The sequence below is a fragment of the Henckelia pumila genome, unplaced genomic scaffold, assembly GCF_033568475.1.
Source record: "Henckelia pumila isolate YLH828 unplaced genomic scaffold, ASM3356847v2 CTG_461:::fragment_3, whole genome shotgun sequence".
NCBI classification, from domain to species: Eukaryota; Viridiplantae; Streptophyta; class Magnoliopsida; order Lamiales; family Gesneriaceae; genus Henckelia; species Henckelia pumila.
The window spans coordinates 11,792,060-11,863,172 of NW_027331831.1; the positions used below are offsets into that span (position 1 = coordinate 11,792,060).

General features: G+C 33.7%; 9 protein-coding genes across 11 annotated transcripts; 3 read left to right on the forward strand and 6 right to left on the reverse strand.

The window, feature by feature from the left end:
* The first annotated feature begins 2,890 nt into the window (after positions 1–2,890).
* LOC140871623 (uncharacterized) lies at positions 2,891–9,680 on the forward strand. 2 transcript variants are annotated; one of them, XM_073274218.1, is made up of 4 exons: positions 2,891–3,626; positions 5,669–5,904; positions 6,354–7,107; positions 7,453–9,680. In XM_073274218.1, the coding sequence occupies exons 2-4, from the start codon at positions 5,671–5,673 to the stop codon at positions 9,453–9,455; spliced, it is 2,991 nt and encodes a 996-aa protein (XP_073130319.1). In that variant the 5' UTR covers positions 2,891–3,626; positions 5,669–5,670; the 3' UTR covers positions 9,456–9,680. The 2 variants fall into 2 exon arrangements, with proteins under 2 accessions (XP_073130319.1, XP_073130317.1); XM_073274216.1 differs by lacking the exon at positions 2,891–3,626 and adding an exon at positions 3,637–5,139.
* Positions 9,681–15,849: 6,169 nt separating this feature from the next.
* LOC140872300 (nodulin-related protein 2-like) lies at positions 15,850–16,703 on the forward strand. Its single transcript, XM_073275122.1, has one exon. The coding sequence runs from the start codon at positions 15,944–15,946 to the stop codon at positions 16,478–16,480; it is 537 nt and encodes a 178-aa protein (XP_073131223.1). The 5' UTR covers positions 15,850–15,943; the 3' UTR covers positions 16,481–16,703.
* An 86-nt stretch (positions 16,704–16,789) lies between these two features.
* Positions 16,790–18,645, reverse strand: LOC140872277 (uncharacterized). Of its 2 annotated transcripts, none has more exons than XM_073275096.1 (6): positions 18,274–18,645; positions 18,095–18,183; positions 17,769–18,023; positions 17,360–17,702; positions 17,155–17,236; positions 16,790–17,066 (listed from the first exon to the last, which is right to left on the reverse strand). In XM_073275096.1, the coding sequence occupies exons 1-6, from the start codon at positions 18,297–18,299 to the stop codon at positions 16,875–16,877; spliced, it is 987 nt and encodes a 328-aa protein (XP_073131197.1). In that variant the 5' UTR covers positions 18,300–18,645; the 3' UTR covers positions 16,790–16,874. The 2 variants fall into 2 exon arrangements, with proteins under 2 accessions (XP_073131197.1, XP_073131196.1); XM_073275095.1 differs by having other exon boundaries at positions 17,155–17,242.
* Positions 18,646–19,437: 792 nt separating this feature from the next.
* LOC140872190 (heparanase-like protein 2) lies at positions 19,438–22,183 on the reverse strand. Its single transcript, XM_073274978.1, has 9 exons — positions 21,823–22,183; positions 21,690–21,726; positions 21,194–21,377; positions 20,944–21,092; positions 20,622–20,855; positions 20,356–20,545; positions 20,090–20,215; positions 19,903–20,002; positions 19,438–19,791 (listed from the first exon to the last, which is right to left on the reverse strand). Exons 1-9 carry the CDS (start codon positions 22,066–22,068, stop codon positions 19,486–19,488), a joined length of 1,572 nt encoding a protein of 523 aa, XP_073131079.1. The 5' UTR covers positions 22,069–22,183; the 3' UTR covers positions 19,438–19,485.
* A 5,143-nt stretch (positions 22,184–27,326) lies between these two features.
* On the forward strand, positions 27,327–29,336 carry LOC140871243 (pentatricopeptide repeat-containing protein At2g20540-like). Its single transcript, XM_073273659.1, has one exon. The coding sequence runs from the start codon at positions 27,494–27,496 to the stop codon at positions 29,087–29,089; it is 1,596 nt and encodes a 531-aa protein (XP_073129760.1). The 5' UTR covers positions 27,327–27,493; the 3' UTR covers positions 29,090–29,336.
* Positions 29,337–29,431: 95 nt separating this feature from the next.
* On the reverse strand, positions 29,432–33,097 carry LOC140871244 (uncharacterized). Its single transcript, XM_073273660.1, has 11 exons — positions 32,865–33,097; positions 32,068–32,221; positions 31,859–31,930; positions 31,532–31,603; positions 30,938–31,009; positions 30,693–30,836; positions 30,528–30,608; positions 30,349–30,420; positions 30,176–30,247; positions 29,753–29,824; positions 29,432–29,667 (listed from the first exon to the last, which is right to left on the reverse strand). The coding sequence occupies exons 1-11, from the start codon at positions 32,965–32,967 to the stop codon at positions 29,577–29,579; spliced, it is 1,005 nt and encodes a 334-aa protein (XP_073129761.1). The 5' UTR covers positions 32,968–33,097; the 3' UTR covers positions 29,432–29,576.
* A 3,248-nt stretch (positions 33,098–36,345) lies between these two features.
* Positions 36,346–38,574, reverse strand: LOC140871242 (probable inactive purple acid phosphatase 9). The gene is made up of 2 exons (XM_073273658.1): positions 37,784–38,574; positions 36,346–37,684 (listed from the first exon to the last, which is right to left on the reverse strand). The coding sequence occupies exons 1-2, from the start codon at positions 38,486–38,488 to the stop codon at positions 36,398–36,400; spliced, it is 1,992 nt and encodes a 663-aa protein (XP_073129759.1). The 5' UTR covers positions 38,489–38,574; the 3' UTR covers positions 36,346–36,397.
* Positions 38,575–38,960: 386 nt separating this feature from the next.
* On the reverse strand, positions 38,961–41,134 carry LOC140871900 (putative SNAP25 homologous protein SNAP30). Its single transcript, XM_073274644.1, has 5 exons — positions 40,870–41,134; positions 39,887–40,350; positions 39,721–39,814; positions 39,521–39,648; positions 38,961–39,339 (listed from the first exon to the last, which is right to left on the reverse strand). Exons 2-5 carry the CDS (start codon positions 40,301–40,303, stop codon positions 39,142–39,144), a joined length of 837 nt encoding a protein of 278 aa, XP_073130745.1. The 5' UTR covers positions 40,304–40,350; positions 40,870–41,134; the 3' UTR covers positions 38,961–39,141.
* A 9,794-nt stretch (positions 41,135–50,928) lies between these two features.
* LOC140872108 (uncharacterized) lies at positions 50,929–53,507 on the reverse strand. The gene has a single exon (XM_073274855.1). The coding sequence runs from the start codon at positions 52,768–52,770 to the stop codon at positions 51,217–51,219; it is 1,554 nt and encodes a 517-aa protein (XP_073130956.1). The 5' UTR covers positions 52,771–53,507; the 3' UTR covers positions 50,929–51,216.
* Positions 53,508–71,113: the final 17,606 nt, after the last annotated feature.

Below are 71,113 nucleotides of genomic sequence, written 5' to 3' on the forward strand. Positions count from 1 at the left end.
GTCGATGCTACCCATGGGGTACTACCCCATGAGTAGCATGGAGGCATTTTATTGGCCAAATCATGTGGGTCCCACATAAAATCATGTGAGGCTCACATCATTTGGGCCAATAAAGGCCTGACACGCTGCACACAGGGCACAACATCGATTTTTTCGTATAGCTCGTCTGACATCAATGTTTCAAATATAGGTATTAAGTTTGAAACTCAATTTTAACCAACTCTTCCCCAATTCAAAAAATAAAAATAAAAACAAAATATTTATATCACAAAATTCAAAATTGATGGATGAAACCGTCGTAATTTATTTTTTGTATTTGATCTCAGTATTTTTGGCATTTAAAAAATTACACTAACTCCTTCGTCAAAAAATTACACTAACTCCAAGGACCAAACCTACATACGTCTCTAATAAGTGCTTTAAAATAGCAAGTACAAGCCTAAAAATTTATGCTTTTTTAAATCACTAATAATTATAAAACACGACCCAAATAGTAGGATGATACTTTATTGTAATGGAAATGGAATACTTTTTGATTTTGACATCAGTATTTTTGGTATTTTATAAATTACACCAACTCCAAAAATATTTACTCTAGGTGCTTTAAAGTGGCAAGTAGAACTCTAAAAACAATATTTCTATTTTCTAACTCCAATAATTAAAAAACACGACTCAATGGTAGGATAATAAAATGAAATTAAATCTCATCTTTCGAACCAAGAGTGTTTAATTAACGAGAACGTCCCTCCACCAAACTTTTCCTAGTTTAATCATGAAAAAAGCAATGAATGTTGAAAAGCCAAATAATTCAATTGTTAAAAAGGGGATTGATGATATATATTATGGTCTTACAAAAATATGAAAATATCAAAGAATTTGGTATGAATAAACAAAGACCACAAATCTTTTTTCTTCTCCGTATTTATATTAATTGCCGTGCATTTTGGATTAGTCTCTATGACATTAAGAAAACTTCAAAGCTTGTTTATGACATTCTTGCATATTCCAATTCTTTATTTTTAAGTCAATGTGACCTTTTTTTTAAAAAAAAATCACTGAATAATATATATTTTATAAAGAAACTTAAATATATCGTTACTTGGTTTTTAAATTACAACCACTTTAATTTTGTGAAGAATAAATGAATATTGGATAGATAAAATAATAATGAATTAATTATTATTAATTAAGCACTATCTTTATGATTAGCCAATAATCAATTGGCAGTGTCTGGTTTGGAGGGCATAGAGGATCAGCCGATGGGCCAATCAAGGCATCAGTCCCTTTCCTGTAATTTACTAAAAGTCAGTGGTCAGTTAAGAAATCTATCCAAACCCTAAAATACTACAAATTAAAACCTTATCAGAATTACATCATCCTACCTAGTGGACCCCACAAAAATGTCTTATGCGTCACATTATCATTATATATATACACGCATACATACACACATAATATTATGTGTGTGACATTGCTCTGGACACTTCATGGATATCGTAATATGTTCATATGACATTTCATATAATGTATTAAATGTTTACACGATATTCACATTATTAGATAAACACATTGTGTTGTTCACTACATGCCCACAACAGGTGCCCAAAATATCAAAATTAATATGTGGATTTGATATGTTGCATTCTGCTGTTTCATCACATCCAACAAGTGAGCGAAATTTGGAGCGATATTACATATATGCCCCCAACGTTGCTCTCACAGACCCACACACATATGGAGTTTATAACTTCGAAAATGGCTATGGATTCATTTAATTATCATTAAATATCCAATATAGAACGCAAAAATTTATGTATAAAACAAAAGTTTCAGATGCAATAATTTAAAGTAGGGAAAAAAGAGTGAGATTGATTAAATTTAGATGCATAAATTGGTCTATTCGACATATATGCATATGTTCTCTCTCTTTCTTTGTTGAATCAATTATTGCTCCTTTTGGGATGCTTTAATTGTTTTTTTTTTTTTTTAAATGTCATTTTCTTATGAGAAATATATTTTCCCGAATTTATGATGCCCAACAATGTCAAGTACAAGTCAATAATGTAAAAACTAATTAACTACGGCGGTAGCTGTATATTGTACTTGGGGTAACGAAATCATACTAAAATTTTATTAGATACATTGGATTTTTAACACAATCCAAAATCGAATTAAATTAAGGTACTGTTTGGATGAGCTTTTAAAAATATTTATTAATTTTTTCTTCATAAAATTCCTAGAAATGGAATCGAAAACCTTTCTCAAACATTACCCACTTAATAAAGTTATATATCAAACAAATTGCTCGGAATTTAAATATAATATTTATAAATTTATAAGTACAAATGACAATCATAAACCAATAATTCATAACTATTTAGAAAAAATGACAAATATAGTTGCTCGTAAATTGGATATATTATTTACCGTTATGAAATCTGATTTTAATAGGACCAGATTAAATTGTTTGGGTCGTGAAACCCAAAAAAAAAAAAAAAAAAGCCAAATCTTTAAATTTTCTCAACTGTCAACTGAAATGATACAATTAGTGGTGAAATAATTTAATTGTTTAATTTGAACCCAAAAAAAATAAATATAGTATTCAAATTTATAATATGAAATCCATATATAATCGAAAAAAATCACGCGATATCGTCTAATGAGACCGATTTCCTATTATTATTTTTATTGTAATATGAATCAATTACATATCTATATTTATGATATCGTTTTACACGAGTTGTTACAAAAAAAATAAAAATAAAAATCGTACGGTTCACACAAAAATACGTACACGTTTGGGGGATGTATATTTCCTAATATAGGTGGACAGTTTTATATTATGAAATTAAATTCTCATTTATATTTGCTGTACCAAAAGCTAGAAAGGTGGAGAGAAATCGGAGAATATACAAATCCCCCATTTATTTACTTTTGTTTCATTTTCATTTTCATTTTCAACTCCAAAAACCCAGAAATGATTTCAGTGCATCAATGGCTAAACAAAATAAAAAAAAAACCTTCACTGTGTGTGTCTGTGCGTGAAAATAGCAGAGTATAAAAAGAGACCGGATGTTGACAAATTTCATGTCATTGTTCTTGGAAGGTCGTTTGTTTGTGTGAAGATTTCTTATCTGGGATCTCTCTCTCTATGATATATTAAATAATAATTATTGATACTGTTAATAAATATATATACAGTTGCTAAAAATTCTTTCTTTATATATATATATATATATGTATAATTTTGTTTCATCATTCTCTCTCTAGAGTTGCTATCTTGTTTTATTGAGAGAGAGAGAGAGAGTGGCCCAGCAGATCGAACTATTCAATCTTTAGCTAAGTTTGATGAGGATCTGAGCTTCTTCAATGGAGTTACCAAACCACTGGCTTTATTGTTTATTTGTTTCATTTGACAATTATTAATATTTTTCTTTTTGGGTTTTTGGTTTCTTCTGGTTCTGTATATTTTTATACTATTTTTGTTGCCTTTCTTTAAAGTTACAGCGTAAAAAAGCATATGAATTTCTAATGATTTTGAGGTCTTGTTTGCTTGGAAATACTTTTGGATGATTCAATTCATGAGGGGTTCATGAAGAGAAGTGGTTCCAGGATGTGGGTCTGAGGTAATTATACTTTTTTAAACGTATGTTTAATGTTCTAATCTTTTTTTAAGATTTGCCCAGTTTTTTACTATGGTCCAGAAGAAGAAAATATTTTCTTTTGCCTTTTAAATTTGGGATTTTGATAAATAATTCGGTAATTGAGTTATGCTTGCTTTGTAAATGTAGTTCTTGAATTTGTTGTATCATTGGTTTCATTGCAATTACTTATTAAAGCAGGTGTTTATCCATTTGGGAAGTTCATCGGAGTTAAATTGATAATATCTTTTGGTTTTGATGTGTGATCATTCGTTCGGGTTATTCTTGCTGTGTGTATTCATGTTAGCAGGGATCATATTTGCAATTTTGTTTGGTGTGGCTACTGAATATCTCTTCGTTTATTTATATTTGTTGGTCACTTGATCTTCTTATTGTGAATGCCGAATGATATGTTGCCTGTGTAATTGTATTGGTTTGAAGGTTGTAAATTTTGATTGTTTGTTTAAATTTCTCTGGTTTCCTGAAGTACATTCTGAAGTTCTTTTATAAAAGCATTCTACGTTGTGACTCGCTCAATGTGCTATTTTTCTAATTTATGCGCGAGGCACATGGGTATTTTCTAGGTGAAAGAACAACCTCTACCAAGTAGTTTTATAAGGCTTGTTATGCTTCTCTTTTTTGCGCACTACTAGTCGCAAAAATCTTCCTTGTCCTGACTTTAGCCGGTATTAAACTAGAGGAGAATAATTAATGTGTAACATCCTGCTCCTGGTATACTTATGGATAGCTTTGAAACTGTGATGTGATTTAGAAGCACTTTGGTGGCAGTCAAATATCACAATTGTGGAGCTTTTGGATTTTCATGGCCTAAGTTTTGAGTTCACGCCACATAAAGCGAGTGAGTGTGAATTCCTTTTGATAAAAGAACTTAGAAGTTTCTTTGAAATTCTCCGGAAAAGGATGTTTTCGCTCCATATATCCTCTAACACGTGTGATGTGACTGCCCATGGCATTTTATAACCATAATCTGTACATAATCTAATGTCCAGCCACGCATTTTGCGGTACTATTTAATGCGTTCTTGACTACACTGGAGTAGTTTTCTCCATAGTTGTTTTCGCGGAGAATACGATGAAAATTTTGTCATTCAATCCTAAGAGACTCAGAAGTTAGTATATGCGTATTGGGCGCATTGGTTGTACAACTTACTGATTTTTGGCACTTTCTTACCTATAATTTGCTGATGCTGTATTAATCATTCGAAAAAAGGTTCTCTCGCATTCAGTTTTTCAAGAATCTGCCAGTGAGGATTGGGAAATAAATCTCCTATAACTTTCGTTTCTTGAGGAAAGAAAAAATGACCTCTTTCAAAGAAAATCAGTCTACTCTTTCAGGGATAAATTGGTTCCTGGTCTTCGTTCTCTGCAATTGTTTGTAGGAGCACTTGAATTTAATTTATATTCGTCTCCACTATTTCTTTTTTTCAAATCTGTAATGGATGGATCTCGAATTCTTACTGAAGAACATGAATTGTCAGGTACAGTTGCTGTGATTCTGTGCTTATTCTTTCCGTAATTTTTATTTTCTATTTGTGTACTAGTTTCCTATGCATTGATTTATTTCTTAATCATTAATGCCAAAGCTCCTTTTCTGAATTTCTGTAGCAAAAGATGAGATTTGTGTCGTCTTACCCTGTTTATCATATGCCGAATAATATACTGGTTCAGCACACATCAACGCCTGATTTCGAAATGTTGTCCTTTCATGGGATGGGACATAAAATTACGGCTCTCAATCTTGAATTTAAGTTCTTTCTTTCCCTTTTTTTGGTTTTTTTAAATTTTTTTTTTTTTTTAAAAAAAAACTCGTCCCTTGTCACCCCACTTGTTTCCTTTCATTGCTTTGTCATTTTCAAGAGTCAGGAACATGATATGCTACTTATATGCCTGAATTTCTTTTTTTATGTCCAACAATTGCGAGCATGGAATTAGTGACAAGTTATTAATTGAACAAATAATGTCATGCGACTTTGTGGAATTCTGGTTTACGTTAGATATTACTTACAGGAATGGGAACAAAAGTACATTGCAAAAGCTACTTGCCAGGATATTGTTCCATGAGAGATCTGAACGAGGATTCAATCAGTAGTAGCTGGCCGCTATTTAACGGAGACAAAACTGTAGCAAATGGGCAGTATTTCAATGGTTTCATGCCAAAAACTGCAATAAATGGTTATCCTGAGAATGACAAGGATGCATTAAAGCAAAAAATGATTGAACATGAGACCGTTTTTAGAAATCAGGTAACCCAGTTTCATTTCTTCACTATATCCTTTTCATAAAATTCTCGAATTCAAAATATAAGTAACTATTGTTGCGCTACCTCCCACAAATTGGATATTTTTTGGAAAGATGATTTCTAATATGTACCGTAGCTAGAGATCACATCCTAATATAATACCTGTGCCAAAAAAAAAAGAAAAAAAGAAAAAGGATGATATTTTAGTAATCCAGTTTTTGGATGACCTTTATCGCCTAAGGTTTGAACATACAAGTGTATGCTTGATTTCATCTGGGCAAATATTCTCTGTTCTTCCGAATATAGATTCCCGTATTGAAGCAAAAATTACCATTATTGGTCTGCCTACCATGAGCTGGAGTTATTGGGACAAGTGGCTTCTGACAAATACACAAGAAGGCTTCTGACAAATATACAAGAAATACTAATTTCTTGATTGTTTTTGGCATCTAGGTATATGAACTCCACCGTCTTTACAGAATTCAAAGGGATATGATGGAAGAGGTAAAAAGGAAAGAGTTACATAAACAACGAGCATCAATAGAACCGTCATCATCGTCAAGCCTTCAAGGATTTCGAATGCCATCCAATGATGCTCGTAAATGGCATATGGCTGGATTTCCTTTGTCAAATTCTGGTCAGGGTAGAACATCCATTTTGGGAGTTGAGGTTGTTACTTCTCCCGTGAGTTGTACCAACGGAAACGAAAATCAGACGAGTCAGTTTCTGTTCCCCAACAGATCTACTTCAAAGGACTGTGAAGCATTGGATTCAAGGCCTTTGAAGGTTAGGAGGAAGTTGTTTGATCTCCAACTTCCTGCTGAAGAGTATGTTGATTCTGAAGAAGGGGAGAACTTACAGGAGTACAAAGTAAATGCAAGAATTGAACCTGAAAATAATTTCCTTAGAAGTCATGCTGGTGTGAAGGCTAATTGTCCAATAGATGCTTCTACTTCTGATTCTTGTTTGAGAAGTTCAGTTGGATTGACCGATTTAAACAAACCCCTTCAGATTGAAGAATCAATGTCTCCTTTACTGGTTGATTTCCATGGCAATGCTTCCTCCAATGGGGAGACAAAAGGGATGAATCAGCCAGCGCAGTCAAATACAAGATTTTTAGGTGTAGCCCATGATGGTTTTTTGATGAACTCGTCTGTTGCAAGTGAAATCAACAAGAGGGGACGGTTCTCCCACATGTTTGAAGCAGGTAAAATCTTCATTTTTTTTCGTCAGTTTTGTTCTGTTCATCACTACGACATCCCATCCTTCGTTGGATCAAGTATTTAAAATGGTTAATAAATGGTTACAATGTACTCGTATATCAACTTGGGTTTCGTAAAGCGAGGAGCTGGGACAAATATAACATAGTTGCTATATGAGTCCATTGTGCATTCACGCTTGCGCAGATTTGGGCCTGGGGCGTGACAATCACTTTCCTCATTTATGTTTCATTTAACACCATGCTTGCATGAATTCAGCATATGTAATCGAAAGTCCATCTTTTTCAATTGTTAAAGTAATTAGCTTATATTTGTTATGTGCTTGCTCTCAGGATCTAGTAATAACCTGGGCACCCAGAGTCAAGGTCTTCCGCAAGATAAGTTTCCTATGGCTTACAATCCGGTTCAAGCTACGCTGAACCAGCTTCATCATGCTTCTGGAGCATATCCTTCTGTTCATTGCAAGGAAAATCTGTGGAGAGATGGATCCCACTGTGGTGAGTTTAACAGCCAGTTGGAACCACTTGTAGCTTCTCAGAGTTCACACCCATTCTTTAGTTCCCGTTGTTTTCCCGGCTCACAGGCTCACTCCATCTCAACATGGGCAAAGCCACAAAGTAGCTTTACTCAACAGATAACCACATCTGGATCACCTTCAATCCAGGAACACTTTGGAGGAAAGTGGCAAGCAAATGATAGTTCTAGATTTAATGCAGGTTTGAGGAACGAACAAACAACGAGAAATGGGTTTTCACATGGGTCTGCCTCGGGAAACAAAGAACTACAGGCTCACTTTCCGTCAGCTGGCTTTGGTTATCTTAACTGCAGACAGGGTGATAAAGTAGTATCTGATCGCTCGATTAATCACGGATTGGGGATTTTTGCAAAAAGATCCTGTCACGTGGATTCAAAGCCTGTACTAGATATTAACTTGAACGAGGTAGTTTCGAACTCGTCAAATGAGCCATGGGCCCAGCAAGATTTCAGTACAGTAGATATAAAAGGTAAGCATGAAGATAATGTGTCAGCATTGCCTTGGCTTAGACCTAAGCCAACTAATGGCAATGAAGGGGACTCAAGTGTCCCTCGAGCTTCTTTGGGTGGTAACCGGGAAGCAGTTAGAGATCTTAATCAGCCGTACACCCCATCAGTTATCTTGGCTTCAAATGATTGTGTAATTGTGGAGAAAAAGGAGATTGCTGAGTCTCGAAATGTTCAGAAAATTCTCGGCTTTCCAATCATTGAAACAATTGTTCGAGAACATGAGCCATCCTCAGTTGTTTCCTCCTCGACCATTGTTGATTGCTCTCCCAACAAAAATAACAAAAAGAAGAACAGAATGATTGACATAAATCTAGCATATGAGCCAGAGGAGCTGAAAGCTAATGAAGAACAACACATGGAAAAGGCCACGCAAGGCGCCTGCTTCATTGATTTAAACTCTTGTGTAAGTGATTGTGAAGATCCTCCGGTACGGTCATATGAAAGCCAGAGCAACAGCCATAAGGTAACAACGGAGATAGATTTAGAAGCTCCTGTTTTCCTGGAGAGTGATGATGACGATACACCATCCAAGGAAAATCTTCCCGACATCGGAAAGACAGCGGAACAAATGCCGGACGAGGTTCTTCGAAATGCAGCAGATGCACTAATCGCCATCTCATCGTCTTGTCCAAATGTCGATATGCCTGACGTTTTCTTGGCAGATTCACTCCTCTGGTTTTTCAATACAATGTCTGTGTGTGCTATTGAACTTGATTGTCTATCCGGTAAAGGATCAAGAACCAGGGATGGTTCCCCACTGCATGGTTTGTGTGAGGAGATTGATGAATTTGAGGCCATGACATTGCGACTTGTTGAAACTAAAGAAGATGACTACATGCCTATACCCTTTGTTCCCGAAGACCAGATAGAGGAAACGGGAGCCAATACGTTAGTCACTAGAACTCGTAGGGGTCAGTCAAGGAGAGGAAGACAGCGAAGGGACTTTCAAAGGGACATCCTACCCGGTCTAACATCGTTGTCAAGGCATGAAGTCACTGAGGATCTTCAGACATTTGGAGGGCTGATGAGAGCTACTGGCCATCACTGGAATTCAGGATTGACCAGAAGAAACGGCGGCAGAAACAGAGGTGCTAGGGGTAGGAGACGAGCAGTCACTGAAACAGTCCCTAATATCATTCCAAGCACGGCCTGCACTTCATTGGTGCAGCAACTAAACAACGTTGAGTCTGGTTTGGAGGACAGAAGCCTAACGGGTTGGGGAAAGACAACTAGACGTCCCCGTCGACAACGATGCCCTGCAGGTATTCCTCCTACTATCGCATTAACATGAGAGTAATCTAAACAAGCCAATACTTTCTTTAATTCTGAGTTTACAGAGGGCAACATAAGACGTGATTGGGGAGCTTGTTTGAGTGATTTCGGGATTGAAGTGGTCGATTGTCTTTGTAAATGTCGTTTTAGCAATCTTTCTTGACTTTGATTTATCAATTTGCATTTTGTTTACAAATAATGTTACCTGATTTCATCTTGATATAATATATATATATATATATATCCATAGCATTGTTTCTAATGCAAATGTATGTTTGATCTAATTACAAATATTCAGCAATTCTAACTTCCAAGTTGACGAATGCTAGAAGAATTTGAAATGTTATTTGGCGCATGTAAAATACATACAAGTGGCAGAGAAACACATGTATCTATCTATCTATCTATCTATCTATCTATTCTCTACATAAATAAATAAATAAATAAATAAAGAGAAAATAAGTTTTTTAGTCCAGTAATTTTATCCCATTTGGGTTTTGATCCATTAATTTTTTCGATGTGGGTTTTGGTACACTAACTTTGTTTTTTCAGTATTTTTTGGTCCAACTGCATATGTGTCAGTTTCTGATTGGTCCACGTCATCATTTTTGACCAATTAAAAGTTGACACATATGCAGTTGAACCAAAAAACACTGAAAATGCAAAGTCAGTGTACCAAAATCCAAATAAAAAAAGTTAATGGACCAAAACCAAAACATTATCAAGTTAATGGACCTAAAAACTTATTTTTTCATAAATAAATAAATAAATAATAATAAACTCTCTATATAAAAGAGCCCATGTTTAGAATTGTTAGATGTCGTTTATGCCCTTCACTTGTTAGATTTCTCAATATATGTTTAGAAAATATGGCAAAAGTTAGAGCAAAACATTGAATATCAAAATTTTTTTTTTTGTCAAACTTGGTCAATTTTTGCGGCTCTTAAAGTAGTTTAAGTTCTAATTGATTAATATTAATATTAATATTAATATAAATAAATAATAAATTGGACAAGCAAAATATCAACAAATATAAAAATTGGATTCAAAAAATAAAAATTAATAATAATAATAATAATAATAGAGATGAATTTGGGCAACCAAAACGTTGGACGTTGGATCTTGTTCAAAATATGAAATCAGAATTCATAAATAATAATAATTATATTATAATATCAAATGATATTAATATTATTAATTAATAATTATTTTAATATTGATTCCTTAAATGCTGATTAACTCAACAAATTGAATGCTACCAACGGCTGTGACGCTCGATCCTATGGTTTCTGATAATAGATATTTTGATTCTAGGCACTTTCAGTTGATGACGAAGTTGGAGAGATTGGAAACTATAGAAGAATTCTTGAATCCATTTCCATTATTTTTCTTCTAGGTGTATTTTCTAGGAGAGATCATTGACTATACCTAATCTAATTAGTTCATGTTGGTGTTTTAGTTGAGTCATAATGCAAGTATTGCGTGTTTTTCGCTCGCAAACGTACGATGTCTAGTTTTAATATTGATGAGTAGAGTATCGTTTTCATGATGATCAAAAATTTATATTCATACCAAATCTTATAATTAAAATAATCTCAACTTTATTCAGAAAACCAAGGTTTTAAATTCAATAAAATAACCAAATTTCAAGTACAACTTTGGGTACACGATCTGAGACGGATTCTAGATATAAGATTTCACTCAATTTTTATTCATGAAATCATATCAGTTGATAATATTACTTATTCCAATTTATAGGTCAAGAACCTTTAAGTGTTATTTACAGTATCTGCCGATCGAGTGCCGAGTAAATTTATTATTCTAATGTCAATTTCGATATCCTTATCAAAAATCAAACATAAAAATAGTTTAATCAAGTTCTATGATTCTATTTCAATTACCTCAAAGAAAATTGTAGGCATCTCGAACTCTACAAAAATCTTAGGTTGTGTTTTTCTATGATCCTATTCAAAATCGTCTCTTCCGAGTGTCAGATTTCAAATAAAGTTAACATTCAATATATGACCAGTAAATTGAAAAACAACCAAAATAAGAATACACAAATAAATTGTTAAGAACAAATAATAGTAGACAAAGTAATATTCAAAACATAAAAATCAAATCAAGTTGCATCAATATCTAGAAACAACTAATAAATTTATAATGAAATAATTAAACACATAGACATATCCAAAAATCTCATCAATAAATCAAGACAGATAATAAAAATCACAGAGTAAAGTCAATTTTCCATCCCCAGATGAATGTTCTCTGTCTTGTGATTCGATTATCTTTTGTCGTTCTATCTTACGTCTCAAATCCATGTCCCAAAACTCCTTGAATGCACAATCTTGTGTGGTTGTGTTATTTAGGTGTTCTAGGATGAAAGAAAGATGAAAAGTGGCGTAAAAATCATCAAATTCGGCCGTCAACTCTTATTTATAATATTTATATCCTTAACGGACCGAAAACTGCGCTTAAAAGCCCAAAATAGATAGGTTTTCGAAATCTAAAATTTCGCAGCGTGGGTGCACTGTGGCGGTTGGTGGTTGGGCACGGGTGCGTTATGGCAAGGCGCGGGGGCGCCTTGTACTGCTTTTTTTTTTTTTTTCTTTTTTTTCGTCTCAGTTCTTGCTCAAATATCGGCCTTCCTTTCACCTTATCATGCTCTTCTTCCTCTTTTCATCGCATTTTACCTCAATTTATCAATCAAAAAATGGTTGTTAGCTAAATTCCTGCAAACGACACAACAAAAACAAAGACACATAATATCGCTCAAAAACAACAAAAGCTAAGTTAAATCTTATAAAATATAAGTGCAAAATGTTTTGATTGATTAGTTGGAATTTACAATCATGACTGACGACACAAGACAAATAATTGTTGTATTTGACTATTTTCTAAATTTATACTATAACTATCTTTATATAGTTGTAATGGTCCAATAGAGAACATTGAAAAACGGACTCATATTTTTAGCACCGCTAGAAGAAAACATGAGTGTTCTACGAGGAAAAAATTTGATGGAGAAGAAAATTATTTTTAAAAAAAATAAAATTAGTATTTAGTCTTGCAAGTTAGCCTGTTTTTTATTCAAGTCTTGTAATTTGTCAAATTTGGATTTTTTGTCATTTTTTTTTCTTGAAATCATTAAATCTAACAAATATATATTACTTATTTGATATCGGTGTTCTTCTGTATACCTCATGCAACGATAATAAAACCTATGTTATTACATGTACATTAAAATCTACTCGGGAAAAATAAAGCTTTTTTCTCTCATTTCGAAATATTAAGTATCGTTTTGGTTTATTTTTCTCTTTTAATTTTACTTAAATTGATTTTAATTTGTGTAAAATATGATTTATTTGCATCATATGAGTGAGTTAAGAGAAAATCAGTTTCAAATAAGCAATATTCATTAGATCGATAATTTCAAGACAAAAATAAAAAAAAAGATGAAAAGAAAAACTAAGTTACGGGACAAAAATCAAATTTTAATAAGTTATAGGACTTAAATCCATATGTCAACTAACAGGACTAAAAATCATAATTTTTCCAAACAAAATTAGTTAAGCTAACAAAATGAAAAAATAAAACTCTTGTGAGACGGTTTCATAGGTTTATTTTGTGAGATAGATTTTTTATTTAGATCATCCATGAAAACTTTATTTTTATACCAAAAATATTGTGTTTTATTGTAATATGGATAAAGTTTACATGTCTCACGAAAAATGATCCTTGAAATTGTCTCACAATACATACTCAAATGAAAATGTTTGAAATTGTAAATATTTGGGAAAATTTGGCAACATAACATCGGTCAAACTTTATTTTTTAAAAAAACTTAAAAGATTTGATAGGTGCTACTCATATCTACAAGATGTACTTTTTTTTCGAGAGCTCATCGCATAATAATTTTCAAAGTGAAGAGTGTTTGACTTTGGACAATTATGAGATGAGTGACCATTGAGATGTTTCTCAAGGTGCATATGAGTGAGAGATATAAGCATGTCGAAAAGAACAATGTTGGTAAAATCCTCAAATTTGAGGCATTACATTTGATATCAGAATCGACATCTCTTAGTATAGTGTGGTTCGGGGATGAACCAAGCGAAAACTGGTGAAATATGACCCTCGAGGTTGAAAAGTAGGCGGGGTGATCGACGGTGCTCAGAAGTTTCATTGACAAGAAACGGCTTCTGACGGACTTTTAGGCTGAAGGAGACATGAATGAACCGATTCCACACCCGAATGAAAAAGATCTCAAGACTGTGAAGTTATGAGACTATACAGTTGAGGCTTAAAAGATATGATAGATACAAATCATATCTACAAGGTGCACATTTTTTTAGAGTTCATCACATAAGAACTTCAAAATTAAGCGCTCTTAACTTGAGACAATTATAAGATGGGTGATCCATTTCTCAAGGTCCGTATGAGTAAATATATAAATGCTAGAAAGACCCAAGTTGGTACAGGGGACTGTCATTAAATCTAGACGTTACAATTAAGATTTATTTATATGATCATTTGCGAGAGTTGTGAAATATTTTTAAGGAAATAAATTACATGTTTTAGCCGTTTATGTTCCTTCCATTATGTGACTTAATGAGCAATTTTATTTGGGGCATCTTTGTTGGTTTTTAATAATTTAGTCATCCGGAATGAGTTAAACACGTCCTTTTATCATTATAAAATCAATGGTTCTCCCTTTTCTTGATTATTTAGTGTATAATATATATAAATTTGGAACATTGCTATCAATAGTCAAAAAATTTCCGTGAACCATGTTTAACGTTTATCAAGAAAAGGTTGATTTCAAAAAAAAAATTTATTACATTAGCATCCACAGTCGTTATTTTTCGATACTCATTAGATAAATCTTTAAATTAACATAATAGTCTACAAATCACATGACTAATCATATCTTGACTTCAAATTTAATATACCAAGAAGGTGTTGGATGAATAAAATGATTGAAAAATCATAAATATAGCAACATTTCTAAAAACGCATGGATTAGAGTTTCTATTACCAGTAGCTGATTTTCACCGGAGCAGACGACATAGGTCGGCCCGGCGGGGTGACCTGAGAACACAGGTGAACTGCGGCTGATGCTTGAATTCGCCTGTGTTCTGAGGTTAACCCCTCCAGGATGGCCTTGCCCTTGGAATACAATTAGTTTTCTATTGGGAGGTATTTTTTTTTATTAATTTATTTATAAGAGTTAGACTAAGGACACTATGTTGTCATATTATCGACAGTATTATCTCATGACCCACACATTCATATACGTGGACACTGGACATTATATTAGCTTCAAAATTATTATTGTTATTAATATCTCTTCACCCACGATTCGTGCATACTAAAAAAAAAAGTATTGAAATTTGTAAAACAATTAAATAATTAAAAGTAAAAAAAAACATGTTTTTTTTCTTTTTAAAACAATAACAAATTTTATAATATAATATATATTATTATCGTTGTTGTGATAGCGATTAGCCGTCGTCCTCATCATCATCTTAAGCAAAATTTTACCAATAAAGGGTTCAACTTTAATAAGATATATATAGCAAGATTATAATTAGTGATATTGGTCAATTCCAATAATAAATTATATTTATTTCGATATTAATAATTATAAGACCGATAATTTGCCTCATTAGTTGATTGTAGTTTAATTACTCAAAATCTATAAATCATATAATAAATGTATCTATCACATTTCATGAGTCTCCACAGATAAACAGTCTAAAAATCTCCCTGTCCATAATAATTATATCAACTTGCAATTTATAAGAATGAAACACGTGAAGTTGGTCTTGTACCAATTACAATGTTTGCCGTTTAATAAATATTATTGTTGATATCAACAATACAATTCAAATATATCAAATAATAAGTTAGTATCATGTTTCCATCTCCCTCACTCAACCAATCCGATAAATATTTCGGCATGCTTTGAAACAGTAGATATTAAATTATAATCTATTCGTTTGGATGGGCCTTTAGAAGCCCACTCTAAAGATTACGTTAATGGGTTTTATTTGATCAGAGTATAGGCGAGTTGATAAAGTTTAAGGTTACGTTGGAAGAAATTTTTCAGCGTTGTGGGTTTGATCTTCGTGTGAAGCATATTTTCTGCTGAAATATTGTGAGGGTTGGTCATGCTCCCTCCCTCAGGTCTTTCTCGCTCGTGCGTTCCTCAATTTAACCCCACATAAACCAATGAGCCTCTAACTTATATGAATCCTTTTTGGGGTCAACCCTTTTTTTTTTTTAAGTTAATAAGTTCCATTATAGAGAAAGAAAAGGTCGTTTTCATAAAAAATATGGCACAGCTTGAATTTATAGTATTCAAACTTAAAAACTTATAATAAAATAATCAAAAGGGCATGAAAAAGTCAAAATGTATTGCTTCCACTTGTTCCCACCAAACAATCTCCACCACCAAACAATCTCCATTTACCTTTCCATCTTCCCTCGCCAGATTTCACTGCAATGGATTTCTTGTCCAAACATGATCACGATTCCAAGCCCAAGCCCACTTCAGATCACCCCGACGATCACCACGGCCACCACAAGAAACGTTCAAACTCCGACCTTCTCAACAGCGCCAAGGTGGTGGCGGACGCCGCCAAGTCCCATCTCCGCCATGAGCCTCAGAAGCATGAAAAGGGGAAGGTCGCCGACGCGGCCGCGGATCTGCTCTGCGCCGCTTCCGATTACGGGAAGCTAGATGACAGTAAAGGAATGGGAAAGTACGTTGACAAGGCGGAGGATTATCTCCGCCAGTACCACACGACTCACTCCACCACCACCACCGTCGTTGATTCCCACGGTAACAAAACCACCACCACCACCACCGCCACCAGCGTCACCACGGACCCTGAAAAAGATCCCGCCGCTGGCGGCGTTGGGGACTATGTCAAGATGGCGGAAGGTTTCTTGCACAAGCCGTCTGGCGGCGGCGGTTCCGGTGGAGGACACGGCGCTGGGGATTTCATGAAGATGGCCGGGGATTTCTTGAAGAAGTAGGCGACTTTTGCATTTTGGGATTTCAATTTTGTTGGTGGAATGGAAACTCACCTTAGTTTGCTTGTTATGAATTTGTTCTTCTTTCCCTATGGTTTTGTTTTAACTTTTTGTTTTCCGAAGTTGTAATAATTGATTATTTGATTTGCGATGAGATGTATGTAAAGAACACCATCTGTCCAAATGTTTACTCTAATTGATTCAATAACTTTTCTTACAATGGACATTGAAGATTTTAATTCTTGCATTCATTTACTGATTATCTGTTTGAGGTTATTCTCTTTGATAAAAACTTCACGAATTTTTACAGCATTACCTTTTTATACACTTTCACTTGAAAACCACACATAATTTACAAGTTCTTACAGTTTTCTATGTCTATCATCATTGATGGTATTCAAAAGCACAGACATGTTGCTGGAATTTTTCCAGTTAATCTGATTTTATTGGCTTTCTCTTTCACTTTGATCTCCTCATTTCTGCGTTTTTTCTCTGCCTGTGCCCTGGCTGCTTCTGCAACTTCTCGGATTCTTGCCATGTCGGTTCGATAGCTCTCCACGGTTTTCATTCGTTTCTTATCCATTTCAGCCTGAAAGTCGTTGTATCTTGATTGTTAGATCTTAATAACCTTAGCTTCTAATGTTGATTCAGAGGGGGCTGGTGATAAGAATGAGTACCTCTCTTCTTTCGACTTTGCGTTTCGCATTTGCCATCTTCTTAGTCTCCCACTTTTCGATTGTGTCCATCATCTTTAGGTACCTGAAACTACTTTGTTTATATGCAAGAATTACCGAAAAACAAAGGGTCTTTAGAGATCATTAAGTTTTTTCTAAAAAATATTCTGCTATTTTATTTTAACGCTGTCTCTAAACCACTCGTTACCGCTCTCTAACGCTTGTCATCTGTTCTTTCTCCCAAGCATCTGCCATAGAATCTCTAGGTCCAGGTTTTGCTGCAGGCGTTGGTGCTCGAATCTCAGCCTTTTCGCGTCCAGTGGTGATGTTCAGATCCTTATCTGCTACAGTTGGAGGCATTTCAGGCTCAGCTGCTGGAATTTCGGGTTTGTTACTGGTTCTTTCATCTTTCTGCTCTGTATCACCGAAACTAGCTTTCTTCTTCATTGATGAAATGACACTAATTCCGGTTTCGGGCCTCGTTTTGCCTGTTGAAGTGCTTTTCGGTACCTTGATATCTTGATCTTTGAAACTTGCCTTCGAAAATTGATCTGATGCATTCATAAACATCGATTAAGGTACTTTTTGTGAATTTTTAGACATGACATGGCTCTTACCTGTAATCTTGGATGAACTTCTATGCCTTTCCGGTCTGATTCCAGGATATTCCACTTTGCTTTTCATCTTGTTTAGTGATCTATCAGGAGCATAAGATCCCATCTTTTGAGCTTCCGCCCTCGTTTCTTCGAGCGATTTGACAGCGTAGGCGGCTGCTGCTACAGCTGTGGGATAATGAGCGCCACTGAAATCATGATCCCAACTCATCTGCCTGGACAATTGTCTTCCTATCCAACCTTGGCTTCTTTTCTTCTCTGCATCAGTTCTAATCATATTAAAAAAACAAAATACCGAAACGAACTCATTCGCGACCCGAACCATATACCTCTAAAAGATCGGGCAGAGATCCTCTTCTCTTCTTCCATGCTGCTACCCTCCTGTTTATCTTCTTGCCTTGTATTACCAAATATTGCCCTGGAAAAATGGTATGCAATTATGCAATTTGGAAAACTAAATATGCATTAAATTACTTTTTTAAAAAAAAATAAAATTAGCTGTGCATACATCGTGTGCTTGATCAAATTGTCCATTATTTGAGAAAAAGGAAATGTTGTTCTTAGAAATTTTTTGGGTGAAGGAACAAAAGTTTGTTATTCCCACTATTTGGTTGGTATTATAAAGGAGAATCAATGCATTAAGAAGAAAGAGTAAGAAACCTTAGAGATGCTTTGCATGGAAGGAATGGTTTTGTATCTTTAGAACACTCCATGCAAAAGGCATGCTTTTCTTCTTCTATTTTAATTTCTTAGCAGGGATAGATGGTTTTCCATTGCTTCTTCCATGCAGCGACTCTGGTTAAAGAGAATCGAACCCGTGACTTTCTCTCTGTTTGGAGAGGTTTATGCTGGCGTGGGCCAGCAATATTTAAATTTTTGTAATGATATATGATATTGGTTTGGGTTTTTATTTTTATTTTTATTTTTAAATGTTTAATTATTATAAAAAAATAATTTAGTTTTAATGTATTTGTGGTGATTTTGAATATAATTTTAGAATAAATTTATGTATACTATTTAATCTACTATAATTCTGAGCTAATATAAAGTAACTAAATTACGTTTATTTAAATAAATTGATTATTTCTTTAAGTTAAATGAATGCAAAAAGATTATAAATTAATGTTCGATTAGTAAAAGAGTTTTTGTAAATAAAACAAATAATGGACAAAATAACATATGATAGGTTGCATGTTTAAAATAACATATTTTGTCATAAAGTTACTTAATAGCACATTATAGAATGTATTTTAAAAATAATAAAAGAACATTAGATTACAATACATTTTGAATATGTTATTAACATTCTTTTTATCATTATTATATCAATAGTTTATATATATATTTTTCAATATAATATTTTAAATATATTTCTTATATATAACATAAGCTAATTTGGTAACTGATTATTAATATAATAAGACTTTAGATTACTATATGCATTATGATGCTCGTTATGTAACGTAAATATGTCAGACAAAAAATCTACTTCATCAGTTTTAATTATATAGGTCACATTTTTTTTGTTTGTTACAAATATATAGACATCATATTTAGTAATATTTTTTATACTCATTTATTAATATACCCCTATTACCTAGGGTCTTGAAAATTGTACAATCATTTTTTAAATACATTAAATAGAGATAAATTTAGAAGTTCGTACAAAATTTGTTTTTCCAATGATTTTATATTTTATATTAAAAAACAGAAATGTTCTTTAAACACAAGCTGGTGCTTTAAATCCTTTAACAGTGACAAAAGCTATCGAATTGGGTGCTAATGTAACAGGAAATTTGGCGTCGGCAATTTTTGGATTCAATACAGGAATATCAAATGATTCTGTGAGCTTCAATGGAGTTCCATTCAACAACACCACATCGCTTCGAATATTTCCATCTTTTGGAGCCAAATGGTACTCTTCCCTTTTATTGTATTGTCCAGCATACAAGTTCATGTCGTTGGTTATCGAAACATCGAACGTAGTTGAATTCGACATGTTGATCAAAAGCACAGATATTCCTGTCTGAAAAGGCGTCACACTTTAGCAGACTTTAAGAAACTTCTTGTAAGTTGAATAAAAATGAATGATTTGGGGGAAAAAAAATCACATTTCTTGTTCGTGCATTAAACTTACTGTTTTCTTGGAGCAATGAGCGTAGGCACGCAGGAACGGGGATCCATTGTGAGAAGCAGCGAGCACGTTCTTTCCCATCAGACGACTCCATAAAAGCGCGCTATAAACGAAAATAGACTAGTACATATATAGATGATAAAAGTTACTTGAAAGAAACAATGTGGAGAATTTTCGGATTGAAACTGACCCATAATAGTCCGGATTAGGGATGAACGAAGTCGTGTTCAGTAGGCCGTAGTTTCCTCCGATTAAGGTTTGTCTGCAGAAAACCTTGTGGTTGAATCTTGATGTCATTCCCAGTTGATCCAAATACCTGTTTTCAACAAAATCTTGTTCTTAGGATCACCAAAACAATAAGAATTCTAGATCATTAACATTTTCTTATATAATTAACTCTTTTAAGTACTTCTTGCAGAGATTTCTAGCATACAGCAAGAAAGTGATGTATTATACCAAAATCCATTAACAAATGTATGTGACACTTCCTTGCCACCACTGTTGAAAGCCCCACCAGCTTCTCCAACCCATGCACCTGTCCATGGTCCGAATGAACTGATGCTGGTGGAAATATCGCTATACGTTCTAGAGATTCGATCGAGAAAATGTGGATCTCGAATCTTGTTGATAAGACTTGGATCATTACCTGAAGAAGATCGAATAAGTTGAAATGCGGAAATACACGAAGAAATGAGTGTAATGAACCTCGCTGAAGTACAGACCTGGCCCGAGATTATATATATGGTGTGTTAAACCATCAACTACATTCGGTCCCGAAGCCTTAAGAAATGTGTCGAACCATTTTTTCTCGTAAAATCCAGCAGGGCCTAAAACTTTAGGTTCCGTAGTTGGATTCGGATACAAACTCTTGATTAGTTTTTTGAGTGCAATCATATCTTTGCCATATTGTTCTGCTTCTATTCGTGCAGCTACCCCACTTCCACATAGCTCATTTCCTATAAAAAAAATAAAAATAATAATAATAAATCTATGAGGTGATACCTCTATTTGCAAGAAAGTTATGAACTTTTCTCATAGTTTTACCAAGTTCATATGAATCAATCTTGTATCCTTTATAGGCAGTGTACTTCATGAAAGAGTAGGCGTTTCTCCAGTTCCAGCCGCCGCTGTATAGAGAACCATTGGCTTTCTTCCTTCCAATGAGGGCATTCAAACCAAATGTAATCTTAGCCCTGCAAGAATACCATTGTTTCCTCTCAAGTACATCGGTTCATTCTTATGAAATGAAAGGAACATAACCAAGATTCTGATATTTCAATGTCTGGACATATACCCGGTTTCGCCGAATAATTTGTTCATGAGATCCCATCTATCCAATTCCAGACAACCTATTGAAAATCCAAACAGTCCATGCTCATTTCTTCTGAAATGCGGGCATTTTGTCGCGAAAGTTCCGATTTTGTACAGAACCTGATCTTGAAGTGAACCTCCAATCCTGATCCGAAGAGGGTTGAATGCTGATTCCCAGGCATAGCGAATCGAATTTCAGTCATGTGAAATCATGAAACATACTTGGTTCTCTAGATGAAAACAGTGCATACAAGCTAAAAAAATACCCATTTCCTAATGACCAAGTAACAGGGCTGGATCAGCAGGCTAGAAAGAAGTTCAAAATTTTATGCATTATTTTTGTTACAATTTACATTTCACACCACATTTCAATGTAACTCATGAGACTCATATTATAAATGTATTATATATAAAAATAGATAATGTCTTTCAACAATGATTTTAACAACTTAGCAGTAAGCCACGTCCCAAATACTAACCTTTGATGGCATTTGCCAGAATCTTGCTATTCAAATCCTGAAAGACAAAAAGGAATGAAAAGAACACAAAAATGACCACAATTTCTTCTCTATTTCACGATAAATTGAAATCAAAATTTCAAGAAAACAATACCAAATTGAGAATGCCAGCTTTTCCCCAGGGGCACTGGTTATAGTTACATTTACTTTCCGGCCACCAATCCAGTGTTGCACAAATGAAGTTATCATCTGTCTCGGCTATGGAGCTCACTCCCTTCACTGTTAACTCCACTTTTTCCGTGCACGAAACACAAGACAATAATAAAAAAACGCAGCAAATAATAACACCCTTCAACTCCATTTTCAGAAAGTTTATATCTTTGAGCCAATCTGTGGACATAAAAATTGATTGATTCAAGTGATCCAGCTCTTTTAGTCCACCCTCTTATATTCGAACGACGGTGTTCCAATACTTGAGAAATGGTATTGTTTCCTAAAGCAACTAGAATAAAGGAGAGAACCCTTTTGGGAAAAGAAAAAAATAAACACAATAGTCAATATAATTTGACAGTTTGTTGAATTTAAAGATCACTGGTTTAGTGGTTGGATGAGTAGCATAATAATAAAAAAAAAATGAAGATTGAAAATGATAGTTGTTGGATGTGAATAAATGGAGTAGTGCATCCACTCTCATATGCCCCCATGGTCCCAAATCCATCACTTCATATCTCGGTTTGGATGTCCCCTTCCCCCTTCAAGAAAATGGAAACTGTGTGTATGTGTATTTCTTCTAAAATCTAATTCTTGAGAACGCCCCGTCTCTCCAATGCTATCGGTTATCGGTGAAATGCATTTAATTCCTATTTAAGGAAAATAGTTAAAAATCTTACATATATATAAAAACAAATGTGCTGAAATTTTTCGATGATTTTAAGAATAATGCTAAAGGTACAACATATATCGTGTACAACGATATTTACAACAAATATATCGTGAGATTTTGCTATTATATCGCGATATTTTACATTCAATTTATCATGAGATTTTGATAAATGAAACTTTTTTATTGAATTTTTTGTGTTGTACAAATTGATGTACAAATTTGGTTGTACATGTAGCATTGCTCTTTATAAAATCTATATATATCTATATCTATACCTATATTATTATATATAAAAGCTGATTTATTGCTATTTACAGTAAAATCCTGGCAAAATCTTGTCCATAAAAATGGAAATAAAATTTATTTAATTTTATATATATAATTAAATTTGCTTTATAAATGACTTATGCTAAGACGGAAAAAAAATTAATACTTAACACTATAAATTTTTTTAATGGAGATAAATTTGCCAAAAAGTTTGCTTCAAATCAAAATTTGAAAAATTACCATATATATTCAAAATCTTCAATAAATGATATATATATATAATAAAACATTGAATTTTATCAAAAGATATAAAAAAATCAATCAATCTAATTCAAAAAACAAAATGTCCTTATACATCTATGATACACGATAAATGTTAAATATACATACATATTTATATATATTTATTTATATTTATATGTATATATATTTTACAAAATTTTGCTATTTTATCATATATGTATGTATATATTTATATAAAATATATATACATATAAATATAAATAAATATATATAAATTTTGCTATTTTATCATATATGTATGTATATATTTATATAAATATGTATATAATATAATCGAAATATTCGATAAATGATATATATTTTACCAAATTTTGCAATTTTGCCATATTTGTATGTACGTGTATATAGATACGTAGGTATGTAATATATATATATATATATATAATATATATATAGAAAGGAGAATGATATTTTACACTCCAAAAGTTTATAACTGCACTCCATTTTTGATTATTAATGTATTTTCTTACAATATTACCCCTACTTAATTATTCCATATTTTATTAGATTAATATACCCTTTCATCAATCATTCAATCTTACTACTTATTCACTTTTCCTATTATATTTTATTTATTTAATTTAGATCATTTCAAAATTTTAATTTCTTTGTCCGTCTTTCACTTTTCTTAACATGAGAGAATTATTATATTATTCAAAATTTATAGTTTGTTGACGATATTGAGAAAATAATAAAAGTAGCATTTGCAACAAATATTAAAATAAAAAAAATTCTTACATCGATTGTTGTCACTCTCTCAAAAATAATAATAATTTAATATTTGAAGTAATTTTTTTATTTTTTGAACTAGTTTATTGCTATCGAAATTTAACTTAAAGATGAGATTTTTCTGAAATTTTTAATCAAAAGATAATGGAGATAAAATTGGCAAAATATAAATATTCGTGTAGATATTTTCAAGTTTTAAAATTTGTAAAAAAAATTATATTAAAAGGTGATTAAATTTTCAATGTGATATGAGCCATATTTTTGTTTGTTCATATAATAAATTCACAAAAATATACGTTTACATGCTTTTAAGATTACTGTTATTCTAATTAATTCTTTTTTATTCAATTTTTATGCATAATTTAATTAAAGTTTGAATATTTTTTTTCCAAATGACATGTTAAATTTTTTGTGTCGTCTTTGTTTTTTTAATTAGTTATGCACATATTATAATTTATTGATGCTCATACAACTCAAAATATTTATCAAGCAAGTTTTCAAAGAAATCCCCACACTTTCTTTATAAAGTTTTTCCAAATTCATGATTACATCTTATGATTGCAAATCAAACTTTGTAAATCATTAATCTATTGTATTTTAAAATCTTATCAAAAATAATTTTGAGGAAATGTGAGATGATCTTTATAACCCATAAATGTACGTAGTGAATGTTTTTGGAAAGAGACATATATATAAAGAAATATTAGCCTTAAAAATATGAAATAATTAAGTGGGGGGTAATTTTGTAAGAAATCATAATAAAGGTTAAAAGTGGACTGTGTTTATAAATTTTTGGAGTGTAAATATCATTCCTCATTTATAAAATATAAAACCGAAAATCTAAAATACAAAAAAACCACATCTTAAATAAAATACAAAAAAACCACATCTTAAATTCTGTCAACCATTAAAATTTTAAACACTTTAACATACCAGAACATTTACAAACAATCCCATAAATTCAGCATTCAATCCAAATTCCACCTTTAAAATTCTGGAAAAAAAAAAATCACCGCTTAATTTCTGCCAACCATTAAATTTTTGAAAACTTTACATGCCTAAACATTGAGTTTAAAATTCAACCTTTAAAAATAAAAAATGTAATAAAAATTCAAAATACCCGATAAATGTTAAATATACATATATATATATTTTATCAAATAAACAAACACTTAATTCTTGTCCATAATTAAAAATTCGAAAACTTAACATACATACAGAACATTTCCAATATGGATTTGAAGACACTGAATGTATAAATAAATTTAACGTGCAAAAACTATCATTTAATATTTCAATAAAATAACAACAACTCAATTGCAAATTAAATGACACATTTGTTTAAAGTTATCCATGAACTAAACCCTTCAAACTGGCATTGGACACTAAAACTACGATTAGTACATTGTTACGATTCACCTCCATATGAAAACAAAAGGGATCCCACAATTGAATGCATATTTCAAGATGTTGATGTATACATAATTTTTTTTTTGATTTATATTTGTCTTCTATATATCTAAAAAAGGTTAGTATAATTTACTTTTTCTCGATTTTTCAGGGAACACACATACATGCAACTATAAAATATGGTGTATTTGAGAAATTGAAGTCGATACTCAAAGAAGATCATCATTTTGCTATTAAAACCATGATTGTTGCATAGAATATATTCAAATACAAGACCACGTCAAACAAATACAAAACTAATCTTTTCAATAAAACAAATGTGTGCGAGATTTTCGATGACAGTTTTTTGTCAAAAATGTTTGAATTCAAAAGTTTCAAAGATTTGACGAACGCAGATATCATCGATGAAACAAATCTTTTTGATAGTTTTTTTACGCGTCATGAATTTAACAAATATTATTAGCTTTATATTAACTATAATATTTAAATTTTTGTTTATGAATCAAACCGATAATTTGACAGTTCCTATATTTGTCTTTTTTTTTTTTGCTAGATGTGATTGAAATAATGATTTCAAGAGACTGCCCTCAAAACAAAAAAATTAATGGATGTCCCACGAAACTAATTGATTGTCATTAGAGATTTAGAGTAAATAAAATCTATTATTTTTTAATTTTTCCCATTTTTTTTGTGGTGAGTAATTTTTTGATAGATTTTATGTTGTATATTTATTATTTTTTTAAGAACAACAAATTACCATGCACTTTGTGAAAAAATTACATTGATGAAATGATCATATTTTTTAATACAATAGGTGATGAGCCGATGATTGTGGTTCTTCAAATATGCTGCGCAAGAAGACTTAGGGGTGAAGTACGTGTTTCAAATATATTTTATGTCACCAAGATGATATTAAATGATAAATTCGATGAAATACTCGAATTTTGAAACATGTATTCTTATTCTTATATAACTTCTTTTCGTTAAAAATTTTAATTTTTCTTTTAGTTTTTTACATAAAGTAAAGTAAAAATGTTTAATATGTGATGGTAAGATAATTTGTTTGTTTTCTAATTGTAAGATATATATATTTCAAATATTCGTTCAAATGTTAATGCTTACTATTTTTTTATCATTAATTGTATAAAATAATCGCACGACAAATATTTTATTTAAGGAAGTTTTTTTTATAGTTTTTGAAAGTACTTTTTTTTTTCACATTATTTGTATTAGTCATTATAAAATTAAATTTCTTTATATTTTAATTTCATAGTCAAAATTTTCATATTATTCAATTTTAATCATAGTATGCACGAGATATAGTCCGTGCATCGCACGAATGAGATACTAGGGGCATGATTGGTACATTAGAATGTAACAAGGTAGGAATGAAATAAACTTTGGAATGTAACGAAATTGAGAATGAAATGGTTGTTATATTTCATTCCAACGATTTGTACCGGTGAAAATTAAAAAAGAAGGAATGAAATTATTTTTAATAAAAAATCATATTTCAAATTACATATATCAAAATAATAGTTATTCATATTATTATTATTATTATTATTATTATTATTAATTATTATAAAATTATCATTATATAGTTTAACTAATTTAAATTTATTTTTTATAATAATAATAATTATTTTATTATAATAATAATAAGATATAATTATAATATTATTTTTTAATTTTCCATTGATTAAGATGACATAAAACTGCATACCTTTATTATCATATTAAACTTGATTTGTCCGTTTATTTGCTATGTTCCTTAATTAGCATCTATGACAAAGGAAAGACTGGGAAAGTAGTCATAGGGCTCAATAAAAGTGTCAAAAAATCATATTAAGAAACGTTAAAAGCCGACTAGCCGAGCTATAACATATGTTTGAGGGTAGAGATTTAACATGGTAATATTTTTAAATTACAAAACTTATTGTGATTAGATTCACAGATTAATGATGAGACGCATATTTAAGATCATTAAAAAATATTATTTATATTAAAATATTATGTCTTATCACAGATATGGATCATCTGTCAAAAAGAGAGAGATGAAAAGATCCACTCAACTTAAATAATACTAAAGCAGAAGGATGTGAAGCCATTACCTCAGCAGCACATGCGCTTCTGGCCAACAGGATATTTATTGATTTCTGACGATTTTCTTGGCCGTTTTGAATCTCTTCATCTGATGTATAAACGTGGGGAAACTTGGTAATGGAAGCAAATGACAAGCAGATGCCTTTATCTATTGGAAAAATGTCGGAGTATAAAACAATTAACGCAGGCTTATGCACTTGTCATCACATGCGGGCTCGGGAGCAATACCTTTGCTCTTAGCAGAATCTTGGCATTTTGCTCGGACCCTTTTCATGGCAGCTCATTTTATGGCCGAAAAATCTTTGAGCGAATTGAAAACCCCACAATCTGCATATGTAACACGATGATTAAAGCTTTATTGCTCAAAGATCAAAACGTCGAGGCTTTGGAGGTTTATAGAGTCATTTTGAGAGATGGGATGTGCCCTGATAATTACACATTTCCTTATTTGTTGAAAGCTTGTGCAAACACGAAAAATTTGAATCTTGGAGGGTTGATGCATGGGCATGTAATAAAGCTGGGTCTTTTGTTTAATAATTTTGTGGGCAACACTCTGATTGCTATGTATTCTGCTTTTGATGATATGGAAGCTGCAAAATGTGTGTTTGATGAGATTTCTTGCCATTGTGTTGTGTCTTGGACTGTTTTGATTTCTGGGTATTGTAAAAAAGGCGATGTTTATTCAGCAAGATTGATTTTTGATGAAGCCCAAGTGAAGGATATTGGAATTTGGGGTGCTATGATATCAGGGTATGTGCAAAACAATTGTTTTAAAGAAGGTTTGAAATTATTTGGGTTGATGCAGGTTAATGGCATTGATCCAGATGAGGCAGTTTTTGTTAGCATTCTTTCTGCTTCTGCTCATTTGGGCTGTCTAGAAATTGGATTGTGGATCCACAGCTACGTAGAAAGACACAAAAGATTGTTAATTAGCGTGAAATTAGGTACCGCACTTATTGATATGTATGCGAAATGCGGGAGCTTGGTTTTGGCTGGGAATGTGTTTGATAAAATGCGTGAAAGAGATCTTATTTGCTGGAATACTATGATTTCAGGGTATGCAATGAATGGTGATGGAGAAAGTGCACTTAAGTTGTTTGATGAAATGCGGAAATATGGTGTTAGACCAGATGAAGTCACATTCATTTCTTTGTTCACTGCATGTAGCTACTCGGACATTGCAGAAGAAGGTCTAAAGTTGTTGAATATCATGTGTAACGTGTACAATATTGAGCCCAAGAGTGAGCACTACGGATGCATAGTTGACCTTCTATGTCGTTCGGGGAATATTGAAGAAGCTTATAAAATAGTTCAAAGCGTACCCATTTCAGGTTCTGCAACTGAAGAAGCTATAGCTTGGAGGGCATTACTCAGTGCTTGCTGTAGCCATAGATACATCGATCTGGCGAAGGCTGCTGCTGACAGACTTGTGAAATTAGAATACCATAGTGGAGCCTATGTGTTACTGTCAAATGTGTACTCAGCTGCTGGAAGACACACCGAAGCAAGGAGGATTAGGACGATGATGAAAAGGCGAGGGGTGGAGAAGACACCAGGTTGCAGCTCAGTTGAGATCAACAGTGTTGTTCATGAATTTGTCGCGGGAGAGGAGACGCATCCTGAAATGGATGGGGTACACGATATTCTAGAGGTGATTAAAGGGGAATTTCATTTCTTGCAGTGGAATCCAAGTACAATACATGTACAGTTTGACTTCACATGATTTCAACAAATTGGTGTCTCATTCTTGGAAGGATGCCAATTTTTAAAGGGTGTTTCTTTCGTATATATAATTGTTTTTCATGGTGAGTTAGCTCTACATAGTAGCGGGATGTCCAAATTAACTCATTTGAAAGCCAACTTTGAGATGAAACAAATTGGGAATTGATAGGTTTAAATTGCAAAGAGGACGCACAAGATGAGAAATTTTGGAAGCTGACCAGCCTGACCTAACAAGTGTGATTGATGATGCGTGAAACAAAACATCGGAATTCTGAGAAACAACTTCAGAAAACTGAAAACCAGCTGAATAAAATGCTATATGTACACTTCAAAGAACATGGCAGAACCCAAAACTTCAGTCTTTTTTTCACTATAAGCTATATTTTACATAAATCTACTGTCACCGAGTATTAAGAATGGTAATTTGTATAAAACATAACTAATAATCGTGAGAAAAACTAGAAGACAACAATAATTGATTCATTTGCCTAGAATAGGAACTCCGAATCAGAAAGTTCCAGGACTTTGTGGTCGCCAATGGGTTTCACACCAGGTCTGAATGAATTTCCTTCAATGTACCTGCAACATAAATCAAACAATATATCAAGATATATATCTGCAAATAAGCTGCTTTGTAGAGCATATTTTGATGTGTGGAACTCACATCTCCTTTAAAAATGGGTGCTTGTAGAAGGCATCAGGTATTCTCCCAGAAAATTGATTGTGATCCAAGTACCTGAATCCAAGAAACAGCTTCATATAGGGAAACATTCAAAAAGTTATAGCTAGTTGTGACGTTCCATGTTCGTCTTAGTTACAGTGCAGGGAAAACACGGATACATGAGAGAGTAGGTGACTTCAAGCAACATAACAAGTACAAAATGCACAAAGTTCGTCTCTGCCTGTCCTGTTATATACTTATATACACTACACATTACAAAACTAGACATCCATCAAAGTGGGAGCAATATTTTCTGAACTAAATTTTTAATCAAAAAAGTCAGATTAAAAGCAAACCAGAGACAGAGCCCCCTTTCAAGCCAAATAAAGATCAATAGATGCAAAGATGATGACAAAGCACACTTACAAGTAAGTCAAACGAGGAATATGAGCTGGCCCAAATGGAATAACACCGGACATTTTGTTATGTGATAGATAACTGTCGCAACAAGAGAGTTAGCTTTGCAAATTAAGACAGGGGTAAATGAAAAATAAATTATAATACTCGTAAAAATTCCATCGACAGATGGACAAACTTACAGAATCTCCAAGTTCGTCAAATTTGCAAGCTGTGACGGAATGCCCCCGGTAAGGTAATTGTTATTAAGATAACTATAACATCGAAACATATTGGTCTCATTAAAGACAGCCTAGATAATTGAAATTAGCAAAATCAATGCAATAGTCAAACAAAATAGTGTTAAATCAGCAAAGCATACAGATTACGAAGTGCTGGGAAGCATCCTTCAATACGAATGAGTTCTCTTATAGTCCCAATCAAATGGTTGTTACCGACATCCCTAGAAATAATCAAAAAGAGATTAGGTAAATGGAGAAAACAGCAACAAATAGCACACTCTTAAGTCATTAGTAGGTAATATTACAGGTGGCGTAGCTTCGGCAAAGTTCCCAATTCAGGTGGAATCCTCCCAATCAAACGATTCTCATGTAGTAGAAGATAACGGAGCTCGGGAAGATTTGCAAGTTCCTTCGGAATTTCACCTTTGAAATTATTAAAACTCAAATAGCTGCACACAATTCATATATTAGTCTTTCAAACGCGCAAAAGAAAGCTTTATGCGAAAGTAGTACCCACATATTTGAAATGTTTAAAAAATATATCACTTACAGATGTGTTAGCTGCTTTAGTTCACCAATTTCAGGAGGAATAGCATCTTGAAATTTATTCCACCTCAAATTCCTAATGAAAATAGGAAAAAACCACAAGAAAAAAGTAATTCAGGAAAGAGAGAACACTTTACTCAGTGAAAAAAGAAAAAGAAGAGAAGAAACCCAATTGGACTCTCTTAGTGCTTCTTAACTGGGTCATCTTTCATGGAACTAATTCAGACTGGCATTTTTTGAACACTTTGCGAAAGGAAAAAAAGCAACGATGTAAAAGAACAAGTGAGCAATGCCACAATCCATATCATTACGCAAGTAAAATCAAGCGTGATATATATCACTTAAATAGAGTTGCCATACTTTGCTAGGAACATCTCAACTTGAGAATCTCTTGCACATATTTTAAATTTCACACGCCTACACATTTGCATTATGAACATCTCAACTTGAGAATCTCTTGCGCATATTTTAAATTTCACACGCCTACACATTTGCATCATTTAAATCTATGTACCAGACAAAATGTACTATTCTTATGTCACACGGCCAAACAACTAAAAACATAACGCTTACTGAATTAGAAAGTAAAAGAATTTACAGGATCTTGAGATGCTTCAACCGCCCGATTTGTGATGGAATTGGCCCAGTCAGTTTGTTGTTATGTAGATCCCTGCCACAAGCAATGCGGATTCAGAATGCAAAGAGGTGAAAATTGGAAAATCCAAAGTAATGTAACTCTAAATTTCTTGTAATGTCGTGATGTCTTCAGAAGTGCATTATTTAGTTCAGTTTATGATATAGGCCATTTTCTATGAAGTCGTTGAAAATGGTTTTCATTTCTCAAATACAATTCATTCAAATCCAAGAAGAAGTAAACTAAAATCTCAGTTTCAATCAATGAGGGGGAGAAAATGGAGTATCATACAGCCTCGTAAGATCCACGAGATTCGTAACTGCAATTGGAAATGGACCAACCAGGGAAACAGCATAAACTTCCCTGCCAGTAAGCACAAAATTGAAAGAACGCAACATAAGACGGTAAAAAAATAAACAATAAACGAGATATGTTTACTATTTGAAGCTACTGTGAAATAACAGGTTCTTCAGCAAACAGTATAGGGACCATAAACTCACAATTCAGTAACAACTCTATAGTCACTCCCACTAACAACGGAACACGTGACACCAGACCATGGAGGCAAATCGCCATCTCCACAAGGGTCATCACCAACCCAAGCGTAAACTACCCTCCATCCAAGTGATGCTTTTATTTCATTCAATGCCTTCACTGCAATCAATAAACATTAGATTAGAAAACATACACGCACGTTGACCAGCATACGCATTCAGTCACACCTCACCACACGTTCTTCTTCAATTTCATTGAGAAAAACACAGACCCCATTATGCAGATAATTTACATTTTCACGAAGAAGATGAAAGTGAAAAATAACCAACAGGATTGACACTCAGTCGTTCAGAGGCCTCAAATATGTTCTCCTCAGACGGGAAGAGAAAATATCCAATTAAATTGTCCTAAAATGAATCCTGGAATCCTGTAACCTCTGCTTCAAGATTTGAACTCAAGAACGGGTATCAAGTAACACACAAGAGAGAAATAGTCATTCACTCGCAACCTACACTTCTATAATCCGATCTACTGAAACTGCTCTCAACACAAATCAATCTAGTTTCTATGCATTCCACTCAAAAAACAAATCAAATCCAAGAAACTCCCTGAATCAAAATAACATCTTTTAACATGATAATTATCAATCAACAATAGTTATAAATACACAATCAGTAAACAGCTAAAAATCACTTCAAACCCAGTAAAATAACTAAAAACCCAGTAACAATCAGCATTCATTTCATCACCGATCAGCTCCATTTCTTGCATAATTGAGAAAAACATTGGATCGGAGCTTTACCATCTCGCTTGAGGGTTTTGCAGTGAACGACGCCGTTCAGGAGCAAAGGTAATATGATAACTAGATGCCACAAGGTACAAATCAAACGGAGATGAATCGCCATATTTGGCAAGCTTTTGCTGCAGCGATCCAAGTTACCGACAATACATTACAGTGCTGAGAGTGAGACGATCAGAACGAGATCCCAGATTCAGCTGTGATAAGACGCGTTCGAGTTTTTTGCATCCATTTTTAAATATTTCTATAATAAAAAAAATTTAATTGTTATATTATTATTATTATTATTATTATTATTATTGGTTAAATTGGGTTAAATCCATCTACCCGATCTTTTTTTTGGATTCAGTCCCCTGAAAATTATTTTGGTCACGCACCATCATAATTTATTTATTTAACTTCCTATAAATGACAATCCGACTATTTCATTTCTGCTTCTTTTAAAGATATCTTATGTTACTCATCAAATCTTTCAATGTTGAAAGTACATTATTTTCCTAATATGTTACAAGAATCATTGGTGTATATTAATTTTCACACTTTTTGAAAAGATTTTCATCGTGGAAAAAGACTCGTTCTCCTCCCCTTTTCCCAAAGGTGCCGTCACAGTATCAAATTATATGTGTAATTTTATAAATGTTAATATGTTATTTGATTGATTGAAATGTTTGTATAGGCAAATTTTTGGTTGAGTCAAGTCTTTGGAGCATGCTACAGCATCGTGATTATGAACAAAAGTGATGTCTTATGCAAAAGACGTCCACAAGGAGTTAACTTACACTGCAGTGTGTACACGTGTTTATGTATGTACAATCTATGATATTATATGCACTTTACTTAATGTTGGATATACTTTACTTTAAGAATAATTTTTTTTTGCTCATTTTATCACATCGGTAGAATTTCGATATGGCTAGGAAAGTCGTCCGATCATAGATGTGATCCACCACAATCCAATAGTTAACAACAAACCGAGAGAAGACCTCCAAAATTACACAAAATTCTTAGTTTAAGTACACTGGACATATGTATATTTATTGAACCCTGTATCAAACAAGACAATACGTCGTACCCTACAAAATTACACAAAATTCTTAGGAGATCATCTTACATATAAATTTTGTAATGGATTTCCTACTCGATTCGATTCATGAAAAAAAAAATTATTTTCTATGTAAAAAATGTCACATTTCACTTTATTTATATATATGGATCAAATCGACTAATCCCACATTACACATGTCCAATAAATTACTTGCACATAAATGTCGATGAATTAGAGTTGTAATTATCGCAAGCATATTAATAAATAAATTGACACGAGTGTGATCACATTAATTGATACACCGAAAACACAAGTGAAAAGACCTTTATGCCCTCATTAAATTTAGAGCTCAAAAATAATGAGATTCATGGGATTTTCTTGAATCTCTGTCCTCTCATTTCTGAATTTGAACCCTTTACAGAAGAACTCATGTTCATTTTTCTCCAAAGAATTAATCACACTAACCGAAAAAAAAAAATTGTTTAAAAAATCAATTTTTTTTTAAAAGTTACAAACAAACTTTCGACTTCTTCGAGCACGAAAACCTTGATATGAGCTTGGAACGTCCAGCCATCTCTCATCTTTCCTCGAGTTGTAAATGAAACAACTAAACAAGATAGAAAACAGAAAGAAATCAAAACAACTCTTTTCGTAATACGCCTGTTGCATGCCGTAGCCCTACTTCAAGAATTAATAATGCCAAAAAAAGAAAAGAAAAAGCAAGAGTCTATCGAAATTCTTGAAAAGTATGACAAAAAAAAGAAAATGAAAAGAATTAAGCAGACAATTATGATCGTCAAATTAAGGGTACTTGTGATTCAGTTATGAAGAGGGTTAGGTCCAGAAGGGACTAATCTTTTCTCCACGCCGTATCTTGGATCGATCTCGTGATGGCCATCGCCGGGCAGCGGAGGCGGCGGCGGGAATGGTGGGCAGCGACAGATTAGTAGTTTCTGAAGCTGAAAGCAGACGGTGGGAATCTTTTGGCCGGCCGTGGCGATAGGGTGGCAAGAATGGTGGCGCCGCCGTGGTTGCAGCTGTGTTTTGTGATGATGGGGTTGAGTGGCTGATGTGATGATTAGGAGGAGGGAAAAAAGTGGTATGAATGATACAAGAATTCTTCTGAGACCGCTCTTCATTATTGCCAAGTTGGTGAATTTTTGCGGAGATGAAGGATATATATATAAACACCAAACATAAAATCTATATATATATATATATATATATATATATATGTGTGTGTGTGTGTGTGTGGTGCTGTTGAATGAGATTTAATCAAAATTTTATGTTCACAAGATTGAATTAATTAGTATATGTGTTTCGGTCGGTATCATTAAGTTCGTGAGATAAGATAATGAGAGTATTGAGACGTGTAAAAAAAACTAATATAGTTATAAGAAATTAATCAAATTATGTGGTATAATTATTTATTATATGATATTTGGTGTGTGTGTGTGTTAACTATTAGCAAGATAATCCATAGTTATATATAGGAAACATGATTTATATTTATATTTTTGTTTTTTTTAAAAGAAAAGGAAAAAAAAATTGAAGATAAATTTCTAAGTTTGTTTGGATAGTGGGTGAGGGGTGGTTGGGTGGGGATGATTACGCATTTATAATTGACTTGTAATTATGATCGAGAGGCAATAATTTAAGTTAAAGAGTTTCCCTTGTCAAGGGATAGGGGGTCTATAAGGATGGCTACGTATGCGTGTGTTCATGACTTAATATTGAGATGATAACCTAAATGTATCACCTAAAGTTACATATAAATAATAATAATAATAAAAAACCATGGGTCATATCATATATGTGAGTAGAGCCGTTAAAACTTAAAATGGACTAGAGTGGGACGACTTGCAATTTGCTTATTTGTCGGTATGATCGTATGGGACGAGAGTCATCTGATCGGTCCAACCTATTTTGACGACTTTACATATAAAAATAAATGTGGATGGTTTGATACACATCAAGTCACTAAAAGTTGAATTTGACTTTGTGTATTATATTTTTACAATATGATAAAGTAAATTACATTAATAAGTTATTTTGAAATCAATGATCACATAATGATTAGTATCACTCTTTAATTTTTAAAAAAATAAAAAAAATAGAAATTTTACAAATAACAAGATATTATTATTACTAAAACACTTATTTGAATCAAATTATTGAAAACATTTAATTGAATCTCCAAGTTGTTTTTCCTATACAAAATTTATTCAACAAAAAAATAATTTATATACCTGGTAGAGAGGTTAATTGTATTTCACGAAAAAATTCAAGAATATGATCAAAGGAACAAGTAAAGATCACAATTATTTGCATAGAAAGGTTGAATGCTCTGCTCAGAATAATTTCAAATATGAGAAAGGACTCAAAAGAGTTTTGATTGACAATTAAAACATGCATGTTTACATATGTAACAAAATCAAGTAATCAAAAATTCCATTCCTTATTATATTTTCTTTTTCAAAAAGTCATTCTTTCACACTTCCTCAGTCTTCAAAGGACTCCAATTTTTGTCCACAAAATCATGTCTTCCATCATATGACATTTTCCCAATCACATAAACAATTAAACCAATTAATACCAAAAACAGAATCCCCGAGCTTAAATCAGCATGCCATGAGACAGCAATGAACTCCGGCCACCGTCCCACCACCGTCTGCTCTCCACCACCGCCACCGCTCTTATCCACGTCACCTGGCGGTGCAGATATCTCCACCACGTCGTGCACCTCTCCGTCGTGATTCCCCACATAATAGAGTCCGAGTTTCTCCCTCGTCGCCACGAGCCTAGTGTACCCAAACTCACCACTTCGGAACAAAGATTGTACCGGCTGCGGAAAGACAGGGTCCTTAGGATGATCCACCCTTGCTTCCCACAAGGGCTGCGAATCCTGCCCTGCCATCCCAATCACGACATGCACCGGAAACGCGCGCCATTCGTCGTCCCTATTCTTGTCCAACTCCCCACAGGAAAAATTCTTTAGTGGACAAAACCTTTCATATCTGTGAACATGACCCCATAACACAAGATTAACCTTATTCTTCACCAAAAGTGGCTCCAGATGCTCGATCATCCTCTCCCTCAAACCCGCTTCTCTGTTCTTGTTAGCTGTTGTGTACATTGGCCTATGCCCCTGTACCACCACAAAAGGAGTCTTTCTCCTATCAGTCCTCTCCAAATCACGCTTCAAGAACTCATATTGCTTGTTCCCTGGTAAGAAATCCGTCTCAGTAGACAGATACACGAAATGAACCACTCCCATGTCGAACGAATAATACAAATTCCGGGTATCAGGGGCCCTCATTCCGGTTAACTCCGAATCATTTCCAGGCATGTTGAAACGAAGACTGTAAGGCACTCCACATTCCCCTCCACTGTCTTTATTGTACACCAAACTAGCCCATTCCGGCCTCCACGGCTGCAATGGCCAGTTGTATTCGTGATTGCCAATGCAAACGTGGTACGGGACCGTAGAAGCAATAGGCTCGATTTGAGTGAAGAAAGTGTCCCATAACCAGGAGTAGCCTCTGGCATAGCTGATATCTCCAATGTGTGAGATCATCAAGGGCTTGTTACCCAACGATTCGATGTCGCGTTTTATCCATTTGATCGTGGACAAGCTCTCCCCTTGTGTTCGACCAAAGGTTTTGTATGGTGCCGCTGTTCCCATATCCCCTAACATGAAGGCTACTGTTTCATCCGAATCAAGATTTGGCGAAACGAAGCTGAAAATGTCGCTCCATCCGCCGAAATCACTTCCCACCTGTGTATTAGAAACACAATAAATTAACATGCCCATTACAATCACGAATCATGAATTTTTTTTTGAACAAAAAATGAATCAAAAAACATATCAATTAACCTGATAATGGTATCTTTTCCCTAACTCCAAACTGATCATGACACCATCGTGAATAAACCCAGGATCCCTCCAGCCAACACTCGCGTTCGCCGGAGAATCGCACATATCCTCCCTCTCATACCTCGAAACCCGGGTACCCACCACCAGACCCATTCCAATCCGGGTCAACCCATATCTCACGAAACTGTCTCCCCCATCATGGGTCACGAACATCACCCGCATTTCCCCATCCTTACCCGTAAAGGCCAAATGCACCTGCTCAGGGCCCTTACCCGGCTCGAACTCGATCTCCTCCGACTCCGCCAGCAGCTTCTTGGTCCCTGGCAATGGGTTGTGATCGTTGTCCAATCGGGTGGGGTCGACTTCCGACTCGGTCCAGTGAAAGATCCGGAACTGGTACTTGGATCGGAGGTTGACGACGGGAAAGGTGAGCGAACCCGACCCGGATTCCCATCCCACGGAGGTGGATAGAAAAATATACCCGATGAAGTTTGCATGGGAGGAATCGGAAGGGGAGTAGATCCCAAGCCAATCAAGCTTGGAAGGCGAGTGGATACCGGACCAACGGATCGTTATCGGGTCACCCGACTTGGATAACAGATTGGTACTGAGGGAGATTGAAACCAAACCGTGGCTGCACACGCAAAGGAGTAGGCAGAAGAAACATAGAAAGAGGAAGCTGGGAGTTGGAGTTGGAGTGATCATGGTTTGAGTTTCTGTTGTAGTAACGCACTACTTTTGCTTTAACTTTATATGGAAACCAATGAGATGATGAAATGTGGACAAGATTTTTAGATAAGGTTTTCCAACACTGTTTTTGGATGGACAAGGAAATAAAATTTCGATGGAAAGATTTTTCTGAGTTAATTTTGTGAGATTGATTTTTTTATTAGATTTAATATAGTTTTTTTATATCAAAATATTAATTTATATGAGCTGTATAGACTCAAAAAAGGGGAATTGGGAAAGGGGTAACATAGGTTTCGTGTATATTATATTAGAGAAGTTTCTTCATTATACGAAAATAAATATACATGTTGCCGGAAAGAGGATCTGTCACGAACATTGATTCATACGCATGGGGCTACATACTTGGATAAAGTTTAGCATGGGACTACATACATACTTGGGCATGTATGTATATATGAAATTTTGAATAATGCTATTATTTATTGATGGTGTAAGCTCATAGAAAAACATTTTTACAACTAATAAAAGAATGAAGCAATGAAACGCAGCAAGTACCCAAATCTAAAGGCAAACAATACTCTACTCAGCTATACCTTCAAAAAAACATAAAAATGAGGAAAGGAAACAGAGAGCCAAAAAACAAGTGATATATGTTTGAGTTTATTTCATCACTTGCCAATCAAACGCCGTGTGCGTTGATTGGCGCCTTTCACTCTAGAATTGAGTTCATCAACGTCTTTATCAAGGTGATCCAGGGCCTTGTTTTGCCTGTTGAGTTCGCTTCCCATATCGACCGCCATGCCTTTTAGTTCACCTAATATATTGCTAAGGTCCGAAAGCGCATCATCCTGTTTTTCTTTCTCCAGCTGTAAACAAGGCAATACAAACTATTTACTTGGCGAAAAGGAGAGGGGTTGCTGAATCTAACTTGACACCAAGTCACTACTAAAAGCAGGATCATACATGAAACTTGGAAATCGCCCATCACTTCGGATGTTATATGATACCAATGGTGTATGTGCACAATTCATGAAATAAGAAATGTACCTCAACTTTCTGCAGTGCATTAGTTGGCTCCGGAGGAGGTGTACGCGAGCCACGTTTATTGGGTGCCTGATCCAAGCCCAACTTTTCTCTTTGCTCTGGGGTGCTTCTTTTTCCTGTATCATTATCATCTGAAGAGAGCACAAACTCATCATCATCAATGAATGAATCTATGAATAATTATTAAGGCAGACGGAAGAAACCTTTTGAAGTTAAAGGACCATTGATCGCCCTCGTCTTCTTTGGCTTCCATGGCTTCGAAAACATGCCACCAAGATTATTCAACAATTTCTCTCCCTGGACAAACACATTTTCATATGCTTAAAGAAACCTTAATACAAAGGTTCGATGATATCAAAGTTACCATACCCGGCTCAAATCTCGGTCCATATCCACAGCCATCATGTGTGTCCTGTGAATTTGCTCACCCTGCTGGTTCAACATGTCCAATGTCCTAGTAGCATCTTGTCTCATATCCTCTGCAATCTTTAAGCAACTGTTCACCGAGTTTGTGGTCTCCTCAGCCTGGTTCACCGCGTAGCTCTCCAGTTCTTGAACTGACATTTTATCGAAGTCCTTTTGCTTGCTTGCGGAAGGCGGCCGCCTCCCAAAAAAGTCATCATCATCATCCGGTGTCGGGAGTATGGGCTCCGAAGATGTTCTTCTAGATGGTATAACAGTGTTTTTCTTATCCGATTCGGTATCCGAATCAAAAGGATTGGTAGGATCTACTGATGTCTGTCGTGGGGGTTTGTTGTTGGCCGGCGATTTTCTGAAGCCAAACATTGTTACAAACTATTTATCACCCAAATGTTTTGACCAAAACTTGGCTCCTGCAGACAGAAGATTTTCAAGATGATAGCCAACGTGTAAATGAAATACAAGAAACAATCTTGTAATAGGCTCATCACACACACAATTTGCACGAAGAAAGAAGCAAAAATTGTGACCCCTTTAAGCATAATTAATGGATCGTAAACACACGAAGCCTCCAAATTTTTTAACGCATGACATTTTCCGATTCAGTAATTAATAATTCACGATATGAAACATGAAACGGAGATGACATCTGTAAACAAAACACAAAAAAATATATCGAGGAATCATAGCATTAAATCCCATCTTTACATAAATCGTGCCCTCCCCACTAATTAATTGCACATAATCTAAAGATTCTCGAGCAATTAATCCCTGAACAAGAATCGAATTTCTAGAAAATCTTTAACAGGATCTGATTCGTCACTGTATTAAGAGAAACACATGTCTGCTCCCTTCCCAGAAACGAAAAGACAAAACATGGAAGCAAATTAAGAAATCTGAGTAAACTAACGCAGAAATCTGCCGGAAATTACCTGATTGATGAATTCACAACAAAAGGGTCTCGATGAATTCAAATAACATCTGGCTGGGAAGAATAAATTTTGCTTTTGAACATGGAAAAATGTTCTTGAAATTGCTGGAGAGAGGGAAAGAAAGACAAATAAGGGTTTGTTTCCAGAAAATCAATCAAAGAAAAGATTGTGAGATTAGTTGGGATTTGTCTGTGGAAAAGGTATAGAGAATTTCAGAGGCGCGGCGGATAATGTGGCGGAGCCATTTTTTGACCGTTGAGCTTCATTCCCTTTTTAATTGGTGATATCTGGCAATTTCAAGTTACTTCTCCGTGTGTGTTTTAACTTTTAATAATATGCAAAATGTTATATATGCAAAGAGTTTGCAAATTTGGATATAAATTTCATTCGAAAGTATAATATTATTCTTACATTTTATTAATAAAAAAATTCAAAATTACATTTAAGATATTTTTTAATTTTAAATACATTTTATAATCCAATATATAAGTCTCATTGTACAAATATGTAGCATGATCCTAATAATATATGATGATGTTTTGCTAAACCGGGTGCCCAGGCTATCAGTGTAGCAAGGTGGGCCTAACGAGTTCACCGGGCTGGTAAGGATGATAAGTGATACTTTTCTCCTAGGTAGATGTGATCTGCATACAGGTAAAATGCAACAAAAGCACGTTAGTGGAACGTCGAAAGATTTTCCGGCGGGGTCACTCCGATGCTTAAGTCAAATTTAAAAATAGAGTGGACTTAAAAGAAAAATGAATATAGTGCTTTTTGAGATAAAAATGAACATACCTCTACTGATACTTGTGACCAGATATTTATAGGCCTTGGAGCGAGATAGTCACTCCGCAATTTCAGAGTAGTGGCCACGATCTGAGTCGTGGTTGCAGGGGTTGCCCACGTCTATCTGTTACGCATGATCAAGTCGGAAGGATCGTGTCCATGGCAACGTGGGGGTCATGCCCCCTTAAAAATAGGTGTTGACCGGGTAACGAGGTCTTGATTTTTTCGGCCTCACCAATCCATCTGAGATGAGCTACTCCCTTGTTTTCGAGCTACCAGTCCGACCTCGTCAAGCCTTACTTACTCTCTTACAAGGGAACAGCCCTAATGCTCTTGCCTTCCCAGGGCCCTGATACCCCTGGCTTTCCAGGGTAGCACCACTCCTTCCTAAAATAGTTGGGCTAAAGCCTTGCTCCCTGTCCTGACTAGCAACCCCAACACCCTTGTATTTCCGTAGCCCTGATACGCCTGACTTCCCTGGGTATTTCCAATATATATTACTGACTTCGCACATGAGTTGTCGTCTGTGTGATATATTACATAAATATTATGTTTTGCATATACTTTTATGTCTTAAGTTTATTTATGATATTTTAAAAATTAAATATGACATGAAATTTAATGACATGATTTTTTTTTATGATTATGAAATATATAAATTTAGCACTTTTATAATTAAAATATGAAATATAATCAAGCTGGTCACAATAATGGCTCGAATGGGCTTTCCTTGGTCGGAGTAATTTTGAGTTTTATGATGGTACTCCTCTGTTTCGAAAAAAAAAATGCAATCATGACTTTGTTATTTAGTGACGAAGTTTCTTGATATTCGAAAAAATAAAAAAGTTAAAGATATGAAAGAATAACAATTTAATAAATAGCACATAATTTTTTTATTTTAAAATGAAGAACACAATTGTAAATTATAATGAAACGTTTTAAGAGTAATTTTGGGAATTTTTTAAAAAAACAGTTTCAACAAAAGTTAGTTATATCAAGATCTCTTTCTTTATTTAATAGTATATAGATATGAGGTTTACTAAAAATTCAATTGACCCGTGTATCTATACTATACTATTATATTAAGCACTAATGCTTGAGAGTCTGAAACTAGCAATTTTTTTTATGTCTTTGTTGTAACACTTTTAAGTACCGAAAATACCCATATCAAAATTTTAAAAATATCAATTTATTATTTAATTAAATATATCATAAAAATCGTCAATGTCGTATAGCTCATCTGACATCAAAGTCTCAAATTTAAGACGAGATTTCAAATTGAAGACCCAATTATAAAATCCCATCCCTCAACTCAAAAATATCATAAAAATCTATTTTATTAAATTTTTGAGTTCCAAATCTAACATATATCTTATCCTTCTCACACGAGTATTATATATACAAGCCATCATGGCACACGCGATGTGTGTCCCGTAAATATATAATTTGATAAAAATTCTAACTTGATTAAGGTATCGACCGAGAAAATTTGAGTTTGATAGAGATAAAAAAAAATGTGAAGAAAGAAAGTTAGAGGGAAAACCAATGAAAAAGTGGGAGGAAATGAGACATGAAGAAAATTGTTTGTTAGTTAATGATGGGTATGAGGGTATAATGGGTAAATTTTAAAAAAATACCATGACACCAAAAACAGTTTTTATAACCTACGCACACTTAATAATATAGTAAAGTAATAGTAATATAGTAATATAATAATAAGATAGTAAGATAGATACATAAATGATTTTTTTGATGGTATATACATTTTTTTAGAAGAAACCGAACCCTCCTCCACACACACATACATGCATCCACATATATACACTTTCAAATCTTCATTAAAAAAAAAAAACCAAATCTGTTGCATGTTTTTAATTCGTGTGGTGGGTTAATAAAATTTTTAAGGATAAAGAATTGAAATACATGGATCACAGAATAAATGAACTTTCTAATCATTATGAAAATTGGAGTCAAAAGTTGAATGGTAATATATATATGAGTGATATATCTTATTGTTTTCACTTATAACCATCATATCTAATATCTCCACCTTGTCGAATTCTAAAATATAATAAATATACACTTGTAGCTCAAAATTCTTTATTGCTTAAAATTAAGAAATAGAAAATGGATACAAAGTGAATTTGAGAAATTAAATAAAAATTAGTGGATGCAATCTCTAAATAATCCCTTGATTTTCCTCTTCAATGACAATTTCTTGATAGATTTGAATTTCTTGAGTATTTGATCTTTTTGGAAGACGATTTGATGTCCTGAGATTTGATTTGATGTCTTGATAAAGTTAATTCGATGGGTTAACACCTTGATATCAAATTAAACTTCAAAATTTGGAAAGAACACGATGAACTCCTTGAATCGCGACTTCAAATTTTTTATCTTGAATTTGATGAAGAACATGATCTTCTTGAATTTGATTTATTTGTTGAAGAACATGAACTTCTTGAATTTGATGAAGAACACAATTTTCTTGAATTTGATTTATTTGATGAAGAATGCAAGCTTCTTGAATTTGATGAAGAACACAATCTTCTTGAATTTGATTTATTTGTTGAAGAATACGAACTTCTTGAATTTGATGAAGAACACGATCTTCTTGAATTTGATTTGTTTGATGAAGAACACAAACTTCTTGAATTTGATGAAGAACACGATCTTCTTGAATTTGAATGAATTTAAGTATATTTGAAGAAGAACGCAATTAATCTCTTGAATCACGCCTTAATCTTCTCGAATTTGATGATTTTGAAGAAGAACGCCTTGAATTGCGCCTTGAACTTCTTGAATGTGACTTGAGAGAAAAATCTTGAATTTTTCTACTTCTTTGCTTCAGTCTTCTTTGTTGTGTTTATTTTTTGGTCATCTGCCCCCTATTTATAGCTGAAGGATGCAAATTCTTACCATTTCGATTTGATGAGGTGTCGCAATTTGATTGGCTCTTCCTGATTTATTTGGTGATTATCTTTCATTAATCACAAGATTTGATTTTAAATACTAAAAATATTAGTATTTTCTTCTATTTGATGCAAGATTTGATCTCAAATACTAAAAATATTAGTATTCTCTTCCAATTTGTGCAAGATGCAATCTTGATTTAAAAATCTTGATTTGATCACAAAATATATTAAAATATCAATTTAATAACTATTTATTTTTTAGGAATTTAATCTTTCTAAAAATAGCTAATTGTTTTATTGATATTTAATTACTTCGTACTTGCCATATTTGAAGGTTGAAAAATTTAATTGTCTACAAATGCCCCCTCGAGACTTATTCACAAATGATTTGTTTTTGAGTGAATAAGTCACGATAATTTAGTTGTTGCAATTTCTTTGAGGTTTCACGAATCCTAAATTCAAATTTAATTCCCTCCAAATTTTTTTGCATCCATATTTTCTTCTTCACCAAGCAAGCGAAAGATAAAAACTTTTATTTTCCCTTCATGCATCTTCTTTGGATGATTTTTTTTTCTTCCTTATATTCATATCCATCATCGAAGCGACGGATCATTGAACAAAAGGCAATACAAGACAGTACACTTCAATTATTTGACGAATTTCATTACATCAAATGATATTGAAAGTGTACTGAAGGCATTCTTTTCCGGAGTAATCATAGGGTTCAGGCAGTGCAAATATACGACCCCGTGTATGCTTCATTATCCACATAAGATCGAGATTCCAACATTATGAAAACATTTTGAGAAGCATGGTGTCCACTCAATAATAAACTATTGACTTTTACATTGTGAACCATTTACATATTCTTTGTTGGGCCTCTCCATTGTCAGACATCTATATGATGAAGTCATTCAAGGTGCCAAAGAATTCACCAACATTGATGAAGCAGATATTTAAATTTTTTTTCTCAATCTTGCGGCTGCACATCACATACATCGAAAGGTGGGTCAGGTCCAATCAACTCAAGATGGTGGAAGCGCATAATTTGAAGGCTTGGTGATTTGAAGAAGTGAAAATAATTCACTTTCTTGAAGAGACAATGAGGAATATTTTCCAGTGTTCAACCACTTCATAAGATTGAGGAAATACACTATGATTGAAAATATTTCTCCTTTCGATGATGACGTTATCAAGAATTTGAACACGTCAAGGATCCATCTTGAAGTTGCCTAAAAATACTTGAAGATTTTTTTTTTTTTGCGATCTTTTGATTGTGTTTAACTTTCACTGAAAATATAAAACATATTAATATTTCATGTGAAAAGAAAACAACAAGTTCATGACTGTACTCAGAATATATCTAAGTTGCCTACGTACCCAATATAGGAATCATGTCATAACGTAGTTCAAAAAATTGATTGTTTGAGATGGGGGGGTGCCGTGTACAGTTTATACTCATGCGGGCCAAAAGTATCTATTTCTTAACCACCCTAGACTAGGTGGGGATTTAATATTTTAACCACATAAAATACCATAAGTGGGAGAAATACAGTTTAACCACATGAATTCACTATTGGTGGGGACATAACAGTTTAACCACATGTAATACCTTTGGTGGAGCACATAACAGTTTAACCACATGTAAGACTTTTGGTGGATACTGTTCACAGTTTATACTCTTGTGGGTCAGGAGTATTGGTGAAATACTCATCTTCTTTCTTGGATTTTTGTGCTTCTCTTGCTCTATGATATTCTTGAGTTGGAGGCCCTTCTGCTCCACTTGTAGTTATGCTCAACTCCATGTCATGAGCTCGAGTAGCTAATTCTTCAAATGTCTTTGGTTGGATTCCTTGAAGGATATATCGAAGTCCCCAATGCATACCTTGGATTCCTTGAAGGATATATCGAAGTCCCCAATGCATATCAATTGAGCATGCCTCCAGATCAGTGTACCAATCAAATGCATTCCCTTTTAGTGAATGAACAAATTTCTTGACTAGGTAATCTCCGTATGTCCCAGCATTGTTACACGTTTCAATGAAATGAGCCACATGTTGTTTTGGGTTTTCTTTGCCATCAAATTGTTGAAACTTTGGAGGTTGATAGCCATTTGGCATTCTTAAGTTATCAATCCTTTGTAATATGGCTTGGCATAGGTGAGAGATGGCTTGGAGCTTCCGTCAAGTTTTTCTTTGATAGTACCCATGATGAAGTCTTTTAACTGGTCCATGGAAACTGACTCATCAGATGAAAAATGTAAGTCTTTAGTTTGTTCATTTTGTTTTTTCTTCAATGATGACTCAGTTTCATCATTAATTTCATCTTCTTTGTCCATGTAACTTGTATAAGTATGATTTATCTTGTCCATCAACTTCATAATTTGGGAGTCTCGTTCTTGAACATGTTTTGCAAGTCCCTCAATGGCCTTTGTCAAGTTTGCTATTTGATCTTCTAGAGTTGTGTCATTTGTCACCATCACGCTTTTTATGTGAGAGTTCGGATGGGTCTCAAGGAAATGAGTTGCCTCCGAAGATATTTGTAATTTCTTGGACATACTTCTCGTGATGACTCCAAGACTTCCAGTAAACTTCATTGCAGAAATCTTCATGCTCGAGATATTTTCATAGGTAGACATGGTGGCTTAAAACTTTTGGTGAAGAGAAAAGATGAAGGGTAGAGATGGTCCCACTGGGCGTGCCAAAATTTGTAGCTCAAAATTCTTTATTTCTTAAAATTAAGAAATAAAAAATGGATACAAAGTGAATTTTGAGAAATTAAATAAAGATTAGTGGATGCAATCTCTAAATAATCCCTTGATTTTCCTCTTCAATGACAATTTTTTGATAGATTTGAATTTCTTGAGTATTTGATCTTCTTGGAAGACGATTTGATGTCTTGAGATTTAATTTGATGTCTTGATAAAGTTAAATCGATGGGTTAACACCTTGATATCGAATTAAACTTCAAAATTTGAAAAGAACGCGATGAACTCCTTGAATCGCGACTTGAAATTTGTTATCTTGAATTTGATGAAGAACACGATCTTCTTGAATTTGATTTATTTGTTGAAGAACACGAACTTCTTGAATTTGATGAAGAACACGATCTTCTTGAATTTGATTTATTTGATGAAGAACACGAACTTCTTGAATTTGATGAAGAACACGATCTTCTTGAATTTGAATGAATTTAAGTATATTTGAAGAAGAACGCAATTAATCCCTTGAATCATGCCTTGATCTTCTCGAATTTGATGATTTTAAAGAAGAACGCCTTGAATTGCGCCTTGAACTTCTTGAATGTGACTTGAGAGAAAAATCTTGAATTCTTCTACTTTTTTGCTTCAGTATTCTTTGTTGTGTTTTCTTCTTGGTCATCTGCCCCCTATTTATAGCTGAAGGATGCAAATTCTTACCATTTCGATTTGATGAGGTGTCGCAATTTGATTGACTCCTCCTGATTTATTTGGTGATTATCTTCCATTAATCACAAGATTTGATTTTAAATACTAAAAATTTTAGTATTTTCTTCTATTTGATGCAAGATTTGATCTCAAATACTAAAAATATTAGTATTCTCTTCCAATTTGTGCAAGATGCAATCTTGATTTAAAAATCTTGATTTGATCACAAAATGTATTAAAATATCAATTAATTAACTATTTATTTTTTAGAAATTTAATCTTTCCAAAAATAACTAATTATTTTATTGATATTTAATTACTTCGTACTTGCCATATTTGAAGGTTGACAAATTTAATTGTCTACAACACTATTACTTAAAGTGAAACTCCAAAGTAATTAATTTTGATATGTCGTGAATCCTTTTTTAAAAATTCAAAAATATCATTTACCACCCAACTTCATTCCACATTTTTTTTCTATCCTATTTTCTCTAAAACAATTTCAATTTTTTGAAATTGATTTATTGGGAAAAAATAAAAAAGAAAAAAGAATAATTCAATAGATGAAATTTTAAATATATATCTTAATTATTTATACATCAGTTTCATAAACATAGAATAGATTTCAATAATATACACGTGAAAGAGATTGATTTGAAGATAATTTCTTTTACTTCTATAAACCACAAAAATATATTAAAATCTATAAATTTGAAAATTTTCCGTTCAACCATCGTGTTGTTGATTATGTCCTATGCTTTATGGCTTCTATCCCAGCTCTTCCCGACTTTGGCTCATAAGCTCAAGTTTTAAGTGACATTTGGAGGTATTTACTATTTATTGTGTTTCGATAACATTTATTTTCTAATTAAATCTAAGAAAAATTAAATTAAACTAAATATAACATTATAACATTCGAAGATATCTTAAGTTGATGATATAAAAATTAATTTAACCAAATATTTTTTTTATATAGATGTGATATCAAATTCATACAAAAATTACAATGATTTGAAAATACACTTTTTTTTAGAAAAAAAAAGAAAATTCGTTTTTATTTTTTTGGAAAAACAAAAATCGAAATGTTAAACTTAGCATTGGTGTGAGTGATGTGACGCATATGACCACAAACTAATTAGACTAGTCGTTGGGTGTGGGCCCAAAAGCGATCCAACATACCAGATAAGTGATAATGGGCCCATTAACGGCCCAACTAATTTCGCAGGAGAATACGGATGAAATGACACAAATAGGTCTTCATATAGGTTTCCTATTTTGGTAAAATTCACTAACCCTACAAAAGTGGTGATGGGCCAATATTAGGCAAATATATGCACCTATTTAATTTTTTAGAGTTGCCTATGTCTCACAATTAATTTTAAAGATGATGTTTGTAGCACATTCATTTAATATTTGATATTTTACAATCTTGATTTGATTTTAGAGAAATTTATATAATTTATAAAATTTATGACTCAATCCCATATGATTGACTTGCTATTTAAAATCACCACACCACTCTACTAAATAGTTTTCCCATCATATCACCAAATATTTAAATAAAAAATATAATATTTTTTTTGAAAGAATCCATCTTCAAAATTAGTTGGCTATTGACAAGGAAAATGTATCAATGACTTGCCATTGAGGATAACATTATTGAAAATGCCCAAAAGTCAAACTACAGTGTTAATGGATGAAGGTTCAAAACTTATTGCTATTTGTTTTTTAAACCAACCCTAATAGACCCTTTTCAAGGATGCAAATTCGGTAAATGTAATGTCATTCTACACTAAGATTTTCACCCGATGCAACATCCATCTACAATGCGTTGGTCATGGAACTCACACATCGTATGATTCACCGACTGAATTTCATCCGATGGATCATAGCGTTTTCCTTGCAAATTCATAGAGACATATAGCAAGGTTTTAACATCATCATCTAATTAATTGACCAAACCACGAGAATTAGTGGGGCTTTTGGCCTTTCTACTCACCATCAAACATACAACTTTATAAGCCACTTGCCATTTGACTTAGTGGCATGTTATTCTAAAATTTTGAGAGTGTTGAGTTCGAAATCTTTTCTATAACTATAGTGAAAAACGAAATATCCAAGTTTATACACAAATTATTGCCTCAAAAGTTTTTGGCATACAATAAAAAATATTTGAAGCAATGAGTAAAGTCGTGGTTCGGTTCCAAATACTCCTACCCAAAAAAACATTGATCAGCAAATTCAAATTGGATTATATTATATTGTTTTCCACAATTCATAATAAAATAATGGTTGGTTATCATCATTATCTTTCCCTCCAAGAGATTGTCCTCTTGTGAATATAGAGAGGTGCTTGCTGACCCGACGGCAGTGGCTTTAATAGCAACAAGACAGATTATGATGTAAGAATTGTGTGGGGGGGTGGCAAATAAGTGCTGTTTTTTTTAATATATGATGTAAAATTATATGTACTTCAATAGCAAACTTGAAAATTTGCAGTGGATCATTTCTAATGAACACATTTTCTTGAAATTTCATCATATTCCCCAATGTATAGTGTACAAAAGATTTAACTTTTTTTCCCATGTTGGTGACTTCTATTCCAATGCAAGCAAGCAAATCAAAGACAAAATTCAACTTCCTTGCCAAACACTTTGAGGTTCACCTTTTTGTTGTCTCCTCCAATTGAATGTTTACTAATAAGGTTTCACTGTTCTCTTGTGAAGAACAATGAATTTGATGATAAAAAAAGGACAATCATAATAGTTCCTCAACTAAATACAAGAAGCCAAGATAACAAACAAAATGTGGCTGAGGGAACCAAAGAAGGTCTGGTTAAGAGCAAGGATTTGAAATTCTAATGAAGATTGAGACTTGTTCAGCATCTTCAAATTGAATAAAAGGCGAGAAAATAAATTTCGAAATAACATGAAATACCTCCATGCATATAAGGTAATCTGAGCTTGCTAAACTGAAATCTGTGAACTGGCTAACTAGCAAAATAATATCTTCAGGTGTCGATTTAGTACTTAAAACGAAAGAAAGTAAACTTAAAGAGTCTAGAGTGCTGGTGTGTATGCTCTTGAATCATTAAGCAAAAAATGGCATGAAATGATTAAACATGAAGTGAAACAAGCCAAGTGCATTCTGAATAGCATCCTTGAACTTAGCAAGAGCGTCTTTATACACCAAAATCATCTGAATTTTGACTTGTTGCCTTGTTGCCTTGTTTATCTTCGATCAAAAGAACCGGCCTCGTCCCTCATCATCATCTTCCTCGGGAGCAGGGAGATTGAGATCGAGCAGATTGTGAAGCTCGGTCTTCTTTCTTCGACTCTGATTCTGAGTTTCATCGTTGGAGATCATAAAATGTGACCTCTTGTGGCCGCCTAAGGCTTGACCATTCTTAAAAACTCTGTCACAGAAAGGGCAAACATGCCCTTTGTTCTTTTTAGGATTAATCTTTAGCTGAGAAGAACTCTTAGCACTAGGTTTTTTGCTACCAGTTGTCTGGAAGTCGGTAAAATCATCAGGAATATTTTCGCCGCTTTCATATCTTGATTCATAGTACGCGTTGCTCCTCTTGTGGCACGGTCTGTGCCCTCCAAGAGCCTGATATGACTTGAAGGTCTTTTTGCAGTTGAAACATTCATATTTACTTCTCTTCTGTGAGTTACAGCACTCTTCACCCTCTATATTTCTGTTTTTCATCGACCTGATGGTTTCATTCCATGATTCTGGATCTTCATAACTATTCTTTCTCTTTCTTGATTCAATCCTAGCAAATTTTGATGCTATTGCAGAATTGTCATACTCATTTCCCTTGCTAAATTCATTTCTCAGTTCTGTTCTAAAATTCTTGATTCTATTCTCGCTCCTCCCAAACTCATAACCATACTCCTCAATCCCTCTTCCAACCGAGGAATCAGAGTCAGCCTTAGCACATTCATCCAAGAAATACCCAGAATCCGAATCCGCCATTTTAGCGATTTCAACGTTCAAAGAAGTATCCTCCAACTTCATATCCCCAATATTCTTCACTTGAGGAGTTTCCTCACCAATGCAAACGCCATTTGTGCTTTCCCTTTTACCGAATCTCATGTCAATGGAAGAAGACTTTGTCTCAAGAACAACAGAATTGTTATCAGAAGATTCCACAACCGAATTGACACCACCCTTGTTCCCAGAATCCTTGGACAACAACATTAAACACATAGCTACTTCCTCTTGATCTTTTCCATCAATCTCAGAAACAGATGAAGAACCATTGTTAGCTAATGAAAATGAAGGAGACTTAACATCAACTTTCTTGCACTTCTTATTCTTCGATGATCTAGTTCTCAGCCTAAAATCATCGCCTTCTTCGGTATCCGAATAACTATCAAACGCTAACTTCTGACTCTCACTAGTCCAAGAATGATCATCCTTCAAACCTCTATCCTTCTCAGAGTGGCAAGCCATGTGACCGCACAATGCTTTCATCGATTGAAACCCTTTACCACATTGCTTGCAAACTCTCTCTTGTGCCAGAGGAAAAGTGGAATCCACAGCCCTCCAAGTTTTCCTAGGATTTTCTCTTAACCCGTAACTAGACTGCCCATTTCCAAATTCACCAGCCTTTGATTCTGACATGATATGCTGCTGCACCGCAATGTTGGCCTCAAATTTTTCATCAAAATGAGACGCATTCGCTATCACATGAGACCTCATATGACCACCCAGTGACTTCCCACATGGGTACCTCTTGTTGCACGACTTACAAACAAACCTCAAATCCTGATCCTCCTCCATCATATAAATGGATTCGCACACAAAAACAAGAAAACCCAACACCAAAATCAAATCAAAAAACAGATACCTGAACTAAAACACTAAACCAAGTAACGAACCTGCATTTTCTTGATCTACCACAGCCCTAACACTTGAACAAACAGAGGAACCGAAAAAAGAACACACCCCAGATCCGAAAAACAGCAAGAAAAGCACAAAAGCGAAGTCGGAAAGGCTCAAATCTGAACTACGAAGTGGGGGGGTGCACAGATCACAAGGAGTATACTGAAGAATCAAACTTTTTCAGATGTGACAGTTTTTAAGGAAGTAAAATCACGACCCAACACGCAAAGAAAACAATCTTGAACACCACATCTGCGTAATCTCCCCCACACAATACAGAAAATAAAAAAGAAAAGAAGGAAAGAAAGAAAGTCGTGCGTATTAATGCTCCAAGATTTCCAAGATTTTAATGTGGAAAAAATCAAACTTTTGAACAGATGGGTCGCTAATGATGGCCTTGAACTAGCCTTAACCTATCAAGATAAAGAACCAAAACAGAAAACAAGGACTCTTTCTTCCCCATTTTTCTCTCCCGCATATACATACACACACACCCTCTCTCTATATCCACCTATTTCTTGTTTGTGGGTGTCATAGTAGGAGGAGAATTCCATGCATGGAGGCAAAATGTGTGTGAGAAATATAGATTGGAATTAAAAGAGGGGCGGCACGTGTTCTTCTTGGAGGAGAGCTCGTTGATGCAATATCGGACGGCCAAGATCTTCTGGATTCATGGCTCCGCAAACGCCAAATCCAAAAATCCATTGATTTTTTTGTTTTTCCCCATAATATTAGCAAAATTATGTAACTTCCAATGTTTTATGAACTAATTAATGGCTTGCTTTGTATTTTGTTCAAACGTCCACACCAAACCAAAGGGACCTAATTCTCAGCTGTTATGTGTTGTCTTATTCCAATTCCACCCCAGTGCCGATTGTTTAGTTGACATCGCTAGACTCGACGCTATGAGTTAGTTTGAGGGTTTATTCAATATGCATTGAAAATAGCGGCCTCGAGTTCTTTTGTCACAAGAAAAAAAATTCTTTTATAAGTAACGCGAACCGAACCGAACCAAACCAAACCAAACCAAACCAAACCAAATCCTCTCGTTTTAGTCGATCATGATTTGAATCGATTTTTAAGATTAATCAAAACCGAAGTTGGGTTTTATTCAAGGTTTGCATTAAAAGCTATTAACTAAATGTAATCAAACTGGCTATTGATATAATTATATAATGGAATCTAGAAAAGGTGAAATGATTTATATATTATATTATTACGGAATGTAAAACTATAATATGTTGGAAATTTATATTTTTTATGTTTAATTTATAATATTGTAATTGTGTTTTTAAATACTGTAATCTTTGCTTGTATGTTTTAAAATTCTTTTGAAAAATAAAAATAAAAAAAACTTATCCAAAATGAACCCAAATGAAAATTCTTGATTTGATTAAAATATTTCATTTTTTTAAAGATTTGGTGTGCTACCTTGTAAAAACTCGATAGATTTTTGTTAAATAAAAATTAAAAATATCGATAGATTTTAATTTGTTTGGTTTAGATTTTTAGAACAAATCATGCCAATTTTTTTTTGACTAGGATTTATGGGTTTAGAGCCCTTCTCACCTCTCCCAAATTTTGGAAAGGTGGTACCATTATTCCATGCATTTTATGTTTTATTTATTATTATTATTATTATTATTATTGGTCTCTTCGTTAGTTATAGCACATCTGTCCTCTTCTGTATTTTACCACACCGTAACTCATAATATAATGTAAATTAAAAATAAATAAGAAAAAATAGTTAATACATTATTTGATTTGATGGATAGATTATAATTTATTTGATTTAATTGATGTAAAATTATTAATTAATAAATAGATAAATAATATGACAAAAATAAGGCGAAATTGATTGGGATAAGTTATACATAGATTAATAATACATCAAACCAAACAATGCCTCCAAGCCAAAATCTTATTGTTGCTTATTGGGATATTGTAATGCCATGGGGTAACATAAAAAACTCATCGTCCCACGAATTAATTTTGTGAGTGAATTTTTGAACCTACTCAACTAATGAAAATATATCTGAATCGACCAATTTAACAGATATAAATCCATAGCCATCTTACAAGAAAACTATTTTTTTTAAAAAAAATTAAATGGATTTTGCCTTTGCGATTAATTTATATAGTCAAAACGGATACAAATAGATGGATCGCTAAGTGATTTGTCATCAATGACACAAAATTGAGACGAAGTTTTTGGTTCGATCCATCAATGACACAAAATTGAGACGAAGTTTTTGGTTCGAAATTCAATGATATCAAATCATATATATATATATATATATATATATAAATTTCCTATCTAAAATAATTCTTTTAAAATAGATAATAAGTAAATAATGCTTCCCCACGAATGAATCACTTCACGCTAGCCCAGTAGCCCCATTAATTATGCATGTTTTAGTTTTTACACGCTTGCGCACTTGATTTTGTGTGTGATTATTTTTAAAGTTTAGGCAAATTTTATTTTACATTGGAATTTTTGTGATTATTTGATTAGATGTTGTAATTATTATTTGGGATAATTTTTTTTTTTTTTAATTTTAAAAATAATGATTCAGTCATTCAACCATTTAAACATATTTGTAAATTATATATATAATGTGTGAATTTTGAGTTTTAGAAAAATGATGAGCTATGATAGGTAAGCCATAAATTTATTTAAATTAGGGTTTTGTGATATTATTATTATTATTATTATTATTATTATTATTATTATTATTATTATTATTATTATTATTATTATTATTATTATTATTATTATTATTATTATTATTATTATTATCACTTCTATAAGTAAATCGAGTTATTTTTGCAAAATTTATTAAATTGTGTTACAAAGTCCGACTAGTTTTGTATATAGTATAATACTTACTGATATTTACATTTCTATTAAAAAAAATATCATCTAAATTTTGATATATTTAAAGGCGAATCTTGAGAAATAAATGGCATTTGAAATTGAAGAAGTTGAGGAAGTCAAATATTATCCTCAAGAGAATACAAAAGGTTGCTTCCAAAGAATTATTGATATTAGGTGTGATTATTTACAGCTAGTGTTACATATTCTAGACATGTGTACTTAGCATAATAACAACAACAACAATAATATAATGATAATAATAATAAGTAAAAAAAATGCAGTCTCATAATTTTATGTTATTTGTTTAATTAATATTTTTATTGAGTTCTCCATTTATTTATTCAATAATTTTACATATATTATTTATTTTTATTGAAATATACAGGAAACCAAACCGTAGAGAAAACGTCAAAGAATCAAATTATAATTTCCATTTCGTTCACATTCCTGGAAATATTGCGATTATCTCATTGTGGTTTTAAGTGGAAAAGATTTCCTTTTGATGGCGTAAATTGATTGCTTTATAAAGGAGATTACATAAAATCTTTGGCAGATCTACTGCCATAAATTTAGTCACGGGAGGAATTAATAATTGAAGGTTAAAGAAATTATCGTAATTTACTGATTTTGTTATAACTTCTAATTAATACTATTAGACCGTCCCAAGTTAACCAAAGGTCAAAGATTATCTTATATACATGTCCGTTTAATATTATATGAGTAGGGTTCATGTGATACAGTCTCATGAATTTATATTTTTGAGATGTGTCGACCTGACTTATATGATTTGACGTAAAAATAATATTATTTCATGGGACGATAAAAAAAGACCCATATCACGAAATTGACTCGATCACATATACTCATAATTGTAGGTCGGTCTTGCAAGTTGCAATTATGAGCAAGATTTTGAAAAAAAAAATAATAATAAAATTGATATACTTTCCTCGTAAACTAGATTAACAACACAATGATCACATCTAGTTCTTGGTCGAACAAATCAAAGTCTTTATTGACTTTGTTAGAACTTGGACTATATATTTTTGGAAGTTGAAAATACTACTCGAATGATTTGCAAGTCGCAATTATGAATAAGATTTGGATATAATATTTGTCTCGTAAACTGGATTAACACAATAGTCACAACTAATTATAGGTTAAAATTCTTAGTTACACCCGAGCTATTTTAAGAATCAGTTGCTCTTTAAATTGTATTTATATATAGTCAACTACTTAATATTGTTAACTTTATCCATCCATACATTTCCGCACTTCGAATTAATCATTTTCAAGTGTCCAGTTTCTTATAGCTAGTCAAGAGAAAAGCTACTATAGCTAACTATTATATTATCCGGTCCGAGTACCAGCACTAATTTTAATTTTTTTTTAAAAAATGTTTATTCACACTCTCAACACATTTTCGATCTCAACATACTGATAAAATATTCATAAATAGTTTTGATGCCACATGCCTATGGACCAAGGGTATCCATGATCTCATCTCAAGGGGTGTTCAAGTTGGTGGAGTAAGTAAATATTTGATCGGTGGTCAAATGTTCGATTTTCCCTACTAACACTTTCTCGGATCAGCCTATTTTACAGAGTTTGCCCAGTGTAATTTATTTGACTAACGTGGTTTACATGCATGTTATTGCGTTAGTTCGAAGTTTATCCAATGCGCATCGAAAAATAGCGACTACGGATTTTCACGTCATAAAAAAATCGTATCCAATCCATATACTCTTTTTTAAATTCGAGACCCGTGTACAATATCTCTCCACAAATGTTTTTAAAAAATTTGTTTTGATCATATATCTATATATCATATAGTTGACCACGGTAGCCAAAGTGTTAGAAGTGTTTCTAAAATTGAGCTACCCAATCATTACTCTGAACAGGGCCAAGTTCAACTGGGCGCAGAATTAATGATATTGGGCCGAAGAACAAGAGATGGGCCATAATGTAGAGAAGGAACCAAGCTAATTTAGGCTAAGTGTTTGGGCTTGATGCTAAAGCCCAGAAGCTTGCATCGTCTTGTTTAAATAACACTTGCAACTGTTCCAACAACATGAAACTGAATCAGTTCTTCGAACCAGTGGAGGAATCTTGGAGCTAAAGTCGAGAAGCAGAGTCTACAAGAGAAATCGAGAAGCTAAGAAACTTGATTGTAATTTTTTTTTTTTTTTTTGAGAGGAACTTGCCAGTAAAACGTGTAATAAGATGAAAAGTGATCAGATTCCCAGCCAAGAAACCGAGAGATATGAGAGAAAGGGTTCCAAGCCATTTTCGATTCTTCAAGCTCCGATATCTTTCGATCCGCCCGGTAGAATTTTCGATTGAGCATATATTTGTGATCATAGCTCCGAGTACTTCGTTTTGACGTAAGTTTTATGAAGTTCTACCATGTTTGAATTTTATGATGTTAAAATTAAGATTTGATTGTATAAACGTGTTCTAGCATATACGAAGATAGCATATCTAAGACGAATCGAAAAAAGATCGTCGTTTGAACATGATTTCGATTTTTGAAAGAATTTTCGAAATTCTGAATTTTTAGGGCTAATGATTTCGAAATTGTGCTGCTGGAATTGGTGATGATATTTGATTGATATGATTGTATTATTGATGTTAATGCCTTTGGGATTTTCGAATTCGAACCGTTACGCCGTCGGTTTTGATTTTGACCGAACAATCAAGTCTTGTAGTTGTACTTGTTTCAGAATTTATGAGATTGTAGTGAAATGGGAGCTGATATTGAATTGAAAATCAATGCATTTCAGATTTGAATGCAAAAGATCGAATTCAAATCGACGAACTCGATAAGTTAGCCTTTGAACCGAGAAAGACTGAAGAAAGTGTGAAGCTAGTTTGCCTTGAATGATTGTACTGATTTGAGCAGATTGTGATGGAAGTTCTTTGATGTTATTTGTCCAGAATTGGAGCTTCTTAGATTCAGAAGGAAAGGTATGAATAGACATTAATAAGATGGGCAGAATAACTTGAGATTATTTCTGATTATCGAGTTGCCTAAAATCACATACATGCATGTTTAAGATATGTTATTGTTTACGTTTACATAAATGAGATAGAATATTCAAGATAGATATCTTCTTGAATTCCCAGAATATTTATGTAAATGTTTACTTGTCTTCTTTGATTTATATTATGTTCTGTATTGAACATGTTTTTACGTATTCTATGTGATGCTTACAGATTTGTCGGTATCCTTGAGTGATTATATGATCATATGATTATATGATTGATGTGTTCAAGATGTTGTTTTAGCTTATGTATGATTTAATGCATCCAGATTATGTTGCATTCATCTTGAACTCCAGCCTGAAGAGCACAGAGGGTTGAAAGGCCTAGAGTGCAGATGACGTTTGGAGAACTGTAATTGAGTGACATGGAATATAGATTTACTTCCAGAGTCAGATGACTCATGTCACAGAATATAGATTTATTTCCAGAGCTAGATGACTCACTATAGTTGCACTAAAGTCAGTGGAATTGAGATATTTAACACCACCTTGAGTGGGAGAGTCGGTGGTTGGTTAAAAATTTTATTTCCCCAGGATCCCAGAGCTACGATTTATTGATATCAGATTTGATAGCCTATTCCTTGACACATGCATTGCATTTATGCATTAACCTAGAGATTTCTATGGTTTAGAATATGCGGTTATAAATGCTAGCATGTTATTTTATGACATTCAAGATTTGAATGAGTTTATTTGCTTAAATGATGTATATGCATGTTTTTCATACTGAAATTTATTCTCACCGGAGTTATTCGGCTGTTGCTTTGTTTGTATGTGTGCATTGCATCAGGTTGGGGCATAAGCAAGTCAGACTTGGCTTGGATAGCACGAGATTGAAAGATTAGAAGTGGAGACTCGGGTTTTTAAGCAGATGCCATGTAGTTTATAAATTTGGTAATCATGTTAGAACAACAAGCACCTTTGTATATGTTGTTGTTGAGTATTGATTTATACTTGAGAGTTCATGTACTACATATATGTAGATTGATGTTTAAATGCATGTCAATTATGTAAAATCATGTTGGATAGCTTATATGATAGATTATATCATTTTTCAGACTTGATAGCATTAAGAAGACTGATTTTATGTGCAGGGCACGGACCCCGTGCATGCCATGTGCATAGGTCCGGATGGACACTGTCCCAAAAATGTTTTGAGAAAAGGAGGCACGGACCCCGTGTAAGCCTCCGTGTAAGGGTCCGTGTGTCCTCTGTTCCGAAACTCCTTTGAATTCAATTTCTGCATAGGCACGGACCCTTATCCAGAACAGGCACGGACCCTGTGCTTTGGTCCGTGCAAGGGTCCGGACCAGGGTCCGGGTATGTTAAAAAAAAAAATTTCAGTCTTTGATTTTATTCGTTCAAGTGTGATTCCTTTATGATTAAATGTTAATTTTCCCCTTAAGATGAGATTAGCACCCGAGGTCCCCACAACAGGTGGTATCAGAGCATAAAGTTTTGGACTAAGATAGAAGTTGAGCGGGGTAGATTGAGTCGCATGCATTTATAGTATTGCATGAGTATGTTTTAATTGCTGTACAGAATTGTATGCGACTATGATCGCTTGAGTGAACACTGCTTGCTTTACTGAGATGCGAATTCCATGCTTATATGCTAATATGTATGCATGATTAATTGAATTCATCAGAATAAGTGAATTCGTTGCAAGAATGTGTTATTTGAAAAGCATGAGAATTTGCAAGCATGTGTTTTATTCAGAAGAATGAGATTATATGTATGTTATACTGAAATTGTATTTTATAATCTCTGCCATATATATTGCTTCTGTTATTGAATAAGTCAGATTATATAGATAGCATGAGAACCTCAGACAGAACAGAACCACAGACAGAACAGAACAGTGTTGAGGTACGTTTTTGAGCCGATCGATATGATGATTGCACTGAGGAGTATGTTAGTTGAACAACTCCAAAGCTATTAATCACCAACTCAGAAAGATACAGAATATTCTATATCTAGAAAGGGGTTGATTTGAAGAGCTGGATCAGTTGTTCAAGAGAAGAATATTCAGATGAACATAGAATCCACTTGATTTATATTAACTCCAGGACTTAGCAAGAAATTGGTGAAGTTGTCAGAAGAAGTATTGAAATGTTTGGCAGGTAAGTAAACAGAATTGTTTCTTTCCGTATATGATAAAGAAGATAGAAAAACAGACTTTGCAGCATAGAAGCATAACAACTTTAATGAGTTGATTTTAAGCCAGTAATAGAATAACGAAATCACGAACCGGTAGTACGAGGCAGAGTTGAATTTTTATTCACGCCTCTGTAATTGTGAAAACCTATGATCATCACCTTCACTATAACTTTCATAGCAGTATAGCTATGAAGCAAGAGATAGTGACAATAGCAGCAAAGATCGATTCAGTCTAAACGCCAGCAGATGAAGAAATATAAGCATAGCTCCCCTAGCTGACATAGATCAAGAGAAAATTTGAATGACAGATCATGCCATAGGCAATAAGCAAGTACAGAAAATGAGGCTCAAGTTGCACCAGATAATGAGATTGCAGGTAAGTGAGTTAATTCTAGTTAACAACTTATATATTGATTGCATAGCATACATTTATAGATCAGTGATTTGTTATGCCACAATCCGTATCTGATGAGCCTTTATTTATCGTATTTGCTGAGATTTTGCCTTTGAGTAGATGGAACACATTTGCAAGATTAGTCATAGAAGATGAAATACAGAATTGAGAAAATAAGATTGAATGTGCTGATATCAGGCGTGAAGTATTAAGCTAGCATGCATTATAGATATTAATGCAATAACTGAGTACCAGTTAATAGCTGATTGAATCCGTACACTGATTAAGCAATAGTTAAGATGTGAGTTTCAGAAATTAGATTTTTGTTATTCGGTACTGGGTATACCAAGAGGAAAACGTCGGAAGAATTTTAGTCGATGTACTAAATTAGTATAGAACTAACTTGGAATTGACAGATATGTTAGTGGTTAGAATATACCGAAATATTCAGAAGACATATTCCGACTTTTCTACGAAATGAAAAGAGTTCTATAGAAAGTGATGTCTAGTATGAAAGTCTGATGACAACTCGTATAGAAGAGCATTACTTGAACTGAAGAACTCCAGAAACAGCTAGAAGATTGAGTAGAAAAGAGTTATTTAGTACCGATATGATAAATAATTCTATGAAAATAATTTAAGTCGAAAAGATTATATTCGACTATTGTCAGCTGAGAATTAATAAATGAACTCATATCAATAGAGAATTAAAAAAAATCAGTTACAATTGAGGTTTCTCTTCAATTTTGCTGAAGCTATTACATCATAGAAATCATGATTCTTGAATTTTTTGATATCGATTCTGAGGTTGTGTTATTTGATCTCGATCTATTTTCATTGACTCTTATTCTTTTGCTAGAGTCTACTTTGCTTAACTCGCTGTCATTCAAAATATTTGATTTTGTCTGACATTTTCTTGAGCAAGGTTCTTTGATTGAAATTTGAGAATTATTGATTATTTGATGTATCTATGTAGTGTATCTTGAAGTATTTGGCTCGTAATTGATAGAAACTCAGATTCAAAGTATCCACAATATTTATGGGTTGATTGCATAATTTGCTAGTACTTGGGAAATAGAAAGAAGAAAAGTAGATGAATGCTTGATCGAGTGATTACAGATCTGTAAGTTTTATACGTGAGTTTCTAGACAGATACTCATACAATCAGAATTGTTGCAATCCAAGCTAATATTGATTGGTTTGGAAATATAAAAGCAACATGGATATGAGATCAAACAATGAAAATTAGATTGTGAATGCTAGATTCAGATATGAGATAAGACAACAGATCAGAACAAATGAATTTTGCGGTAAATAATCGTTTGAGTATGCCAGATATTCTAGATATGGAATATCAGATTCTGAAAGAGGCATATGACAATAGATTGAATATCTATTCAGTTGTCTACATCTGTATGACTTACATGTAGTCATTACTTGGAAATTAGTATTGGTGAAAGAAATAAAAACAGATACGACAGAATTGACATTACCAATACTAAAATTCCAGTAAAATAAGCAGAAAAGAAGAACTCAAGTGGTCTCTGTAACAGATTAGTTACATAAGAGTTGAAAGAAGATCAACTTTGTGAAAGACTTTAGTTCGAATCTACTCAAATCGTCATGATTTTGCGATTTAGATTGTAGTAGATTTCGACAGATTCACGAATATGTTGTATTAGACATGATACAAACATACAGAGATACTTGTTACAAAGTTAGCAAGATGATCAGATTACAGGAATTATTGAAATATATTGTCGAGATAGAGACTTTAGATTTGTTTTCTAGATTGTGGCACTGATTGTCAGATGTTCTGAGTGTTTGGTTGTATGAGATTTCATTATACCATCCTTTAATTAGTGGACTATCAGATGTGATTTTCCATATTTCCGAGGATATGCTCAGAACTATAGTACTAGATTCGGTACTAATTGATTGATTATGTGCCATTTTATTACCATAATTCTTGTGACAGCTATCTGATAGATATAGAGACAGTATTTTGCGTTTAGATGATAAGAAAAACAGAATTTTCTTTATATTGAAATGATATGTCAGAAGTATCAGCTATCAGACCAGATATGAGTCAAGAAAAGATAGAGAATTTGAAAATTGGTTTGAACAGAATAAGAACAGAGCAGCATAGACAGAGTTAACAAATGAGTAATAGATATAGATTTTGCAGCCTGAACAAAATGATCAGCAAAGAAGTTATTTCCCAAGCATCATTAGGTTCAGAAAGAGATTTCAGAAGCTATGAGTATTTGATCTAGCTTATTGATTAATACTCAATCTCGAATTGTCAGACAGATAACTTGTTATCCATATGCATTGGCTGAAGAATATCAGCTAGAATATGTATGTGCATTCAATTCAGAGAAAACCTAAGCAGATAAGATAGAAGTCGACTAACTTAAGCAGAGTTAAATCACCAGAAAGAGCAACTTAGATCTAAGTTGACTCAGTGATTATATGGTCAAGAGAATTGATATGATTGCAAAAACGATCAGAAAGAAGAATAAGATACTATAGAAGAGAAGATATCAGATTAGATATCTAAAGCTCAGAGAATTGAAGTACGTATTACTTCAGTCAGCTATACAGCTTACGAGAATCAGCAGTAAGATCGAATGCGATTTCGAGGACGAAATCATACCTTAGATGGGAGGAATTGTAAGGCCCGAAAATATTAAGTTCTTAATGACGGGATTTAAGAGTTAAATTCCGAATAAGAGTGAAAAGATGAATTTAAGAATTTATGGAAATTAGAGATTTCAATTTCGGGTAAAAAATATTTAATTTGAGGATTTTTCGGATTTTAAGATTTTAATATCCGAAATTATTAAATTAAAAGATTAAAAATATTTAAATTGATATTTATGGAATTTAAGATGTAAATTCCAAGATTATAAATATCAAGGATTTAATTTGAGGATGAAATCCGAGCAAGTGCCAATTTGCGAATATTGAGCAGTTCAAGGACTAAAATGCGATAAGGTCCGAAATGATTTAATTTTAATCCGAGAATATTTAATTTGAGAATATTTAGAGTTTAGAATTAAATTCTATTATTCTTAAAGTATTTAGGATTGAAATTGAATTAAATCGCTTGCCCGGGGACTGATTTGCAATTAGGTCAAAGTTCAGGGACCAAAGTGAAATTTGCCTTGCAACTTGCCAGTAAAACGTGTAATAAGATGAAAAGTGATCAGATTCCCAGCCAAGAAACCGAGAGAGATGAGAGAAAGGGTTCCAAGCCATTTTCGATTCTTCAAGCTCCGATATCTTTCGATCCGCCCGGTAGAATTTCCGATTGAGCATATATTTGTGATCACAGCTCCGAGTACTTCGTTTTGACGTAATTTTTATGAATTTCTACCATGTTTGAATTTTATGATGTTTTTAGAATTAAGATTTGATTGTATAGACGTGTTCTAGCATATACGACGATAGCATATCTAAGACGGATCGAGAAAAGATCGTCGTTTGAACATGATTTCGATTTTTTAAAGAATTTTCGAAATTCTGAATTTTTAGGGCTAATGATTTCGAAATTTTGCTGCTGGAATTGGTGATGATATTTGATTGATATGATTGTATTATTGATGTTAATGCCTTTGGGATTTTCGAATTCGAACCGTTACGCCGTCGGTTTTGATTTTGACCGAACAATCAAGTCTTGTAGTTGTTTCAGAATTTATGAGATTGTAGTGAAATGTGAGCTGATATTGAATTGAAAATCAATGCATTTCAGATTTGAATGCAAAAGATCGAATTCGAATCGACGAACTCGAGAAGTTAGCCTTTGAACCGAGAAAGACTGAAGAAGGTGTGAAGCTAGTTTGCCTTGATTGATTGTACTGATTTGAGCAGATTGTGATGGAAGTTCTTTGATGTTATTTGTCCAGAATTGGAGCTTCTCAGATTCAGAAGGAAAGGTATGAATAGACATTAATAAGATGGGCATAATAACTTGAGATTGTTTCTGATTATCGAGTTTCCTAAAATCACATACATGCATGTTTAAGATATGTTATTGTTTACGTTTACATAAATGGGATAGATTATTCAAGATAGATATCTTCTTGAATTCCCAGAATATTTATGTAAATGTTTACTTGTCTTCTTTGATTTATATTATGTTCTGTATTGAACATGTTTTACATATTCTATGTGATGCTTACAGATTTGTCGGTATCCTTGAGTGATTATATGATCATATGATTATATGATTGATGTGTTCAAGATGTTGTTTTAGCTTATGTATGATTTAATGCATCCAGATTATGTTGCATTCATCTTGAACTCCAGCCTGAAGAGCACAGAGGGTTGAAAGGCCTAGAGTGCAGATGAAGTTTGGAGAACTGTAGTTGAGTGGAATGGAATGTAGATTTACTTCCAGAGTCAGATGACTCATGACATGGAATATAGATTTATTTCCAGAGCTAGATGACTCACTATAGTTGCACCAAAGTCAGGGAAATTGAGATATTTAACACCACCTCGAGTGGGAGAGTCGGTGGTTGGTTAAAGATTTTATTTCCCCGGGATCCCAGAGCTACGATTTATTGATATCAGATTTGATAGCCTATTCCTTGACACATGCATTTCATTTATGCATTAACCTAGAGATTTCTATGGTTTAGAATATGCGGTTATAAATGCTAGCATGTTATTTTATGACATTCAAGATTTGAATGAGTTTATATGCTTAAATGATGTATATGCATGTTATTCATATTGAGATTTATTCTCACCGGGGTTATCCGACTGTTGCTTTGTTTGTATGTGTGCATTGCATTAGGTTGGGACATAATCAAGTCAGACTTGACTTGGATAGAACGAGATTGAAAGATTAGAAGTGGAGACTCGGGTTTTTAAGCAGATGACATGTAGTTTATAAATTTGGTAATTATGTTAGTACAACAAGCACCTTTGTATATGTTGTTGTTGAGTATTGATTTATACTTGAGATTTCATGTACTACAGATATGTAGATTGATGTTTAAATGCATGTAAATTATGTAAAATCATGTTGGATAGCTTATATGATAGATTATATCATTTTTCAGACTTGATAGCATTAAGAAGACTGATTTTATGCGCAGGGCACGGACCCCGTGCATGCCATGTGCATAGGTCCAGATGGACACTGTCCCAAAAATGTTTTGAGAAAAGGAGGCACGGACCCCGTGTAAGCCTCCGTGTAAGGGTCCGTGTGTCCTCTGTTCCAAAACTCCTTTGAATTCAATTTCTGCATAGGCACAGACCCTTATCCAGAACAGGCACGGACCCCGTGCCCTGGTCCGTGCAAGGGTCCGGACCAGGGTCCGGGTATGTTAAAAAAAATAAATTTCAGTCTTTGATTTTATTCGTTTAAGTGTGATTCCTTTATGATTAAATGTTAATTTGCCCCTTAAGATGAGATTAGCACCCGAGATCCCCACACCCGTGGAGTAGGCTCGGATCACCGGCCGAACCACGTAAATCATTGTGTCAATTGTTTTATGGTTGTGAGTGATTGTTGTGTTAGTGTTTATTGTGCATTCGTGAATTGGTTTCGTGTGTCTTGTGTTGGTTTAATGCTTGAGGTTGCATCAGAGAGTTCTTGCGTGAGTAGTGATCAACTTATATCATATTTGTTTATAAATCCCAACATGTGGCGCTGTCTGTGGGAATCGAAATATATGTGTTCGAGTAGCTCGCGAGCTACTCGATAACACATATAAATATAAAATATAATATAAATATATATATAAATATAATGTATATAATATTTTATTTATTTATTTATTCATATAATTTTTTATTTATATATAATTTTCGAGCTCGAGCTCGAGTAGCTTGAGATATAGACGAGCTCGAGCTCGAGTACGAAATTAACTACTCGATCGAGCTCGAGCTCGAGTAGTCAAATATTAGTCGAGCTCGAGCTCGAGTAGTATGCTACTCGACTCGGCTCGACTCGATTACACCCCTAGTGGGATCTATGAAATATGATATTGATAAATTCACTAGTAAAAATTATTTCTCACTTTGGAGAATCAAGATGCGAGCGATCTTGGTGCAACAAGGGCTGGTTGAAGCTCTCAATAAGAAGGAAGACATATCCGTAGAAATTAAAGACAAGGATGAATTATTGGAAAAAGCCCACAATGCCATCATTTTATGTCTTGACAGACCTCTCCGAGAAGTGGCTCGAGAGGTATCTACAGCTTCTGTGTGGTCCAAGTTGGAGAGCTTGTATATGACCAAGTCACTTGCTAACCGATTATACATGAAGCAAATATTGTATTCATTCGTGATTCTAGATGAAAATAATCTGGAAGATCAAGTGGAGGAGTTTACAAAGATCATAGATGATCTTGAAAACATTGAAGTTATGCTTGAAGAAGAGGATAGAGCTTTGATTATGTTGAATGCACTCCCAAAATCCTACGAAAAATTTAGGGATGCATTGTTATATGGAAGGGAACAAACAATAACCCTGGAAGAGGTTATGTTAGCCATTCAGTCAAAGAAACTTCAGAAGAAAACGTAAAGTAAACTCTAATTCACACGGGGAGATCCTTAATGTAAGGGGAATAACTGATAAGAGAACATCCACTGGAAATAAGTTCAGGTCCATATCAAAGAGTCAAGGCCGATATCAGAATAAAAATGTGGGAATCATGAGATGTTATACATGCCACAAGCAAGGACATATAAGGAGAGACTTCCCAGAAAGAAAAAAAGAAAGCAATCAGATAAGCAAAATGATGATGGCTCAGCAGCTATAGCCTCTGATGGTTATGAATCTGCAGTAGTTTTGACAGTAACTGATGGTGATATTGTATCTCAATGGATAATTGATTCTGGATGTTCCTTTCACATGTGCCCTATTAGATCTTGGTTTGAGAAGCTGGAGGAGTCAGAACAAGGTTCAGTGCTTTTAGGAAATAATAAGGCCTCTAAGATAAAAGGCTCTGGCTCTGTGAGAATCAAGATGCATGATGGGATTGATAGGGTACTAACCAATGTGAGGTTTGTGCCCGAATTGAAGATGAACTTAATGTCATTAGGTACTCTTGATTCTCAAGGATATTCATTCAAATCTGAGGTAGGACAACTAAAAGTATGCAAGAGATCTTTGGTTGTGATGAGGGCTGTCAAAAGGAATTTCGTATATGTGCTACAAATGGATACCATAGTTGGTGACAATGCCAGTGTTCAAGAACAACTGAACAGGACAAAAATATTGCATCTACGGCTGGGGCATGTGAGTGAAAAGGGCTTTAAAAAGTTGGATAAACAAGGCTTGTAATGTGGAGATAAGATTAAATCACTTGAAGTGTGTGATAGCTGTGCTCTTGGGAAGGCCAAGAGGGTATCTTTCCAGCAGGGGAAGCATAATACTAAGCATCCCATGGACTATATATATTCTGACCTATGGGGCCCTTCTAAGACAGAAACACATGGTGGAGGAAAGTATTTTTTGTCTCTTATAGATGACTATTCAAGGAAAATATGGGTCTTTATAATGAAATCTAAAGATGAGGCATATGATAGAATCAAGGAATGACTACTAGCTAAAGATAATAAGACCGGCAGAATAGTTAAGCACCTAAGAACAGACAATGGGCTTGAATATCTTTGTAAAAAGTTTATTAAACTCTGTAAAAAGATGAGTATCACAAGGCATCGAACAATAACTTTTACTCCCCATCAGAATGGTCTAGCAGAAAGGATGAATAGGACATTGCTAGAGAGGGTCAGGTGTATGTTGATCAATGCATCTCTTCCAAAGATATTCTGGGGTGAAGCTCTTGTTACTGCTTGCTACCTTATCAACATGTGTCCCTCAGTGCAATTGACTTTAAAACTCCCATAGAGAAATGTAGTGGGACACCTGCAGATTACTCTACATTAAGGGTGTTTGGGTGCTTGACATATGCACATTTAAAACAAGGCAAACTGGATGCAAGAGCAGTAAGGTGTGTTTTTATTGGATATCAAGATGGAGTAAAGGGCTAAAAAGTATGGAATCTGGAATCAAATTGCCCCAAATGTTTCAACACAAGAGATGTCAAGTTTGATGAGTCAAAGATGGGCTATGGTATGAAGACAAGTGATAAAGACCAAGAAAATAAAATAAGTAGAGATTATATGTTTGAGGTGGAGCTGTCAACTGATAATGATGATTCATCAAGTACAGTAGATAAGGAACTAACTGAGAGTGATCCAAGAGACCTAAAATCCTACAAACTTGCCAGGGACAGACTTAGGAGGATAATCAAACCTCCCCTAAGATTTGGTGAAGCTGATTTAGCTTGGTATGCATTAGTTGTAGCTGAAGAATTAGAATGTATAGAACTATCTTCATATGCTGAGGCAATAACATATAAACAAAGTTTAAAATAAAAAGAGGAATTGGATGAAGAAATGAATTCACTCATGAGAAATGACACCTGGAAATTGGTTGATAGACCTAGGACAAAAAAATCTTGGGGTGTAAGTAGATATACAAACTAAAGGAAGCAAACTCTGGACAAGAAAAGGTGGAAGTACAAGTCCAGGCTAGTTGCAAAAGGTTTTTCACAGGTGGAGGGAGTAGACTTCAATGAGATCTTCTCACCCATGGTTAAACTGTTCAATAAGAATAATTCTTGCTTTGGTAACTCAGCTAGATCTTGAGCTTGAACAACTTGATGTAAAAATAGTATTTCTTCATGGAGATCTTGAGGAGATATTGTATATGGATCAACCAAAAGGCTATGAAATTCAGCAGGGTCAGAAGAAGGTTTGTCTATTGAAGAAATCTCTTTATGGACTTAAACAAAGTCCAAGACAATGGAATAAGAGATTTGATACGTTCATGGTTAGCACAGGATATGTAAGAAGTCAGTTTGATAGCTGTATATATTTGAAGTACACAGGTGATAAGGTTCTGATCTATCTACTTATATATGTAGATGACATTCTAATATCCAGCAAAAACATGAATATGATTTTAAACTTGAAACAACAGCTAAGCTCAGAATTTGATATGAAAGATTTAGGATGTGCAAAGAGGATTCTTGGAATGGGCATAAACAGAGATAGGTCGAGACATTCAATGCACCTAAATCAACATAATTATCTAAAGAAGGTGTTACTCAAATATCAAATGGATGAAGCTAAGAAGGTTCAAACTCCACTTGGACAACATCTAAAGTTTTACTCAAGTCAGTCTCCAAGAAGTGAAAGTGAGAGAGAAGAAATGGATGTCATACCTTATGCCAGTGGAGTTTGAAACGGCCATAACCTCTACTATAGTTAAAAACTAAGTAAAAATGCGGATTTTCAGCAATAAATTTTGGTATGACCTGTTTAAAAGTTTAAAATTGTAGTGACTTGTACCAAAAATGAGTATTTAACTTGGTAATCATGATTAAAATGGATAAAACTTGGTTAAAGGATTTCCAAATGGGTATATAGAGTTCTTAAATGGATTCAAAATGCTCGAAAATAGCCGCGAGGGTCCCCAAGCTATCGGGCAGATCGGAAGCTATGTTGCGTTCGGAAGCAACAAAGATCGGAAGCTCCAATCGTGGGTTCGGAAGCTCCGAACAGCACCCGAGGTTAGATGTCATGGATGATGTCATGGTGCGATCGGAAGTTCCGATCGACTTTAGGCAGACAACTTCTAGAATAAAGGACACATGGTTGGTGGAAAGAGATCAGAAGCATGGATCGAAAGCTCCGATCGTGCAATCGGATGTTTTGATCGTTGTCTATTTATAGGGGGCC

Bases quoted from the DNA above. Each gene is read 5' to 3' on its own strand.
- LOC140871900 (XM_073274644.1), bottom strand. From the start codon at position 40,303: ATGTTTGGCTTCAGAAAATCGCCGGCCAACAACAAACCCCCACGACAG. The intron at 39,815-39,886 runs GTATGGTAACTT...GTGTTTGTCCAG, and splicing joins TGGACCGAGATTTGAGCCGG to GGAGAGAAATTGTTGAATAA. The intron at 39,649-39,720 runs GTTTCTTCCGTC...TGCTCTCTTCAG, and splicing joins TGGTCCTTTAACTTCAAAAG to ATGATAATGATACAGGAAAA.
- LOC140872300 (XM_073275122.1), top strand. From the start codon at position 15,944: ATGGATTTCTTGTCCAAACATGATCACGATTCCAAGCCCAAGCCCACT.
- LOC140871242 (XM_073273658.1), bottom strand. From the start codon at position 38,488: ATGATCACTCCAACTCCAACTCCCAGCTTCCTCTTTCTATGTTTCTTC. The intron at 37,685-37,783 runs GTTAATTGATAT...TCTAATACACAG, and splicing joins GGAAAAGATACCATTATCAG to GTGGGAAGTGATTTCGGCGG.
- LOC140872190 (XM_073274978.1), bottom strand. From the start codon at position 22,068: ATGTCCACAGATTGGCTCAAAGATATAAACTTTCTGAAAATGGAGTTG. The intron at 21,093-21,193 runs GTATATGTCCAG...GTATTCTTGCAG, and splicing joins AAATTATTCGGCGAAACCGG to GGCTAAGATTACATTTGGTT. The intron at 20,856-20,943 runs GTAAAACTATGA...TTTTTTTTATAG, and splicing joins GATTGATTCATATGAACTTG to GAAATGAGCTATGTGGAAGT.
- LOC140872277 (XM_073275095.1), bottom strand. From the start codon at position 18,299: ATGGACAATTTGATCAAGCACACGAT. The intron at 18,024-18,094 runs GTATATGGTTCG...GAACTGATGCAG, and splicing joins CTCTGCCCGATCTTTTAGAG to AGAAGAAAAGAAGCCAAGGT. The intron at 17,067-17,154 runs GTACTCATTCTT...AACGACTTTCAG, and splicing joins GCAAAGTCGAAAGAAGAGAG to GCTGAAATGGATAAGAAACG.
- LOC140871243 (XM_073273659.1), top strand. From the start codon at position 27,494: ATGACAAGCAGATGCCTTTATCTATTGGAAAAATGTCGGAGTATAAAA.
- LOC140871244 (XM_073273660.1), bottom strand. From the start codon at position 32,967: ATGGCGATTCATCTCCGTTTGATTTGTACCTTGTGGCATCTAGTTATC. The intron at 31,604-31,858 runs GTATGATACTCC...TGCTTGTGGCAG, and splicing joins CTCGTGGATCTTACGAGGCT to GGATCTACATAACAACAAAC. The intron at 29,668-29,752 runs GTGAGTTCCACA...TTTATGTTGCAG, and splicing joins CACCCATTTTTAAAGGAGAT to GTACATTGAAGGAAATTCAT.
- LOC140871623 (XM_073274216.1), top strand. From the start codon at position 5,097: ATGGATGGATCTCGAATTCTTACTGAAGAACATGAATTGTCAG. The intron at 5,140-5,668 runs GTACAGTTGCTG...TATTACTTACAG, and splicing joins TGAAGAACATGAATTGTCAG to GAATGGGAACAAAAGTACAT. The intron at 7,108-7,452 runs GTAAAATCTTCA...GCTTGCTCTCAG, and splicing joins CTCCCACATGTTTGAAGCAG to GATCTAGTAATAACCTGGGC.
- LOC140872108 (XM_073274855.1), bottom strand. From the start codon at position 52,770: ATGATGGAGGAGGATCAGGATTTGAGGTTTGTTTGTAAGTCGTGCAAC.